Source organism: Papaver somniferum, chromosome 7 (genome assembly GCF_003573695.1).
Source record: "Papaver somniferum cultivar HN1 chromosome 7, ASM357369v1, whole genome shotgun sequence".
In the NCBI taxonomy this organism is placed as follows: domain Eukaryota; kingdom Viridiplantae; phylum Streptophyta; class Magnoliopsida; order Ranunculales; family Papaveraceae; genus Papaver; species Papaver somniferum.
This window is the reverse complement of record NC_039364.1, coordinates 39,000,734-39,072,822: the sequence shown is the minus strand read 5'-3', so window position 1 is coordinate 39,072,822 and position 72,089 is coordinate 39,000,734. Positions and strand designations below refer to the sequence as shown.

Sequence of the window (72,089 nt, the reverse complement as noted above, 5' to 3'; positions counted from 1 at the left end):
AGTCAATCACAAAAGTTATCTTTTTGTCGTATTGTCTCAATCTTGTATTCATAGATAATCACACAAAGTGTGAAACGATTTGTTGTATTGTCTCGACTCAGTATATAGACAATCACTTTCGGTAGAGGACTTATATGTGGATAAATTAAAGATTGTGGTGTATTTGGGTACCCTCGTCTTTTCACGTTGTATGGTACAGGATCTCCCATTCCACTTGTTATCACACAAATGAAATACAAATCAAGGGGCATAATTCATGTTACAAGAATAATATCAACTATGATTAATTATTTTGATTATTTAATAATTATTTAAAAAATAAAATTTAAGTTAAGTTAAACAAACTTACTACCAATTTCAAAATCCATAAAATGGAACGTGTGTGTCGTTGGCAACCACCTTTCTACCAATATTGTCGTAATTTTGTTGTTGTTTCTTCTAGGCTTCACACCATAAAGCGCACGCCATGGATATCTGTCAACCCTTTCTCGGACTGCAGGGGGTAGACCATCATAAATAGCTTTTAAGTCATAAAATCCACCTCTCATTCTATAAAAACTCTCAGACTGCTCTTGATGCCTCGACACATGACCTTAGACTAATGATGGAGCAGCAACGACGCTCGGCGAAGTAAACTCTGCTTCCAGATTTTGAGTATAATCTACATATGTAGCGGGCCGCGGTACCTGTTCACTTCTTCGATCTCTTTTCTGCTATACACTCTTGACCGCTTTTCTTATTAATTTTCTCATATTGTATCAATAAAAAATTTCTTTAGAAGAGTTTTAGAAGAAGGAATTTGTAGGTTTTGAAAATTATATTAGAAGAAGAATTTTAGAAGAAGAGATAGTAGTGGTGTGAGTGAAAATGAATTCAGTTGAAGGAATTTAAAGGTTTTGAAAATTATAGTCGTTGGGAATATGAATGTTGGATATTTGACCATTGGTGTTTTTGCTTCTCACGCCCACGTTTGTGAATCAAACGCCGAGTCTAATCTTCACATGCCGATTTTAACCTACACATGCGGTCGGATATTCCTAGTCCTGGCGCTTAATGATCATCCGCCCACTTCGTTTCCCATAGTGGAGAAACCTGTATGGTCATCCACTTGGCTCAGCAAAAATTTTGGTTTGTGCATTGCCATAGGAATTGCCGTAAAAAGTTATCTGTTTTTATAAATTTTCTTCGTAAGTAACCTTTTTGTCTTGTAACCGAACCATCCTTATAGTCCGACTAAGGATTATGGTTTTAATGGTTGCACTTCCAATCGGACTTCAGGTTTCAACCCACTAACATAATAACTTACTAAAATGTTTTTTGGCAGATCACTTACCTGGTTAGATAGTCGTTCGAAGTAATCTTGATAATCTACAATGGAACTAAAATTAGTCTGAATGATTTTGGCTAAGGTCGCAGCTGGGTCGTCATATTTTGTGTGTCCGAATTTTTTTAAAATGATGCAGAGAAGCCTTTCCAGTTAGAGTTAGATGTACATTTTTCATCCAGTTATGCCATTGTAATGCCTTCCCATCAAGGTTAAGACCCACCAGTTGCACCTGTTTTGTTGGAGGTATTTCATAAAATTGAAAGTAAAATTCAGCGCAATATAACCAGCCTTCTGGATCTATACCTTCAAATCACTGAAAATTACTTTTCAGTTATTCGTAGGCGTGTTACGAGCTCCATATTTGATGCCAAGTCTTTTTCCAATAACTTCTCTAACTTTTCAGCCAAGCAATTGCTTGATACAGCCATGGAAGTAACCTGTGTTGTCAAGTACTCTATGATTTTTCTTTTTTGTTCTTGAGTTTTGGTCATACAGGGAGCAAAACCGCTCTGATACCAATGATAAGAACTGAATTCTTATCACTGACAGCAAAAGCGATAAAGCACACAAGAGATAATAAAAGAATAATGAATAAACTTAAGATTTATGTATATTGAGAGTTGGACCTGTGATAGACACATTTTTGTGTCTAATTTGTCCTCAATGTCCGTATTTTTGGAACTCTATTTTTGTACTAATATTGTGTTTTTATGTATTTTTAGGAAATAAACATTTTTGGAAAATTCGGCTCGAAAAGTTGATTTTGGCACCCGGAGGGCAAGTGTTATTCGGACTCTCGCTTTTGGATAAGGGGTAACCTAATTACTAAGGGGCACCCCCAGGTCACCCCCAAGGAAGCTGCTATTCGCACCCCTACTCTGGATAGGGGGCTACCAGTTTCTTCCCCATTTGAACCGAGTTTTGGCGAGAAAAATAGTTCTTCACCTGCGTAATTGTTGAAGGAAATTTTGGACGTGATATAAGGAGATTCAAGGGCTAGTTTTCATTGGGTTGGACCTGCTATAGCCTAACAGGGATGGTATGGGTGTTTGAATCGAGTTATTTGGGCTGGATAATCGTGGGATGCAAAACTGGGAAGATATTCTCAAAACAGGGAAGATATTCTATTCTCGGAATTTTTGGATGGAAGATACGTGCATGGGTCGACTGTATTGGTTGGAAACAAATTCTACAGCTCAGAGAAGACGCGTAAAAGAGATAAACCAGGAAACAAATCCCGTAACAAGTCAGAAGAATAAAAAAAATATATCGGGAATATTTTCATTCACTGCCGAGTAATGGGAAGATTTTTTGGATTAATGAGAAGTTATTCTTGGTCCAAAGGTGTATAAATATAACTCTTGGGTTAGCATAGAGGGGTGTCGAGAGTTTGGGGTCGAGAGAAGGTCCAGAGAAGCATAAATCAAGAGTTGATGAAACTCTGTTTCTGCTGCTGCTGATGATGAAGAACACCAAGAACACGAAGAACAGACTCGCAAGGACAGTGGTTTATCAACAGTGTCTAAGACGCACAGCCGTGGGTCGCAGTGCAGTCTAAACATCAGCAGCACTTGTATTTTATCGTTCATTCTGTGACGCTTTTTGTGCGTCGCATATTACAGTTTTACACCATTTTCTCCTTTTCTCTCCATTGTAAACACCATTTGAGCTATAAAAATATATTTTGAGCGTGTTTTCATCATGAGGAGCTAAAACCCAACACTTGGACGACGGAGGAGGTCGAATTTCATCCATGTGGTAATTTCATTAATTCTTTTATTTACTTTTTGCACTAATTTTAATTGAATTAAGATTTTAAATTAATTACTTGTGATTTCATTTGATGGAGTATGCTTAGTCCTAGGGATTTTTGATATGCCATGCTTAAGAAATACAAGTAATATTTTATAAAATCTATCTTGGAAATAAACTAGAGTTAATATTTGTTTTGTTTTTGAACTATAATTGCTAGAATTAATTTCTGAACCATTTGAAAATGAAAAAAAACGGCCGAATCTTTAGTCCCAGTACTCTTGCCCATATTGTTAATATTTTTTGTATATATTTATTTTCTATTAAGTCTAAAAAATTATCCTTCACAAGTCCGAGAGTTTGAACCTCATTACTACAATCCACGAAAAATCCTTAATCATTTTGGCGCCGCCGACGCGGATTTATGCTTAGATAGAACTTTTAGGTTTTTATTATTTTTTTATTATTCCATTTGTTCTTTTTACGTCTCTTTGGTTGTGTCTTTGTATTACAGATTTGAAGTTGGATACTAAAGACCTTGGAATCAAAGCTTAAAGCTAAAAGAGAAGAAAAAAAGACAAAGCAAAAAAATAAAGAAAAAAGAGAGAAAAAAAAAAGAGAGAGAGAATTATTATTATTTTTTATTTTTTTAAGAGACTTTCCATTTTTTTTTTTGTAATTATTATTATTATTTTTTGTATTTATTTTCATTGGACTGGACTTTGGATAATTTATTGTAATTTTAAACCTACGGAAGGGTTATATAAAAAAAATGGTTATTTTTCTGTGTAGTCAACTGCTGGTTCCCTTGTATTTGCCAGTTTGTTGATCTAGATTTAAGTTATTGACCACTGGTTCCCTTGTATATGCCAGTTGTGTTGATATTAGTCAGACCGGTATCTCAGTCCATTAGGATAGGTTCATTCTGGCAGTGGCCTTCAGACAGATATGTGAAACATCGATCATTTGGTTAACATCAAAACCATTTACATTTTTCTATTTCCATCTCCTTTTTCTATCCATATGATTAGTTTGACTCCGAATATGATGTCCATAGTGCAACTATCTGAGTAGAGCTCTATCACTTTATATGAATTTTAGTATGCTTGAGTGAAAACTCGTGTACAACAATTGGAATTTCGCATCAGGGTACTTCCTCCTATAGTCAATAAGTATGCCAACCAAGGAGATTCTTTAGTGCCTTCCAAGGTTCTACATAGATAAGCTAGGGTATGGAGTAATGGTTTTTTGGGCACACCTCTGGTAAACCCTCCCGAGATTAACTCGGTTTTATTTATTTTTTATTAATTTTGCTCGAGGACTAGCAAATAATAAGTTTGGGGGTATTTGATAGGCACATTTTTGTGTCTAATTTGTCCTCAATGTCCGTATTGTTGGAACTCTATTTTTGTACTAATATTGTGTTTTTATGTATTTTTAGGAAATAAACATTTTTGGAAAATTCGGCTCGAAAATTTGATTTTGGCACCCGGAGGACAAGTGTTATTCGGACTCTCGCTTTTGGATAAGGGGTAACCTAATTACTAAAGGGAACCCCCAGGTCACCCCCAAGGCAGCTGCTATTCGCACCCCTACTCTGGATAGGGGGCTACCAGTTTCTTCCCCATTTGAACCGAGTTTTGGCGGGAAAAATAGTTCTTCACATGCGTAATTGTTGAAGCAAATTTTGGACGTGATATAAGGAGATTCAAGGGCTAGTTTTCATTGGGTTGGACCTGTTATAGCCTAACAGAGATGGTATGGGTGTTCGAATCGAGTTATTTGGGCTGGATAATCGTGGGATGCAAAACTGGGAAGATATTCTCAAAACAGGGAAGATATTCTATTCTCGGAATTTTTGGATGGAAGATACGTGCATGGGTCGACTGTATTGGTTGGAAACAAATTCTACATCTCAGAGAAGACGCGTGAAAGAGATAAACCAGGAAACAAATCCCGTAACAAGTCAGAAGATAAAAAAAATATATCAGGAATATTTTCATTCACTACCGAGTAATGGGAAGATTTTTTGGATTACTGAGAAGTTATTCTTGGTCCAAAGGTGTATAAATATAACTCTTGGGTTAGCATAGAGGGGTGTCGAGAGTTTGGGGTCGAGAGAAGGTCCAGAGAAGAAGAAATCAAGAGTTGATGAAACTCTGTTTCTGCTGTTGCTGATGATGAAGAACACCAAGAACACGAAGAACAGACTCGCAAGGACAGTGGTTTATCAACAGTGTCTAAGACGCACAGTCGTGGGTCGCAGTGCAATCTAAACATCAGCAGCACTTGTATTTTATCGTTCATTTTGTGACGCTTTTTGTGTGTCGCATATTACAGTTTTACACCATTTTCTCCTTTTCTCTCCATTGTAAACACCATTTGAGCTATAAAAATATATTTTGAGCGTGTTTTCATCATGAGGAGATAAAACCCAACACTGAGACGACGGAGGAGGTCGAATTTCATCCATGTGGTAATTTCATTAATTCTTTTATTTACTTTTTGCACTAATTTTAATTGAATTAAGATTTTAAATTAATCACTTGTGATTTCATTTGATGGAGTATGCTTAGTCCTAGGGATTTTTGATATGCCATGCCTAAGAAATACAAGTAATATTTTATAAAATTTATCTTGGCAATAAACTAGAGTTAATATTTGTTTTGTTTTTGAACTATAATTGCTAGAATTAATTTCTGAACCATTTGAAAATGAAAAAAAAAACGGCCGAATCTTTAGTCCCAGTACTCTTGCCCATATTGTTAATATTTTTTGTATATATTTATTTTCCATTAAGTCTAAAAAATTATCCTTCACAAGTCCGAGAGTTTGAACCTCATTACTACAACCCACGAAAAATCCTTAATCAACCTGACAGGCTCTGATATATAGATCAAGAAAGCAAACCTAATAAAACTTTTAAACCTAATCCTAAAACTATTAGACTCTTAATGAATTAAAAAACTCTGATAAGAAAAACCTTTCAAGGAATCCTAACTAAGTCAAAAGACTGAAATATTATCCTATTAAGCTCCTAATTCTCAGTGACAAGTGTTTCCAATCCCATGACTGAAGTTCACACTTCATTGTCACAGCCTTGTGTTCCCACGACAGAATTTGATTCTATCACACCCCACGAGAAACCCATCACCTTCTTCTTTCTTTTCTCAGGTCGTATGGGATGGATTTGAGCAAAGATTACTTGATTTTAATAATATTTGATCTTTAAGAGTTGTTTTTATATTTTTAATTAAAAAAATTGTCGTCAAGGAGATTATTGTCTTCGCTTGTTATAGGTCGATTTTTTTTCTGCATTTTTATATTGTTTCTTTCTATAGATTTGTTGGTGAATCGGTATCTCGGGTGCAATTATAGCAGCGATTTGATGGCGGCAAGATCAAGTTTTTCTTCAACATATTAATAGATCTAGGATTTTCGGGCTTCTCATTACACATGAGTTATTAGGAAAGTCACTCCTCTTTTAAAGGTTATCTCTTTTCCAAGAAGAAAATCAATCAAAATGATCCAACTATGATTTCCAGTAACATTAATTCTCCAATCTCAACGTAGTTGTTTCTCTTCAAGATTTATTTGCTTTTTATATCTTTCGTTATATTTGTTTTATGTCATGATGTACCTGTTTCCTTAAAAAATAATCATGCAAATGCTTCTTAAATTGAATGAAATATTATTTTTTTTTGAAGAAAAAAGGGTATGTATGTACAAAAAAATGAATGAAATAGTAATGGTTTGATTATCTGTAAAAAAAAAAGTACCCCATTATGCCAAACATAGATATATAATCGGGTAAGTTTTTTTTATAAAAGGAAAGTTAATAAACCTGAGAAGAAAATGTTACATCATTTAAGTCACATAACTTATCTAACCATACAGATTTCTTTGATTTTCCTGGTTCCTAGAGTTTACATACATATCATTAAACCTATTTAGATAATTCATTTGTTGTATTATTATAAGACCTCCGAATATAGACAAAAGAAGAACTAGTAAGAAAATTTTTAAATTTCAAAGCTCCAAGGAAAATAGCTTTTACATATCCAGTCTGTTGTAAAAGTGTTATGTTATATTATTACAAGACCTCTGAATACTGACAAAAGAAGAACTAGCAAGAATTTTTTTATATTTCAAAGCTTCAAGAAAAATGGGTTTACATCTCTAGTCCGTAGTAAAAGTGTTTTTCTTCGTGCTATTAACAACGTTGTGGTTGTCGTTAGGGAGAACTAGTCTTCCATTTTTACAACCTTGTGCCCATGTGATTGCTTCCTATAGGCTCATTGAAGTTAAAATGATACAAAGCTGAGATATTACCTCTAGCTCCAGGGCTCTAAGTAAGATCCTGGGAAATATCATTGGGTAATCGAAGTACCATTAGGTTTATAGTTACGGTGGTTCCTTCACCCACTAACAATTATCAATAACTCCACTTTCGCCTTTCTCCTGGTCCTAGATAGCGAGTAGTGACAAATTGACAATATACATTACCAAACAGAAACAGAATATACTACTATTTTAGTGTTTTATAGTGAAATTTGAGAAACGTTTCGTGGGCATGGCCGCAATGATGAGCATGTGACAGCTTTTGGCTGCTAAGATTAAAACTCGAAAGTCCACTTTCATTTTTTCATGGAATCCACTTTCACAGAAAAAGAACAATTATGAATCGTTGTTACTTGTTTTCTTACTACTAGAAAAACAATGCAGAATAAGTTATCCACTGAAATGAAAAATATATTCATTTATATTTTTAGCTTATCCACAAATTTGTGGAGACTTTAAAAATCCTTTAGACTAGAACTTGTAACAAAGTGTAATATCATTTCCTGAATTGTTAATTAGTCTAATCACTACGCTTCAATATTAGAAGTAATCACTCAATAATATAAGATTATTATCTATGTATATACAGGTCATTCAATTTCAAATACAAGAGAAACAAATATCTTGCCAAAGTAACAAACAACCAAGCCAACATCTTATTTTCATTTTTCATTTTTCACATGCAAGTGTTCTTTTTTTTTTCTCGGTCAATAAAAATTAAAAAAAAAACGAAAACTGTACAAGGACGAGATTAAACCAATGTTAGCCGTTTGGTTGAGTAATGAGTGGCATGATTCACAATTAGGATGCTTAAGGGCATACAGTGACCTTTTAGAGAGGTCCACTTCGAAGTTGTTTTATTGATAATTTCCATTATATGAATTTAGGTGTCTTAGTTGTTTTTTGATCCCGTCTAGTCTAACAACGGGTACGACAGGTCTATAAAACTCTTTCTTCGCCACAACCTCTCATTCCCCTTCTTCTTACTTTACCTACCTACCTTACTTTGCTTCAAGAAAGGGCCATTGCCTTTTGCAGTCATGGACTATGGTTCTAATCTTCGGCTTTGCACCCCTAATCCATCCGAAAACTCAAGCATCTTTTAAAAACAAAATAGCCAATTGTTTTGAACTTAAATTACGATATTTATTTAAGTTGATGTCTAAAAGTAAAATATATATATCTTCTTATGCTAAGTAAAAATTTCGGTCAAAAAACATTAAGATTTACAAAAACCTTTTTTTCTAAAATTATAAAAGCCAAATCTTTTTAGTTTAAATTACGATATTTATTTAGGTTGATGTCTAGGAATAAAATATGTCCTTTTATGCTAAGAAAAAACTTCCATTAAAGGACATTTAGAATTACATTATTTGTATCTTCCAATGTTGTTGTGAAGACCAGAATTAAATTATTTGTATCTTTCAATAACTGTTAAGCTTAGATTTGATATCTAAAATAATAGATTGATTCTCCCATGCGACTTTGTGAACACCATCATTGGTTGCATAACCTACAAGTTGCGCATTTAGCTCGAAACACACGTTGTAGTGCAACTTGATATTCCCACTCCATAGTTAATAGCAATACAAAGCATTTAACTTGTTCAACATTCAGGTATCTGGCTGCATATGTGTATTTGGTTTGTTTATGTCTCCCTGCAAAATCACGCAATATTAGTCTAATTCACGAATGATGGGTTGATATTTTTTATATGATGCATCACAGCAAATAAAATAGCAAGGGCTAGCTGGTTCTCTCCAGATTGTGTTAGTCATACTGCTTAATTACTTAGCAGTTGCAGGACCTTCTCTTTATGTCTTTGCATGTTATCAAGTTTAAATTATGTATACTGCGAGTACCTTCAATCATATTTGAGTTGATATCTTTAAACACCCATCTACATCTGGCTTATAGATTTCCCAAGTTGTATTTGCCATCTTCACTGCCCAGCCTTCATTTAAGGTGCACATCTCATTGTTAAAACAACTCTTAATCTGATCAAGCACAGAGATGCTAGTATTATGAAAACTTCTACTTGCACCTGGTATTGAAGTCCATACGAATCTAGATAAAGGACACTCCCGAAGAATATGATTTGTATTTTTTATCCTCTGTTTGCACATTTTGTAGTTTTCACATGTATAGTTCATAACTCGTGTTGTTCTCCCATTAGAAGGTACAATTGAGGAACACTTCCATAAAAAAAATGCTTGACCCTTGTAAGAGTATTGAGACTCCACAAAGATCCCCAATATTTAGCTTCTGCTGCATCATTACTCACCTCTTAATTTTGTTTCGTATCCACCATTTTGTGATAAGCATACTTGACTGTGAACTTCTCATTCTTTATTAGAGTTCTTCAAACTAATATTTCGTCTGATATATTAGGGATTCTAATCTGCAGAATATTTTCAGCATCTTCAGGATGAAAGATCTGTTGAATTGTATGCATTCTTCATGATTTTGTGTCTTGGTCAATTAAGTTCTTGACAATTTTAAATTTGAGGCTTATCAGAAGAAACTGCTAGTATTAGAGGGATGTTGCTACCAAATATCCAATTGTCTTTCTATATTTGGATTTCAGTGCCATCTTCAAGTACACAAAAACTGTATTTGAGAATAAAATTCATCTTACCTTGAATGCTTTTTCAAGCACAGGTAGAATTATTTTTATTTTTAGCATGTAAGATAGAGGTACCTAGAATGTATCTTTGTTTTAAAGCTCTATCCCGTTGTTAATCCTTTTGATGACATAATCTCTATGCAGATTTAGTAAGAAGAGCCTGATTATAACAAGCAAGATCCTTGTATCCCATGCCTCCATTGATTTTATTCTTACAAGCATATTGTATTAAATCGTTATAGACATTAGCCTACTATCAGACTTTGGACTGGAATGTAGTTGAATCCGAATTAACCTTCCAAAAAATTCAGTTGCAGTCATATTCCTTGTATCTCTTGAATCTCTTAAGTTGCGTACTTAATTCCCTTAGCTAACGTTCTTTACATCCTAAGAATCGCTTCAACCTCATTGAATACTTTTGATACCTATCGGTCTCTAGCAGACAAGCCTTTTTTATTTCCTTTTCAAATTTACAATCTAAGTTTGGAAATCTGTTTTCAGTAGATAAAGTCCAGCAAACCTCTGGAACACTTACACTCAGTTAGCCGAGAGCCTGAATTACTAACCACCTCTCAAGAAGAAACCAAACAAATCAGAAGAAGAGTTTAGATATTGTATCTATCTTGAGAAACCACAAAGTCTGAGACGAAGAGAACTTTGTAATTTCTATTTATCACGTTCCTGATATGAGATTACTAAAACCTCGAAGATAAATAAGAACAAGATATGGATGCACGAACTATCAGGTAAAAGATAGTCTGACTACTTCATGAATCCCTAAGTGAAATCTTCAAAGTCGTAAGTAGTTGTTAGGAATGGCGGCGTAGCTCCTGCAGAAGTAATCACAATTACGTCCTCTAATTATGTTTCTCAAAGGAAAACTAAGTTAGATATAGATGACGACTCTAGATTAGCAACTGGGACACAAGAATGACAGGGATTAAGAAATCTTGTTGCAAGAGTCTCTCTGTTTATAGATTTTCAAGGCTTCATGTAGCTTTGAATTCAAGCTAGGGTTTCTTGGAATTCAAGCAAATATTTTCTCAGATTGGATGAAAATTCTTATAAGGAATCCATATAAACATGTGAGATGTATGTCTTGAAATTACATATAAGAATATACACTACGGTCCAGGGTCTTGGAACCGTGCACAATGATGGTTCATGTTGGCAAGTATATCTATTGAACTTACACGCAAAAGTTTGTGAGCTTCTTCTTAAATCAAAACTGGGTTGGTATGCGTACCAAATATGCATACCTATGCACAGTTTACGAACTCGGGCTCCAGGGGTACGTGTACCGGGTATGTGTTCCTTAGATAGTTCACGAAGTTTGATCCTAGTGGTATGCGTACCTTTCCCCATTCCCGAACTCAGATCAACATGGTCTGCGTACCTATCCTGTTCACAGAATTCTGACTATTCTGAAAACTCTCGTTAAAATATTTAAAATATTCTTGATAGCCATAGAAAATAAATATCATTGCTTGGGAAATTTCCAAATGATCAACTTGAGACAAAAATATTTCATGAACAATAAATTGTTCTTAACCACGATCTTTACGGATCTAAGAACATCAATTGCTTGAATCATATTTAGATAGATTTATCAAGACAAACATAACTCGATATTTCTTATTAGAAATATTAAATCTACTAAAACCATACGACATAGTCGCATAGATAGAACTATAAATATCGTGAGTAAATAGGATAGCTCAATCTTTACATACCTCTTTGTTGATGAAGTTCTCGCAAATGTCTTCAATCTTCGACATAGTCTATCATACTCTAATACTAGTCCAAGACTTGACTTTAGTAGACCATAAATCAAGATATAGTTTGGTGCAACTAACATTGACAACAAGCTTGAGATTATAAAGCTTGCGAGTTTGACCAAGCACTGCTCTAACGATAACCAACCTCAATTAAAATACCTCTCTGATTTTATGATACGATCTATTTGTGGTGGGAAACTACGATGCAATCGTTCTTATGATCATGTGACTTTAATGTTTAAATTTTAGTTGTTAAGCGATAGGAACACCCAATAATACTCAAAATCAGCTCAATAATGGAGTTTAGGTTGAAAGAGATGGGAGAGTCTGATAACAATGAAACTTTATTAGCAAAGCAGAATTCATACTGCTCGAATACTATTATCCATGCAATAATTCGGGATCTTCAATATTAAGTGTCAACACGTGAGACATCTAAAGAGTTTTGGGATGATGTTTGGACAGTATTCGAATGGGAACTTCTGAGAAAGATGACAGACTTTAAGCCTTAGATTGTTATTGAAACCTTCGTATGAGCTATGAAGACACCTTTTAGGAATTTCACTATAAAATCTCTGAGATTGTGAATGCCACATATTCGTTAAAAACATTTCAGATTAGGATGTTGTGCGGGAAAGTCTAAGATCATTATGGCCAATATACGAGTCTAAAAGCATGTGATCATATGAGCAGATGATTCTTTTGCACCATTGATTAGAAGTACTCTATTCGGTAAACTAGAGATCTTTTATAAAGAGCATCAATCCAAAAAAATAGATAGGCACAACCTTTAAAGCCATAATAATGACAAGTTCTCCTATTGAAAACAAAGTGCTTCAAGGTTAAAGAAAGTTGTGAGAATATTAAGGACGGATATGAGGAAGCACTAGATTCAACAATGTCTCTTATCACATGACAATTTAGAGATACTATATGGGTCACAAGCATAAGATCCTATAAATAATTGTCATCCTCAAGTAGGCCTTACGATCGTGTTCTTCCGAAAAACAAAAATGTTGAAGAAGAAGAAGAAGATGATGATGAATATGAGTCACAAAGCTACAGGTAGATATTTTTAGCATATTTGCAAAGATTCTCCAAATCTAAGAAAATAAGCTAGTGATATAGCTCTGGTTACAAAACTGGATTTGAATCATCAAACAACTAGATTTATAAAAAGAAATTGGTGGCGTAGTTTTTACAACAGAGGTTGATAATACAACCGAGGATTGTAGCAAAATCTATCTTGATCAAGATAATTTGGTTGATAACAGTCGTTCATTAAAGAGAATAGATGATGATACATCAATAGATTGTGAAATTCCAAATTGATTCATTTCAAGGCAAATCTCAATTTTTTTTAAAAAGGGATAATATTGTTCATAAGGTTGTAGATGCAACAAGTGACCATGTAATTGCTAAAAAAAAACATGCCAATGCCATCCATTAAATGTTCCTATTGTAATCACATAAGCCATGATTACAGCGAGTGTTTCATGTTCAAGAAAAGGGTTGAATATATCAACAAACTACACATGAAAGTTGCGAGAATAACAAATATGTTGCACGGTTTCAAGGGAGCTAATCAACATACAACCCACTTAGTTAAGAATTTAGGTCAACCTCTTATTCTTGATTATATTGTCGGCGATTATTTTGTCAATCCAAGGATGAAGAACATGAGAAGGAGTAAGAAACAATCCATGTTGAAGCATACTAGTGAGAAAAACTAAAATATGGGGAATTTGGTTTAAAACTTGTAGTGAGCAAAGTAATAATCAACAAACATGTTGTGAGCAAAGTAATACTAAACAAATCAGAATCAGCTGCTCACTTGCTCCTCCACTGCCCAATAGCGGTTACAGCTTGGAACACCTTCCCTCTCGGCTCTCAGACGGTCCAAACCCGACCCGTTATGCTACAAATATATAACTCCTCAAACAAGCATCCCTCATCTACTTCGGGAATTGGCTCTAACTATCACTACATTTTGTTTCTTATGGTGATCTTTATGGATAACTAGAAATGAGCTAATACATCGCCATAAGCAATCAATGTCGGCGAGAATTCTATCTTGGGCTTTAAAGCAACAACATGAATACTTCTTGGGGAAAATAAACCCTTGCCTTCATTAGTACCGGGCAATCCACCATCTTATAACCTGCTAGGTGGTACCAAAACAACGACGACCATCTCAGTCGGCTGGTCCATCTCTAATATGGATTGAATAAAGATCAACACATATGGGGCGGCCAGAGGTCACCCGGATATGGTGGGAGCGGGGTTCATCTGTAGGGATGCGGAGGCGAGAACGGTGATGGCAATGGCACAACTGAAACTTGGGCCTTGCTATTAGCATTCAGAACAACAATGGCCAAAAGTTCTGTTTAAGGCGGATTCATAAATTCTACTTCGATTCGTTAGCCCTCCTGATGCACCTCCCTAGTATATAGCAGATATGGTCGTCGAAATAAAGCTATCTGGCACAACCACAGGAAAAGAAACCATGCAGCAAATGTCCTAGCTAGTCATCCTGCCGATAGAAGTCAAGCTGGAAATCCATCGACTAAAATCTGGAACCTGGCGATCCCAAGCTTTCTTAATCAAATTGTACTCGACGACTCTATGGATAAGAAGTACCCACGTGTAATTACAATCTATTCATTTAATAAATGCATGCTAAAATAAAAAAATAACATGGGAAGTGTTAAAACAAAAAATGTTAGCAATTGTTAAATCAAGGAGATTATCATTTAACTAGATTAAAATAAAAGCATGGGAGGTGTTAAAACAAAAAAGTTAGCAATTGCTAAATCGTAGTGGTTATGAATTTAACTACATATGGATTATCGTGTTAAGACAACTTTATTATTTAACATTTAACATAAGCTAGCAATTGTTATAACGATATCGTTGCAGAGTATTTCAGCATTTTACCCCGCCTAAGAGCAACTGTAATGGTGCGATCAAAACCAAAGATTAAAGAAAAAAAAAATCAAACTTTGGATTTAGTCCGTGTTGTAACGCTAAGGTAGTGGACTATATATGATCGAGCGTACATTTTACGTTCGTTTGCTGATGGGCGTAGTTATTATGCACGTCTGGATGGAGCATATATAAAACATTACGCCCTGATAAGCACGAAAGTGCTACATTTTATATCCATATTTATATTAGGTAGGACTTAATATTTTAACTAATATCACTATTTTAGTGCTTTTGTAGAAAGTACAGATGAATTGGATCATCCGAGAATAAATAATTGAAGTTAAAATGGTGTTTGCGACTAAAAACTCCAATGTTACGGTTTACTGCATCAAAGACGGATGAACTATTTTTCTATGCAACCCACTGAGACCATCTGAAGGCCAGAAGATTAATAAGCACTCAAGGGAAGAGGACAAAACATGGTAGCAAAAGAACTCTCTTTGTTAAGTAAGTGAATTCCACCAGAGGCGTCATAATGGAATGGGTCAGAGACCACTACAGATGTATAATGTATGTACGTTTTAGAGTGGGTTTACTAAGTGGACGTGGCACTTCTCCATTACATTTTGGTTGTGGAATATTTAAAGCATCCAAGGCATGTCCCAGCCTTCATCAAAATGTTGCGGTTCTCAAAGCCGGCAGTGAGAGTGAAAGTATCAAGAGCTACAGTCGGAGTTCTTGCCGTCGGCAACTAGGGGTATGAACCTGGAATGGCGACCGAATTGTTGTCTAGGGATTGTGTTATCCTAGCTTGGGAAAACCAATTGGAAGAACGGATGCAAATGCCATGGTTACTGCCGTTGATTCATGGCTGTATACCAAGGAATATGAAGGGTTCTGGAGGACGAGATGGAACATTGAAGCACTGTTGTGTGTGTTGGCTGTATGGGAAGTGTGTGAAGACGTGAATGAAAACGAGTTCTGAATCCAGCTGGTGGCGTTATCGTGTGAGTTTGTTGCTGCCAGTAAACAGGAAGGCATGAGAACTGAAACGAAATGAAGATGGATATTGACTGGGAGCTCATTGTTTGTGGCCGGATTTGGTGACGAGATTCAGTTTGGCTAGTCAAGTTATGTTGTCTCAGTTGATGTTGTTGGCTAGTCGAGTTATGTTGTCTCAGTTGGTCAGAGAAAGGGAAAGAAGCGAAGTGAAGACTGGATGTTCTCATTAATTTCAAGGTCGTCCGTGTATATGGCTGACATTTTCTATATCACTATATGAGAAGTTCTGGGTTGGTTTGCTGGAGATGGTTGAGTTGTTGGTGATCATTACACGGAGAGGTTTACAAGAAAGAAACTAAGAAGTGGAGCTAGTGTTGTGGTTGGTTCAAGCAGCTGTAGTCGAACCGAGACAGAATTGCAGCTGACAAGAAAAGCAAAGGAGCTGGATTATTCACTGGAGTTCCTTGTGTGTCGACGGAGCAAACAAAGCTGAGAAGAATGGCGATGGCCGGTTTTTAGTTCGAACTCTTGGTTTCGATTGAAAAGTAAATTGGCAGCAGCGGGACAAGGCAGCGATGGTGATCGAGACAATCAGTTGGCTGCTCTTATTACTTGTGATAATGGTGTGAGTTCTCGGGGAGTCACAGTGATATTAAATGGGTGATTTGCATGGGCTACCGAATAAGTTGGTGCTGCTGTGGCCTGGATTTAGAAACGGGTTTGGGTAATGGACTGGGCCTGTTGGGCATCTTTCTCTTTGGTCCCATTCGAACTCTTTGCAGGGCAAGTATATAGTAATTCTTTCAAGACAGAATCGCGGAGAAAGGAGACGCATACAGAGAATAGAGGGGAGGAGGTTGCGGCAACAAGCCAAAACCAGGAAGGAGGCGCGGCGGAGAGCCGTGAACAAGAGCTAGGGTTTGAGAAGTTTCATTGTCCATTTTTCAATTATTTTGGTTTAGCTAATTTTGATTTCAATTGCTTATGGTTTTTGGAGAAAGTCATGGCTAGCTAATCCATATTAGGATTTAGATAGAAGTCAATTTAGTTTTATAAACTTTACGATGATATTTCTAATAATGATTCATTGATTAGTGATTTCTCTTCATATGGCTTGGTGTTTTATCGTTCATGTGATTTTCTAGATTATTTATGCTTTTGAATTGATATTTCGTGCTTCGGTTAAATCCCTAGACGAGGTATGCAAGGATAGATATGTAATGCTTTAGAATCGCTACATTCGAAGCGAAGGAAGTTACAGCGGAGAAACTATATTTTAGAAATTAATATAACATCTTCCGGGACATGAGATTGATTTCGAAATTTGTCTTGAGTTATAAATAGAGATTAGTAGAGTTTTATATGATTGAATTGGTGGAAATCGAAAACCCTAACAACCCTTTCTCATTTTTGTAACGTCTTTGTTATTTATTATTTCATTTTGTCCGAATTTCTGAAAACTCTCAAAAACAACACATTACGATTACTTAGTTTATGGTATTAGTTGGTATAGTATTTCACACTCCTCGTAGAAACGACCTGTACTTGCCATTGTTCTACTAGTGAGACACTGTGCACTTGCAGTATTTTATTGTGGGTTTTCTGAGCCTACCACGCCCGACAATGGGCGTAGACTTAACAAACACGGGGTCTGGGACGAAAGTATAATATACGTCCCATAAATAGACGTAGATATAATGTACGCCTGATGGGGCGTGAATAATAAGTGCGCCCGTATGTGATGCGGACATATAATATACGCTTGATGGGTATCCAGGCGAACATATAATGTGAGCCATACTTCCGTGCAAACCACGTGGAGATAAATGTGAATAATAAGTGTACTCGTATGTGATGCAGACATATAATGTAAGCCTGATGGGTAGCCAGGCGAAGATATAATGTGAGCCATACCTTCCGTGCAAACCACTTGTGGAGCGAATCTATAGTCCACGCCTGTCATGAGGCGTACGTTTCAGTAACACCTAATCGGGCGTACATTTCACCACCGCTCCATTGAAGCGTAGTTTATATACACGCCTCATCATGGAACGAGGACTATACATCCTCTTCATGTGAAGCGTACTTTATAACTTCGCCTACTGACAAACGTACATTATACGTTCGCTCGACTATATTTGGTTTTGGTCTTGGTATATAGTCTGGGATTTGGTTTTGGTCCAGTTTTTACTCTTTAGTCCGTCCCACTGGTTTCGTTTCTGGACCATATTTATGGATTTGATCGTCCACTGTGGTTGCTCTAAGCGAGGGTACTACACAACGCTTTAGGTTTCATCCTAAAGAATCTTTTGAAGGAAATCTAAAAAACCCCATAATGATTCTGGGTATCAACTATCAGGACACTCTTTTACTTCAGAAAATTTGTAATGGTAAATTTTGTTATGGAAGACATAATAATGCACAACGCAAACAAACAAAATTATGGTCGTCTAGTAATTTAGATACTTGTAAACTAAAAGGGAAAAACTCTAGATTGCACTTTCAGGAAAACCTCTAAATTGTACTTTCAGAACCTCCAAGTTGATATAATAATCATTTTCAACTCAATTTGCCCGGCACGTATTATGTACCACATTCAGAAAAATTATGCAGTTATCTGTGACAACTCAAATTAAAAAAGAAAACCTTTCTTCTCTATATAAACTTTCACCAAATCAAGTTTTGAAAACATCCACAACTACTTTGAAAGATAAAGAACGCAATATCTTCACATTTTAGACCCCGTTACCAACTTATTATTTTCTCGAAACAATCTTGAATCCTATCTATGGCTTCCTCGTCAACCCGTTTTCAGTTTATGTTTATGGCCGTATTCATCATTTTGGCTGCTTGGGCTTCTCAAGCTATGTCGAGTAGAACAGTACTACTCCATGAGCCAACCATGGTTGATAGACACCAACGATGGATGACTCAATATGGGAAAGTCTATAAGAACCAAGCTGAAAAGGAGAAACGCTTTAATATACTCGAGGCCAATTTTGAATTCATCGAGTCCAGTAATGTTGGAAATAAACCATACAAATTAAGTGTCAATGAGTTTGCAGATCAAACCATTGAAGAATTTAAATCTTCTCGTACAGGATACAAGAAGTCATGGAGAAGAAGTTCACAGGAATCAACAGCATTCAAGTACGAAAATGTTACTACAGTACCATCCACCATGGATTGGAGAAAGAAAGGAGCTGTAACACCAGTTAAGGACGAAGGGCAGTGTGGTAAGTAACAACATTTTCCTTATATAGCGTACCACGGCTAAAAAAATCCCCAGAAAATCTGCATACAACTAATATGGGCAGCATATGTATCCTTTTTGTAGTTGCAAGTTTCCTGTCAATCACATCCCACTATAACTATAATCAATATTAGGTAATCATCATAATATTCTTTATTGATTATCAAGATTTAAATCGGTTTACAAGATGGATACAAATATTACAACAATCTTATTTGTTCCCAGATTTACTTTCTCTCTCCTAATTTCTTGTCTCACACTCACTAAAGATCCCCCTCACAAGTAATAACCTCTCCTCTTTATACAGGGTCTTACATAGTGGATGACAGCTAAGAGATCCTTTATTTTCGGAATCTCTATGCGATATACTCGCTCATGTACAATCCTTCGTTCTCGCACAGACTATACCTCACACAGATCTTCACACTTTACTCGTGACTTTGCTGACATCACCCGATGCGTCATCTCAACCTTGATGTGTGCAATCTCCCTCGTTTAAGTTATATAGTCTTTACTTCGCATGCTTACTAACATGTGTGATATTTCACTCCTACATTTTGCCTCTTCTCATTTCGCTTATTCTACAGAGTGAGCGATATGAGAAACTCTCATTCTATATTATCGCATATGTTTGTCTTTTTACATTTTGCTTTGCCGACAATTTTCCGGAATTCAAGTTCATCTATTTACACGTGTTGATTTTCCTCCTTTTTATTGGTTCAACCGTTTGCAACCGGTCATATTCTCTTTCTTATTTATTGATTCTTCGTGGAAAATAATCTTTTCCTTTTTTCTTTCATCGTCTGCAACTACACTTTTCTTTTATTCTCTCTTTTGCCGCTATTGTTGATTTTTGTTGTTGTTGTTGCTGTTTCATCATGAATACCGAATCAAAGTTTGTTTTCTTCTATTATGATTTATTGATTACAGTTGTTACTTCTTGGCTAACTCAATTCCCATACTGTTGCAGGAAAAGTTCTTCTCTAAGCGCTCTTAGAATTACCTCTCAAAAATCTGAATCTTCTTCTGATGTCGAGAATAAAGAGTTGCATAAGAGGAAGGCTTCGCATAACAAAGAAGTAAGAAATACCCAATTTTTATTTTTATTTTTAAAAACAATATTGTTGCCTCTGTTTCTTATCTATTTTGTTTTCGACAGACTTCCAATTCTGAGATAGGTGATGGCAAGGGATCAAAAATTAAGAAATCTCGCAAGCTTACTGTAATTAAGTCGAACCTCTCTATTCTTGATTTTTAATGTCGAAGATGTCACTCCTATAACAATAGTTCAACCTTCACACCCAAATTCTCATGTTACTCCTGTAACAACTCAAACTCCTGAGGCAAATATTTTTATTTCTCCAATTCAAGATTCTGATGTGAATGCCTCTGTTACTTTGGAAGAACTTTTTCCTGAAAAGGAACCTGCTGCTGATCAAGGGGTAAAGGGTGCTTCTACTATTGCCTCTGCGAGCGTATTAAATGTGAATCAAACTTCCTCTTCGTCCATCAATATCGATTCTCAACCAAACCCTGTTGATTTGTCTATTCCTGCAGATTTCACCATTCCTTCCCCTTCTATGACTATCCCTTCTTCTTCATCTTCTCCTTTTTTACTAAATTCCCTTTATCTGAGTAAGAAAGCTTTGGATAGTGTGAAGTCTGCTTCTCAAGCTCTATCCGATATTATCAATTCTGCTCAATCTTTAACCAATGATCCTTGTAAACTTCGCATATGTTCAGCTTTGAGCAAGCTTATGTGCGAATTCCCTTCTGATAGAGCTGCAAGGAATGAAATCCTTTCTCAAATTGATCCTAGTTTCCACGTTGCTCTAGATGTCTTGGTAACTATATCTCATATATTAACTTTATCTTCTTTCATGTTATTTTAGTCATGATTTTTGAATCTCTTACTTTTATTTTCTTTCTTCTTTAGGACTCTCATCGTCGCATGATTCTTGCTGAAGGGCATTTTGAATACAGTTGTTCCCAGCTGGAACTTTCGCAACATAACGCTTCTTTAGAAAAGGAAGTCACCAGACTAAAAGGGGAACTCCAGGAAGTACAAAAGTTGAGAGGAAAACTCCAAGTTGCGAATGTTGATGCTGAGAATCTTCGTAATGAAAATCGAAATCTTAGAGGTATTTATCATCATATCCAAATTGTTTGTCGTACTCTATTATACATTTCTTCCCCCTTTCCACATTTTTGTAAATTTCTCCATGCATTTATTAAGATTTAAACCAGAAGCGAATATGGGAGAGATATAATTTTCAATATCTTGCTGAGGATACCCAAGCGAATAACAAGAAGTTGCAGACTCAATTAAATCAATTGACTAACCATCATTCATATTCATTTGATCAGATTAACAATTTAACCCATGAAAATAATCTTCTTATTCAAGAAATAGAAGAATTAAATAGTTAAATATCCCACTTTTCTAAATTGTCATGCGAAGCTGATCTAATACACGAAACTTTATTAGAAGAAAATCATATTCTTTCTAAGGAGAAGCATTCTTTCTTGAAAAAGGAAGCGATGTTTTCGCACCAATATTCAATTCTTCATGATATAAACGAAAATCAAGCGCGAACTCTTCGCTCGTTAAAGGAGCAGTATGAAACATCGTTTAAGGAGTTAAAGTCCCAGAATGAAAAAATTATCCAAAGTAAAATAAATCTGACAGTGAAGAAGAATCAGCTTCAAGAACAGTATGATCATATAAAGCATTCCCATGATATTCCTAAGAAAAAGAATAAGTCTCTCTCTGCTGACGAAAAGAAGATTCGATCCCGTCTTCGTGGTTCAGTTGGTGATGAATTTGACAAGACTATGGAAAATATGAAGGATAATACCCTTGTTCTTTCTAACTTCTGCGAAGGTAGTCAGCTATAGTTGACGGCCTCATTATTCTTTAGTCATTTCTTCGCACCTTGTTGACGTAGATTTTTTTTTATTTTATTTAATATGTTTTGCTTATACACTTTGTTTATTACTCTTCGCAGATTCTGAAAGATTGCATCAATCCACTGTTACCCAATTGAGATCTTATTTATCAAAGGCTCGCAAAGAGTGTACGAACCTAGAGCTTTCTCTTTCTGCTTCTCGTGGCAGAGCGCGAAGAAGATTCGCATATCAGCAAAAAAAATTGGAGATCAATGCTAGAAATCTTGAAAGATGAGTTATTCACAAGGTTCATGCTAGTTCTCAATTTGTAATCAATGGAATTCTTCTGAGAAACTCTCTTCTTGCAGTAAAGCTCCCTCCTCTAATCATAAGCGAAGATGAAAAATATCCCGAACCGGACAGTGACTATGACTTTGTGAGTGATGATGAAAGAGAGCAAGAGGATAGAGAAGATCATCTTGAGAAGGACAAGCCTGTGAGCGAAACCAATGCTGAAATTGAGGATCCTAGGCCCAATATGCATTCTTAATTTTCTTTTCATCCAGATTTCCCTTCTTTGTTTGCTTTAATATGTTTTAAACTTGTTTGTTACAAGGAAGATAATACTTTGTTACTTCAATTCCCATACTTGCCTCTTATTATATTTCTTGTATGAAACAAGTGTGCAGTATTATTTCTTTGAATTATCTGCAAAACAATAATTAGCTTATATAATTTTTCTTATGAGGTTTTATTTTGCCTTCCTAAGTAAAGGTCTTAGCTTGCCTTATTTTTGTGCGACGAGATCGCAGGCAGTCTTTACACTGTAGTGTATCGATCCGTTGATCTCGTCTTATCTTTTTCTTGTATTATTACCTCTTCGGGTTTTGTCGCATAAATATGACAAGTCTTTAATACTCCCATGAGTAAAAAGTCTCATGGCATTTACGTCTTTTGACACAATTCAGCTCCCTAATGGAGGGTGTCGTCCTTATCTTCCCCTCTTATTGCCCCTTCAAGGAAGCTTACCTCTAACGGGTTAAGGTTATGGCTCTTCCCATCCGGTAATTCAACAATCAGTCGATTTCGCGGTCTCGTATACACTACCGATGAGGTTTATGGTTGCAAGACTGCACCCTAGGTGGGGTATCTTCGGACCGAGTGCATCATAGTCAGGACTTGTCAAGAGTGGCAAGGTACGCTCCATACTCCCCGGGCACTCTTGACTCAACCGTGTACCTCGGCGCCCTGATCGAGTTTCTGCACTCCTTGGGAGAGACTTTCTCATCTTAGTCTCTCAATCTAAGATTATTATCTTAGACTGAAGTTTTAAGGCACCTCTCCCGGATGGGCATTTTCGTTTATTCTCACCCCAACTCTCCATAACTCGAGTTCCAGGGTCGGTGTTGCTTTCCCTTGAGTCATGCTTTCTAGGTTTCTCCGACTATGACGTGCGATAGGTCTTACTTTTCTGCCTCTTGCATATATGCGAACTAGGTTGTACGCCATATTCGGATTCCTAGTTTATCTGATAATAAATATCATTTCTGTTGCCTTATATCAAGGTCTTATTTTGCTTTTAAGAAAAATTTCTTAACTTTGATTTAAATCTGCGCATTCACTTATTAGATTCGATATTACATCCTTGTTCAAAAATATGAACTCATATGCTTAACTTTGTATCTGTTTTAACTGTGCGATTTATCTCGCAAGCTTCTATGGATAATATTTCTTTAAGTATTGTCTATTCCAAGGTCGATCTAGTTTACGACCTGTATCTCTTCCCTCTGGATCCATTAATTGATAAGCTCTATTTCCAACTACCCGTTTTATTATATAAGGTCCATCCCACTTCTTCTCCAATTTTCCATCTCCTCCTCTCTGATAGACTGGGATTTCTCGCAACACCAGTTCTCCTGGTTGGAATTCTCTTATCTTAACACGGTTGTTGTATTCTCGAGCTAGTCTTTTTTGGTAATTTTCCATATGTTGCAAAGCGACTTCTCTTGCTTCTTCTAAATCATCAAGTTTCGTTAAGATTAGATCTGCACTTAGATTCTTCTCCCAAGCTTCTTTCTTTGTTGTAGGAATGATAACTTTTGTTGGTAACACAGCCTCTACTCCATATGTCAAACAAAAAGGTGACATTCCTGTTGCTTCTCTTCTTGTTGTTCTATAAGCCCATACTGCATTATGTACTTGTTCGCACTAACCTGTATTGTGCCCTTCTAACTTCTTCTTCAAATTGTCTGCGATCATTTTATTTGTTGCTTCTACTTGTCCATTGCTCTGTGGATATAAAGGAGTAGATTTGCCACTTTGAATTTTAAACGCATTAAGCAACATTTCTATATTCTCGCCCTCAAACTGCTTCCCATTATCAGATACCAATTGTGCGGGAATGCCAAATCTGCATATTATATTTTCAAATATGAATGTGAATATGTCTTTATCGCGGATATGCTGAACTGCTTTTACCTCTGCCCGCTTTGTGAAATAGTCTGTTGCGACTATTAGATATCTCTTTTTCCCTGTTCCTGGTATAAACGGTCCAACAATATCAATTCCCCATTTTCCAAAGGGCCATGCATTTGTTGATGTATTTAACATCGCTCCTAGTGCATGTATCTTCTTGCCATGACGTTGACATTCTTCGCATCTCCGTGAGACTTGTTTTGCATCCTCATGCATGTACGGCCAATAATAGCCTTGTATCTTTGCTTTGTATGCGAGTGACCTTCCTCCACTATGAATACCCGCATCTCCATAATGTAACGCTTTTTAAAATTTCTATTCCCTCCTTTCACGTCAGGCATCTGAGCGAGGGTCCGAGGAATGATCTTCTATAAAGAACGCCATCCCTCAACTCGTAATTTGTCGCTCGGATTTTTAACTTGTGTGCTTCTAACCTTTTCCTTGGTACTTCTCCCTTCTCTAGATAAGAATGTATCTCAGTTATCCAATCTTTCTCTTCGCTCACATCTGTTTGTGTTTCTTCATCTCCTATAATCATCACATCTGTTTGTGTTTCTTCATCTTTTTCTATAGATGGTAAAAGAAGTGTTTGTATTTTGCTTGCAACCGGGTCTACCAACATGGATGGTATGAAAGCCAGCGCATCTGCGACTCTATTGTCCTTTCTGCCTATATGTCTCCATCTTATTTTTGGAATTCGCACTGTTAATTCCATAACCAGCTTCTTGTATTTTCGTAAAGATAATTCATTTGTGTTATATGTACATTCTATCTGACGAATTATCAACTGTGAATCACTAGTTATTCGCGCATCTTCTATCTTCATTTCAATTGCTAGTATTAATTCATGTACTGCTGCTTCGTATTCAGTTTCATTATTTGTGGAAGCGAAGTCCAATCTGAATGAATAAGTTGTTCTCGCTCCTTCTGGTGAAATGAATACAATGTCGATTCCATTCCCTTATCCATTGGATGATCCATCGACTAAAATCTCCCATCTATTTGGATTTCGATCAGTTAATAAGTCTTTAGGATTCCCATGTTCTTCATCCACTTCCATCATATCTTCTACATATTCTTCTTCTTCTATTGGAAACTCTGCGAGAAACTCTGCGATAACTTGAGATTTTGGTGAGGATAAAATTTCATAACCAATTTCATAGTTTCCTAAATGTGTATTCCACCTTTCAAGTCTTCCAGATCTTTTAGAATTCTTCATTGCAGGTTCGATTAGTACTCTTGTTAACACTTTAATTTTATGAGCTTGAAAATAAATGCGTAGCTTGAATGATGCGTACACCAATGCGAGAATCAACTTTTCAATTTTTGAATAATTTTTCTCTGCTGAGTTATATGTTTTTCTTATGTAATATATTGGTTTTTCTACTCCTTCATCTGAACGTAATAATACTGCACCTAATGCATGCGATGTTGATGCCAGGTAGAGTAACAATTCTTCTCCCGGCTTCGCCTTTTGCATAATGGATAAATTTACCAAGTGATTTTTTTATGCTTTGCAATGCTCTATCACATTCTTCTGTCCACTCGAATTTGGTCCCCTTCTTTAATATGTTGAAAAAGTGTTTACACTTATCCGAAGAACGTGAGATAAACCTTCCCAACGATGCTATCAACCCATTTAATTTCTTAACATCTTTCACCGTTGCTGGGGGTGGCATATCTATAACTGATTGTACTTTCTCTGGATCAACTTATATTCCTCTTTTAGACACTATGTAACCTAAAAAAATTCCTGACGATACGCCGAAGACACATTTTTCTGGATTCACTTTGACATTGAATTTTCGCATCTGTTCAAATATTTCTCGCAAGTCGTCAACATGATCCTTCGCCTCTTTACTCTTAATTAGCATGTCATCTACATAGACTTCTAATGTTGTATGTATCCATTTTTCAAATACTTTCTCCATCATTCTTTGATATGTCGCACCCGCATTCTTCAATCCGAACGGCATTTTCGTATAACAGTATAAACCTCTTGGTGCGGATAAAGCAGTATGTTCTTGGTCTTCTTCAACCAAAGGAATTTGATTGTACCCTTTATATCCATCCAACATTGAGACTCTATCATTTCCCGACGCCGACTCTACCATTTGAGGAATATCTGGTAAAGGAAAACTGTCTTTAGCGCACGCTTTATTTAAATCGGTGAAGTCTATGCAAATTCTTATCCCTTTATTCTTTTTTGGTACCACCACCATGTTAGCTATCCATTCTGGATATTTTGCTTCCCTTATAATTCCTGCATCCAGCATCTTCTGCAACTCTGCTTCTATTTGAGGATGATAATCGGTTGCAATCTTCCGTATTCTTTGCTTGAACGGTTTTACATTCTTCTTAATGTCCAATTTATGACATGCGACAGACGGATCTATCCCTGGCATTTCTTCCATACCCCATGCGAAGATATCGTTATACTCTCGCAAGATGTTTATCGTTTTTTCTTCTTCTTCTTAATCCATTTTAGTTCTTATTCTTAGCATTTTTGGCTCATCTTCAGATCCAACGTTTATTTCTTTCGTTGGCTCAACTGCAGTAAAATTTGTTTTTGGTTCTCCCATTGATGTTGGTTCTTTAATTTCCTTAATTTGTTCACCTTCCTTCGTTGGTGCTTCACCTGGTATTCCTTTTCCTTCTTTCGCTCTAATCATATATATCCTAAACTCTTCTTCTTTTTTCAGTTCTTTTGCTTTTCTCCAGCGATCTTTTCGTTTCTTTGCTCTCCCTTCATAATTTCTTACATCTGTGTGATTGCAAATCTTCGCACTCGCAACATCTCCTTGAATTTCACTATACCACTTGGAATTGGGAATCTGATGCATTGATGCAACGTCGACGCTACAGCTTTTATCGCATGCACCCATGGTCTTCCCAATAACATGTTGTATGGTGATTCTATATCAATCACGCATAGTGTTATCTTTGTTTCCATTTCTCCCAGTAATATTCGCATCACAATTTCTCCTTTTGGTTTGGTAATTGCTTTATTGAATCCACGGACATTGTAAGTTGGATGTGTCATCTCTGCATCTTCGTATCCCATTGCTTTGAATGTGCGATAAAATAAGATATCTACTCCACTTCCTGTATCTATTAATGTTCTGTCAACCATCCATACTTCTGATTTCTTCTTTTTTGCAATGTTTTTTCCTCGTGCAGTTGTAACCGTAATTACTAACGGATCTGTTCGCTTTAAATTTTCCTCTGGTATCTCGTCCGCTGCGAACGTGATCTCCACTTTTTCCCATTCTTTCAATGGAGATTCTGTGTCTACAGTTTCCACTTTCTTTCCTTCATGATTTCATTTATGAATTCTTCCTGTTATCGCTGCTTGAAAATCCGCATCAGAGATTGATTCTTTAGTTATAGAATTGCACTGTATATCTCTACCTCTTCCTTGTATTGTTACAATCTTTGCTTTCTCCATAGAATCTTTATTGTTCTTCCTTATGTTCCCTAAAATTTTCAGATCCATCTTCTTTTTAAAGATTTTGGAAACCTACTAACAGGATTTATCATCCAAAATTGTTTCTGGCGCCAAAAATGTAGTTGCAAGTTTCCTCACAACCACATTCCACTATAACTATAATCAATATTAGGTAATCATCATAAAACTCTTTATTGATTATCAAGACTTAAGTCGGTTTACAAGATGGATACAAGTATTACAACAGTCTTACTTGCTCCCAGATTTACTTTCTCTCTCCTAATTTCTTATCTCACACTCACTAAAGATCCCCTCACAAGTAATAACCTCTCCTCTTTATATAGGGTCTTACATAGTGGATGACAGCTAAGAGATCCTTTATTTTCGGAATCTCTATGCGATACACTCGCTCATGTACAATCATTCGTTCTCGCACAGACTATACCTCGCACAGATCTTCACACTTTACTCGTGACTTTACTGACATCACCCGATGCGTCATCTCAACCTTGTTGTGTGCGATCTCCCTCGTTTAAGTTATATAGTCTTTACTACGCATGCTTACTAACATATGCGATATTTCACTCCTACACTTTTCTACTAGTATTATGCAAAAGAACAAAATTGGCTTCAACTCCTAAATTGATCCCTAACTTAAGTTTTCATATTTTGTGGAAACAAAACACAAGATGTTGTTGGGCATTCTCTGCAGTGGCAGCCATGGAAGGTATAACACAACTGACAACTGGTAAGGTAACCTCTCTATTTGAACAAGAGTTAGTAGACTGATACTAAAGGTGAAGATCAAGGCTGCGAGGGTGGTCTAATGGATGACGCCTTTGAATTCATCCAAGAAAACCAAGGTCTCACCACAGAAGCTAACTACCTGTACAACGGAGTCGATGGAAGCTGCAACACTAAGAAGGCGGACACCCATGCAGCCTCAATCAATGGTTATGAAGATGTGCCAGCTAACAACGAGGCATCTCTACTGAAGGCCGTTTCAAAGCAACCTGTTTCAGTTGCCATTGATGCCAGTGGCCAGGACTTTCAGTTTTACTCCAGCGGGGTATTCACAGGAACTTGTGGGACCGAATTAGACCATGGTGTTACTGCAGTAGGGTACGGGACTGATAGTGATGGAACTAAGTATTGGCTCGTAAAGAATTCACGGGGAACTTCATGGGGTGAGAACGCATACATAAGGATGCAAAGGGATGTTGATGCTAATCAAGGTTTATGTGGTGTTGCCATGGAAGCCTCCTACCCAACTGCATAAGTAATTAAGAAGAAATGTAACTATAGATGGATATTTCCCTTGATATATCTATGTTTATCCTTCTGTTATACTAAATAAATACTACAAAACTGCTCTCTGGAAAAAGAATGTGCTGGATGTCTAACCTATGAGTTTCAGAACTGAAAACATATGAACATGGAAAGAAAATATATAGAGCATTCCACTGGTAAGTAGAAAATAGTAACTAACATACATCAGAAGACATTATGATTCAAGAGTTAGTATGCTGTCATAATTCACAGATTTATAGACACGGTGGACATCAATGACACCTTTCTCGAATCAGGATTAGGAATGCTTTAACTTCTAAATACTTAAAGGACAAACAACTATTCAAGAAAAAATTACCGCTTAAGCCTGTAGAACTCGAAATCCAACCTTTGAGGAGAAATACTTGCCAAGTAATGTGGAAATGTTGCAGATATCCCATAGAATTTACATTATTGTAATACCTGCAGTACGCCAGTACCTTATGCACGTTTGCCTTCTAACAGAATAGGGCATTCCTAACTGAACCTAAAGTGGAACACAAGATTATTAGGAAAAATAGAATTCATGACTGTTCAAAATGGAATGAAATTGTAATATGTTGAATTGATTGATAAAATTCAGTAAGCTTTTCAACTTTATGGTCAGTAGAACGGAAACGGATACTGTTGCGTTGTAAATACCTTCGAGAGAAGTGATAACCGAAATATGTTCGTTGACAGATCATACAGCAATCAGCTTTTCCATCTCACTCATGAATCCTACGTACAGCAATTAAACCTCACTAGAATGTGGACTGTTGTATTCAGCTATCAGGTCTGCGAGTGCTTGTATTAAAGATTTGGGGTTAAATATTATTCCCACTCTTGGATCAAGTATGGAGTCAACAGTTACCTGCAGAAAGGAAATCAATCAGGACTTCTCTGCATTCAACAGAGAGAACTTTATCATCAAGCAAGCCACGCAAGAGTTCAAACTTGACAAATAAAACCTTCACTCTAAACTGATTAATACTTGTTAGCTGGCTAAAGCACACCCTTTTAGAGAACAGATTGCAGAAAGATACAGATGCGAGACAGATACAGAATCAGCATATTCATACGACTAATAGCAACAAAAAGGGTCCAACGTAACCCAAGCAGAAAAATCTATTTAGCGTTTTAAAAACCGAGCAGTATACTTGCAAAAACATGAACTAGATTGCAATTACACTGATCCGAAAAGGATAAGAATGGCAAACGCATGAACATTATGTAGTAAAAACAAATTTAACTTGAAAGTTAAGTGCACAATACCACATGAAAGATTCCTTGCTTAGACAAACTCTGAACATCTACTGGAATTTGACCATCCTTGGGAACCAACAGGGCATTTACGTACTGACTTGGCTGCACGGAAAATGACTTTTGCGAGTTACGGATAAGATGCATTTATAATATAGACATAATGAAATGCAATTCACCAACTGAGGAATTAAAGAACCCATTTGTCGTAACAAAAGAAACACGGTGGTGATACTAATACTTGTAATAAAACAAGAGGAAGGAAACTTCTTAAGAAGATCAACATTTAAGAACCGAACCATGACTTACATCAATTTATCTTCACATATACACAATTTCAATTAAGGCATGACTTAGTAGTACAATATATCAGGCAGCTAAAACTTGATTATACCTCGAAACTTTCAGTGTTTGAAGGTTGTGCATGTTAACACTTGCCAATTTTGTGAATGGGACGAATCAAAAACATTTTATTAAAAAGAAAGCCATTTTTGACAACTGGAAATGTCAAATATCAAACTTACAGGTATCCCTGTTGGATCCTGTCTCATCAAAGGAGGTATCAACATGAGAAAGTAATTAAGCTGGTAATTTGAAGGCCTAAGGTCTAGTCTGGGATTCTCTCCTTCCCTCCAGTACTGTATCAAGGTTTTCATATCAACATTAGTCCAATTTATGTCGAATCGTATATTTTTCAAAAAAAGTATTCTGATTAAGTAAATTGAATTCGGCAACAAAAAAAAAACCGTATATGAGAGCAAATGCTAAAATAAAAAGAATAAAAAATAATAATGATAATACGTTCACTCACAGGGTTCTTCAAACAATTTTGAGGGTCTCCATAAGTTCGATTTAAAGCATCTGTAATGGCAGTAATGAAGCCAGAGGCAGATAAACCACTAGTTTCTCGATCATGTGAACCATTCAACAAAAACACCTGCATTTGGAAAAGCAGTGTAACAAAAATTGCTACTGCGTGAATTGACTCTTCTTACGAACAAGTTAAGCTGCTAGGTAAGGTGATAAATTTCCTTAATCAAAAGAATTTTATCATCGATAATTTAACGCGGCTTATTAAAGACACGAATTACCAGAGAACTCTTTTCAGTTTGAATGGGAAACCAAACACTATGGCATATGATGGAAGAAAAAAAATACCTTGGGACAAGACCTCGAGGAAATGACCTCCCCAGTGCCAAGCAAAACCTACATATTTCCAGATATAAATATAGTTATATACCCCTCAGTTTCAGTTAACAAATTTGGCTTCCATAAGAAAAAATAAAATAAAAATGTGATGCTCCTGTATCAATCTGTCATTTTAGTTTCTGGTCATGTTTAGTATCTGTAAAACACACAGATGCCTAAAAGTGTACCCATGGCCAAATGATCACATGATAAAAGTCCTGAGAGGCCAACCACCACAGGACTTCACCTTCCGACATCCTAACAAAGGGAGGCCTTATTGAACTAATGGACCAGGAAATCCTTAGTACCGTTCAACCATAACTCAATGCCTAATTGTGTGTGCTAATTTGTACATGTGCACCAAATATCTGACGTCACTAAAGGAGGTTCGAACCATGCAAAGACAATTGTAACACTTTCTAAATTTAATGTTTTTTATCAGCATAAATTATAATGTTTCTTAAAAGAATTTTTAACCATGTGGAAGTCTCGAACCATCCATTTCCACAGAATCCTGGATTCTGTGTCAATATTCATATCATACTTTTTCATGGAAAAGCTAAGCAATGAATTAGGCAAAGTAATGTTAAAATACTAGTGATCCACACATTTGAAGTTTTTTACACAGTACAAAAGATATACTATTGCGGTATATGGTCATAGTTTGAATAAGAAAACCAGCTAAAATTAGAACTCTTCACATAAGGTGACTCCAGTATGGAGTAGCGAACTGTGACAACTGTCAAAAAGCTTGGTCAATTCTTGTGGCAGTATTGAGCATATGCATCATAAACAATCAAATATATGGTCACTGAAGCTCACCAGTGAGGGGCAAACCGAAGTAAAGAGGGATCCCATAGCATAAACAATGCAGTCCACTTTACTCAACTGCTCCAGAACACTAGGGTTCACTGTGGGGAAGACCTAATCAAATGAAATAATCGGGTATCAATGGTTGCAAGCTATTGAAAAAACCATGAGAACATTTCAAAACTGAACCATTAGTTTCTGAAAGGAAACAAATGCAGGTTAGCATAAGACATAGTTTACCGCAATAACTGAAAGCTAAATTATATTTATATTATCAATGCGTACAATTGAAACAACCTTATTTACAGATTGATAAACAGAAAACCATTTTTCTCTTTATGTTTCTAGTTTTCCTCTTTTCCTCTTTATGTTATTTATTTGTGTTTAGGAGTTTATTTTATGAGCTTTTAGAGTTTTTATTGCCCCTTTGGTTTATGGGGGTGGGGAGGCCTCGAGCCTCCCATTTTGTAATTCTTGTAATTACGTTTTTTTGCTTCAATAAACCATTTTGACCTAGCAAAAGAAAAACAGAAAACCATTTTGAATCAGAACACTACTAAATGCACAAACATGTTCATATTAAATCATTATAAAGCTTTCCGCTGCTGACTTCCCCTTCCTGGAAATGAGTACAAGAAGAAACTTAAGCATGATGAAGACGCTACGATTTAGAAGCTTTACAATGCCATCTTCGTTCAGAAGAGGACTCTCGTAAATGGTAAAAAAAAAAGGATAGTTATCAAACTGAAACTCATTCTAAAGAATCGGAAACTAAGAATTCTTTGTAGCTTAAAAATGATACTCGGCTTTATAAGAAAATTCCTAACAAGAATTGTTGGATGTTTTCTGAAATTGAAGAAAATGAAAAGGGTTTCTGTCTCATAATCTGTTCTGTCTTATAGTGTAACTACCTATCAGTTATACTAAAAGACAGAAATCCTTTCTATTTTCTTGTAAAATTTCTATCTACAGATTTTCTATGTATTTTCGCTAGAAAACGGATTTCAAAATTAGAGACAGAATCAACTGAAGATTTTAAAGGTATTAGTCGCGTCCTAATTATTCCAAGAAGTCACTCTAACTCTATTCAAATATTACCCTTCCAAACTCATTTTCTCCTATGTAGTGTGCTCAAGATCTGGAGAGGTGTATTGTCCCAATGGAGACTACAGATATAGTAATCAGTTTAGGCTAGTGAAATCAAAATGGGATTTTCTTCCAAGTAGGCGGGAGGCGTGGCTCCTCATACAACTGTCAGTGAATTTGATGTGGGGGTTCTAAATGAGGGGAACTCACTTGCTTTTAGTAAATAAGAGTGGGCGTCAGGTAATGGCATAACACATGAACAGGTGTTACCCAAAGATTAGCACATTTAATAGGAAGTTGGTGAGTCTCACCTGACCTGTGTAAAATTTAAGAACTCTAGAAAAAAAAAAGGTTTCAGACAACCAAAAACCATAAAAATCCTTCACCTCATGTAACAAGTTTCTGCCCTCGCTTGACATGTAGAATATTCTCTTTATTCTTGAAGGCAATGCTGGAACTGAAGAGCCTTTCTACCCATAAGAATAAACAACGAAATAAGCAGCTATAAAAAGAATAACTATGTTAACAGCATATACAGAGGTATCAGGTATAGCTTATGTGCATTGAAAGCTGATTCCTTCGAGAATTTTAATATAAAGAAAAAATAAGTTGTCGTCGATAATGTCTGTCAATAAAATTTAGTATGCAGTCACCAACTAAAAAACACCACTATATCATTATTCAGCAACTTTTTATAGTCATTGTCTTTTGACATATCTTAATGCAAAAAGTCATGCAGGATATGCAACATTAATATCAAATTAAGATTATTGCTGGCTATTGCAAGCCGTCTCTTTAGGTAATAACAAATTATAAAGAACAGGGTATCAAACAGAACTTTTAGCAGATAAAAAAAAAACATGACCATGAAAGAAACAATGAATCAAGGTTCATAACGTTTTGTTTTTTAGGGTCAAAAGATGCTTATACTGCTCAATATGGTACTATCACGGCTACAAGCAGATAAAATGAACTTGAGGCCTGAGGGAGCTCTTTGGTAATATGGCTTATAATTGATAACTTGACCATCACTTGATTAAAATAGTTGAGTAAACATGAAATTTGTTGATACCTCATTTAAGATAAAATACCATCATATTTAAACAGAGCAAGGAAGAAAGAAAAAGAGAATAATAATTTATTGACAAAATTGTGAAATACCTTATCAACAGGTTGAGTAGATCCAATAGATGGATGGGATATTTCATTTTGGCCACGTATTATGGTTCCATCCTAAACACAAAAATTTTACAAACCAGAAACAAACTTCAGATCAGTTACATGAAAAAGTATGATCAACGTAATCGACAAATGTGTTAACTGTTCATTTGGAACAGAAATTTATATGTTGCACCAGCATTTATGGAAAGAAAAAATGAAAAGCATTAGCCGCAACCATACCCATAATTCACATCCCAACGTAAGTCTGTCATTTGTGGATATCACAGGGAGAATGAGACTCTCTGGCGGAATATCTGAAACACGTGAAAACAAGAATATTGCAGCATCTAAAGACTGGAAGAATATTCGGGCACCTGCAAAGAAAAAATTTCCAATGCTGCAAGCATATTGGAAGTCAGTTCCCAGCAATGACCCAAGAGTAAGAGCGCAATTCAACATGGAAATCTTTTGGTAATATAAAGCATGTAATACTCTTGAATTATATGGTACTTACAGAAACCCGGAAAAGCAAAATATTAATGGGTACAGAGGTGCCATGGGTGTCATTTTTTATTGCAGCCTGTACACAAGCTTTAACTATCTCTTTCTTTTTTCAAATAACATCTACTGCTTTTATTTGTCCTAAAGTATTACGTTTTCTTGCATTTATAGGCTTCCACAACCAGAAACATCATCAGACAACAATGAATCTACTAATACCCTAAATCTATCAATGTGTCTCTAGACTCTGTACAAAGTAATCTGCTGCCTCACAAAAGGGAACCATTTTACCACCCAGGCATTAAATCAAGACCACAACAACCTCAATGGTTTCTCAAACATCTATAACAGTTCCTAAGAACCATTCCTCCATAGAGCTTCTATCGGCCCATTAAGTGTAAATCCACTACCTAACAAAACTGAAATTAATTTCATAGATTTTCTTACTCCATAGCCAACTCAACTACCTCCCCTAAGTTTAGTGGAGATGACCGGTATAATAATGACAAGGAGTTATCACCACAATCCAGACAGCAAGGTATCATTTTGTGATAAGTAAAAGCACAATCTGAGTTTGATCCATCCAAGCGGAAAATAATACCTTCCATTGCTGAAACAAAACAATTCACTTGCCCGTCGGAGGATCTGTGTAATGTGACAACTATCAGAAAGCGTCAAATATTAGGGTCTTGAAAAAGCAAAAATCTACTAACTAGAAGCGCATGTGATCGAACACAATCGCAATGGAAATGGAAAAAGAGAACTCATTTGAGCAAAAACTACAGGCATCAAGCGAGAGACTCAAACAAGGAGGTATTAAAAGTGGATCTTGTAAAACTTCCTTTCAACTTCAAACTGATATCGAAAACTGGATACCTGATTTTGGAAATAAGCTAAAAAAGCTCTGATGGTTTCTCGGTAGGGTTTCGATACACCATTCCATAGAGAGTGCTCTCCTTCAACAATGTCATACCTGTCAAATTCTGAACTCAGCACACTAATTCAACAGTCCCACCATTACAGAACCTAGCAAATCAATAACAGAAATCTAAAAATAAGAATCTAAAGACATGATTTGAGTTGATAACACCACTACATAAATCGACCGAAGAAGATAAATAATGCTAGGAAAAAACAGGAAACCACAAGAAATTCTCACAGTGTAAATAATTTTGTGCAAAACATTTATCACGTGTTTTTCTTAATCAAGCTAAACATGACTACTTAAAACATTACAATCTAAAAAGCTAAACAAGAAGCGAATCGTAATTTTTGCATTCGCTGACCAGTTAAGATAAAGATATCTCTAATTGGTAACTCCTCCCAGTAACAGTAACAGTAACAATCAAAGGAGCACAACTCGAAACCTGGCTCAAAATCAAAATGACATGTATTTCAAACCTAACCACATTGAAGTGGAAGAAGTGAAAGTAACATAAGAGGGTTAGGCTTTCCAAAACTATAGCGAAAAAATGTGCACCATTAAGGTTAAGCATCAAACGGAGCAGACATCAAGTGGAGGATAAAGTCTTTAACGAATTGAATGAACGAAACTCATCATACATTATTCATGTTTCAAAGCAAACAAACATATCGTAGTTTGAATAGGAAAAGGCAGATTAGATTGTACCATTCTGATCTAGCTAGTGCTCCATCAAGAGGTAAGCGGTGTCCAAGCAATCTTCGTACAGCAAGGGCTTCAGAAGTGCTTTCATCTGACAATCTCAAACATCTCGATCTAATGTCTCCAACAGCTGGACCACCTATATAATATCACTTTCTATCATCTTAAACGAACTATCCATTCATATACAACCAAACATCAGAATACAATTGGAAGAAATCTAACTTGTTAAAGATTACCAAGTACACGAACAATTTCCGCAGTACTTCCTCCATCATCAGAAACAGGAAGAACATGTGCAACACGAGTTGTTAACTTTTTCATCTCTTCGACGACACCATTAAATGCAGTTCCACCTGAAACAATTTCATAAAATTTATCAAATTCTCACAAGAAAATGACAACAACATTGAAATGTGACTCAAATAATAAATAAACTAAAAAAATGAGAAGATTATCATGTGTAAGAAGATTTGAGACCTGAGAAAACCAGCAGTGAAGGTTGAATCTGATTCTTCGAAGGAGATTCTTGAGGGTTAGCCATGGACCTAAGAGATCTGGAAATTTGAGAAGAAGGAGAGAATCTGAAGAGGAGGGGATTGGGAGAAGGAATTGAGAAAGAAAGCGGGAAGGACTTACAAATCAATGGGGGACCCAAACAATTGTCCGCCATATTCATTGTGATTCCCCTCACTCCCGCGAAAACTTCACGACCTCGACTACCTAACCTTTACATCTGTAAGATTTTGTACTATATTTGGTCTGACCCTGACCCGCTAGTGCTCCGATTTTATCCTAACTCGAACCGCGTGAGGTCACGGTTAAGTTTCATCTAGATTGTGGTTGTGGCAGTTAGCAAAGACATGGCTTGCAAGAAATATACATTTGCACTGCACGTAAGTCAAGGCTTAGCTCCCGGGTCCTGGTGTAGAAATTTGGGAGACTTGGCTTCAATATTTGTTTGTCTTTTTTTTTACACTCACTCACACTCGATTTTGACCCTTTATTTCATATTAGTGGCTCTATTTTAAGAGTCGTTGGACCTCGATGGAATTTTTGTTGAAAAATCTAGCCATTGTGATTTTTCTATAAAAAAAATGGATCTTCACTAGCAAAATTTACTCCAATCAATTGAGTTTCCTTCGTTTATTTTCTTATTATAAGATTCAAATTGTGTCATTTTAGTTCAAAATGGAGGGGAATTTTGTTGCCAGCGAAGATGTTGATCTCACAAAAGCTTATATTTGCGGTGTCGTTGACGAAGCATTAGTTCTGAACAAACACTGACAATTTTCTGAGACGAGTTCATAGAATATTTATAGAAATAAACATGACAGAGACATCAAATCATTACAAAATGGATTTGGCACAATTAAAAAAAAAAGGTTTCACCTATTTGCCACATATGCATTTCCTATTCGCCACCCGCATTAATTAGCACACTCGATTATCATATTCAACACTCAAATGTATTTCAAAATTTCCTAAACGCCACCTCCATGTATTTTGACTGCATCCTATATTTATCCACCCTACGAGTAAAACTCCGGGTATTTGTTTCCCAACCCACCATCACCGTCATCATCCCTTCTTCCACAATTCACAACTCTTTTTCACCCCCTTCAGTTCTTGATCTTTTAACGGTTCATGTAGGTGACGAATAAATCAAAAACTTTGATTAGAATTTTTTACGATCAATGAAACAAAATAATAAACTTAAACTAATTAAATAAATAAATAAATAATGTTCCATGATCCATGTTTTCTTGATGATGAATGCTTTGCCATTTTGTTTCAGTATGTACCTTAGGTCAATTCCTATGGGAATGAACAAACCCATTTTTCTGTTGAGCCAGGTGGATGGACAAACGGGTTTCTCCACTATGGAACAGCAATGAGCGGTTGAACATCAAGCGCCCGGGCTAAGGACACACGCCAGCGTGTGTAGGTTAAACGTCGGCGTTGAAACCACAAGCGCGGGCATTCAAAACATAAACGCGTCGTTGAAACTTCGAGCGCTGGAGTTTGAAGCAAAAACGCCAACGGGTAGTTTTTTGAAAATTCAAAATTCGCTTTTTACCTCTGTAAATTATCATCATCTTCAAACAATTCACTCACACCAAAATTCACTTCTCTTGAATTTTCTCTTCTCTTCTCTATTTCAATTTCTTAGTTTATTGTTGGTGAAATGGCTGAAAAGGCGATCACACTTTTCGCGAAGCAAAACTTGAAGTTGTTGTTTCTAAGATATGTGGGAGTTTTAAAAAGATTGAAAATTGTAAGAGGGAAGTGCAATTTTTTGAAGTTGCTCCAAGAAAATGTTCCGCTAAAAGGCAAATAAGAGCTCCAATTTTGAAAGTTAACAACAAAAAATTCAAAAATAAAGGCTAAACTGTCAAAAAGCGCGTTGAATGGAAGATACGTCAAACGAAGATAAACAGGAGGCCAAAGCTTGTACTTGATTTTTATTGAAGTTGTTTAGTACATTTTATTATTGTCTAAGTTTATATCTCGTAAAAGAATTGGCAGTAATATCAATGAATGAAAATATTTAGATTTTAAAATAGATTTCCACTTCAGATTAAGCGAAATTTATTCAATTTAAACTTGCAAATAACATCAAACTACATTTTAATAAACCATAACAAAAACATCAAACTACATCAAATCCAACGACAATCTCTCTGTAGAGTTCATAGAATTCAAGTTCAGATACTTATGATGCAGTTGAGCAGTGAGGACAAAGGTAAGATACTCACCAGTTCTTCGTTGGTTAATCCAAAATTGCTACGGTGAACCATCCACAAAACTTCTGTATAATGTTTGACTTCCTTAGTGATGAATGCAATTCTTAGTTCTAGGCTCTTACTGTTTCTTATGGTTTCGTTTCGCGATGGTACAAAATGTCCCAATACTCTTTCCCAGAAATAGTCATTGTTCATTGGTCTCATCATACGATGTAGCCAAGATCGAACAAGAGTAACATCTTTTTCCATTGTAAAGACCATGAGAGGCATTCGAGTGCAGTACAGATGTGCTTGAGATGGACCATCTTTTAGAATTCTAAAACACGCTTCGTAACAAAAAGGTTTACCGTGAGCTTCCTCCCAATTATCAAGAGCTATTTGGATCACTTCTTCTTCAGTTACACCGGTGAACTTTTCTCGATCAATTTCCATTACTGGAGCAAGAAATGGCTGTACTGCAAGCCTAGTAGATTGAAAACGAGAACGCAACCGACGAGCATCTCGGTTTCCTGGGTTTCCCGTCAATGAGACGAACATCAAAAAAACGTTCTCCTAAAAAGAACCGTCTTGAGATCCCATACCAATGATTACCCTATGAAAAAATATGTTTTGCATATAGTTATATCCTCTTCTTCAGTAAACTTGGGACCACGATTTATAACAGACATTTCTGCAGAGTAAGAGATATTGAGAGTTATAGAAAAAAAAAAGAAAAAAAGGTGATTTTGGATATGGGAAGAATGGAATTTATAGGTCGATAAAGAAAATCGAGCCATTAGCGTTTGTAGTAAAACCGCGCGACTTTACTAAAGCCGCCCGTTTGAATTACCAACGCCTATTTTTTTTGTTACAAATACAACACTAGGTTTTATTCTCAACCAAACCAACAGATTTCTTTCTCAATATCCACCATGTTTTCTAAAGGAAAAGAGAAGTAAATATTATGTGTCGAAGGAAAAGAGGTTTGTCCATTATGTTTCATGGATAACCACAGTCTTATGCAATGCCCTTGGATGTATTCAAAGTGTCCGCGGGAAGGTTGTTCACGCATCATAATGGTGATTGAATCACAACCGGAAAAGCTCAGGTATTTGCAATGTCAAGATCCCAACTGTCCAGAGGAACCACATATGCTAGATGATGCTATGAAGATTAAAGAAAAATGAGAAAAGATTGCAACACTCTGCAAAAACGTCAAACTTAAATCCAAATTGAAGAAGGAGTTATTACATTGCAAGCATTGTGGATATGGAGATCACGAATACAAACATTGTCCATAGATAATCAGTGGATGCTCAAAGCCCGGTTGCAAGACTTTTATGCATTTGCTCACTTCTTCTAAAGAAAACTCATATGGAAGCAATTTTGGGAATATCCTAAGTGTTTTTTGCTGGAGTGGGCTGATTGAAGTTGAATCACAAATCGATTCATTATGGTATTATGTTATTTAGTTTGTTGTTTATTTGTGTTATTACTATTTTCTAAAACCAAACATATAGATGTCTTCACATTTGCACCATCAATATCATAATTAATTTAAATTTTTCTTGGATTAAACATTGCACCATCAATCTCGTAAATAAAAACATATTGCATTGAACAACCATATCATACATTAGAATAAAAGAAATACATTAGATTAAAACAACTACTACATAGGCGTCAATTATCTTCGGGTGGTGGAATTCCTAGGGAGATGTAGGGATTGTATTTGTTGAGCACACTAAGAATGTTGAAACAAGCATGGAAGTCGAAAGAACGAGCGCCATGAGATACTTCCCACATCGCTAGAGTTCTGGGTTCCACTTCATGTACAACTTCACCGTTGAGCTTATTTCTGTTATTCTCCATTAGTAAAGCGACGAACTCCGATACATGACTACTAAACGATGCGACAATAAGTGAGAATCACGCCCATTAATGTTCCCCGTTTCAGCGTTGAACATTCTATAAACTTTCTCCCAGAAAGTCAACGTCGATTCGGCTATATTACTTAAGACAGCATCTTGTGTGTAAAAACAAAGGCTCTACAAATAGCTAAATCTTCTTGGTGAGTGAATCTAACACCACGAACTCTAGGAGGAATTTTTGTAGACGATTTGAGAGTGAAGAATGTGTAGAATGTGTGAATTTAGAGTTGGAATGAGGAGTATTTATAGAACTCAAAAATTATAGCCGTTAGATCACAAGAGTTTTCAACCGTCCAAACTTAGTCGTTGGCGCTTTTGGAAAGAACGCGGCGCTTTAAACAGAACCGCTGGCCGGTGGAGCTAGATCGGGCAACTGAAGGACAAGCGCCAGCGCTATTGGCTCACACGCCAGCGTTTGTTCCTAGCTCGCCCGGTCTTACATCCCGCGCACTATATGTTCCATCTCACTCAACAAACCAACAAATTTGTTGGTTTGTCCATCCATTTTTCATGTTTGTTGAGTATATAGTGAGATCAAAATCAACAAACTTCAATTTTGTTGAGTCCATAAGGACCGTTCTTATTTATTTAAGGAATTTGCATAGCTTCCTTATTTACGGAGCTATATAATCAAAAATTGTATTTGGTTCATGGCATAAACCGGTATACATCTTTTCACCATGGGATCAAGTTAAACACATGTTAGGGTTAATATCTAAATAACCACCATTAATGGAAGGCCTAAAAAGTGGATCAACCTAAACTAAACTTGTAAGAATTTGTATTGCTACCGAATCAAAAAATGGAAAATAAAATAAAATTGTGTCCTATTAAAAAAATGATCTAGGGATAACAGCTTTTTAATGAGATGGTAATGAAAACGGAGATCGATGAAAAATGAGATAATAAAAATGTTGAAGAAGAAGATAAATAAGAATGATAATAATTAGTCTTATAGGTGGTAAATAGGAAAAAATGGAATTGAAAAGTATAATCACTTTTGAGATTATGAAGGGTGATAAATAGGAAAAATGCGGGTGGAAAATAGGTTAAACCAAAAAAAAAAAGTGAGGGAATATGTTGGAGTTCTTGCCGTTATATACTCCCAAAATAAGAGTGGTGCTTCTCATGAAGGCTTGGTAAGTTATTCAATTTAATTAATTTTTTCATCCAATTAATTTATGCTAACCATCTTGGGTTAGCCTAGTTGTCAAGGAACCTGACTCTCGAGTAGAGGTCAGCGGATCGAGTCTCCATTCAAGATTTTGGAGATCTCATAAAATACTCCTCTTATATGTAAATATTTATATGGATTATGGCGGGTTGGATATGACAGTAGGGCCAGTCCGACTGGCTGGGTTCGGATAGGAATTTGGGCCCGGCTTTCATGTATAAAAAAAAAACCAATTAACTTATTATATAATACACAATTTACATACTCGAGAAGACAAAGTGCAATGTCAAAAAAAAAATCCAAATACCTTTTAAACGTGAACCCAATGCAAAATGAATATTCACCAGCTGGAGAGGCTGACAACACAGAAACACTACCAAATGACTGAATTTGTTGGATGTGCAAGGAGATGGTGAGGTTCATGGAGAACAAAGAAGTTAAATGAGAACTAAATCGTTAAATATCAAGAAAGAAATTATCTGAGAAGAAAAATATTTGAGCGAAGCTATCATAAAAGAAAACAAAAGAGTATTTTAAGGTTGGATATAACCTATGTAAATAATTAGGATGATGAAGAAGTAATCCAATTTAAATTATAGTTTTCAATTCACTAGTTTAATTGTTATTAAATTTATATATTTTTTCTTTGAAGCTGTAGTTTTAAAGTGCCGGTGTCACAGTGGTACACTGGTAAAGTCACTGGGTGATCATATTAGTGACCTGAGTTCGAAACTCGCTCACCAGCAATAAATTTTTCGTACACATCGTGTCCGCTTGGAACAACTGGTACCTGGTGCTCGTGACCGCCTGGCCTTAAAAGGCTTGGCTGGCTTGTTCTACTGGAGAAGGTCTTTTCTTGATGGACAATACGTGTTGGTACATGAGTGGTGTTTGGTTCTTGGGTGTTGGTTGGATCCCCGCATTGCGCGTCGAACGACAAGCCCGATTGCCTCTTCAACATCTTTTCAGATTCATCTTCGCGAAAGACTCGTTTGGTTCCTGTGCCTATCTATCGAGAAGGTACGGACTATTGTCCCTTGAAGCTGTGAACACGTGAAACCATACTGGTATATTGTGAAGGGGGGATTCCATCCCGTAGCTATGCAGGCAGCAGGATCGTGAAAGGGGGGACTCCTCCCTATAGCCCTGCAGCCCTGGCAGGGATATAGCGGGTATGCTACTTTAACGGTCGCGAACGCGTAAACCCTACTAGAGTAGTGTGTCCACTCTCTATTACACCCGCGGCACGGAAGTGCCAAGGATTTTTTTACTGTCTCTGTACAGGTTGCTCATACAAGCGAGCCAGCGTAGAAACTTAGCCATATTTTATGAGATAAGAACTTCACGAGATATTATCTATGCTCTACCCTGACTTGCTCGGGACTAAAGAGCTTGGTTTTGGTTTTGGTTTGTTGTAGTTTTAAAGTGGATCAACATCATAGGCCAGTAAGTGACGTGGTTTTAAATTTAAATTTGATGTTTTTAGTGTAATTTGATTTGGTTAAATGAGTTTAATTTGATATGCTTCGATTGATGTTAATTTTTTAAATCATCATAGTTTAATTTGGTTCAATTGATGTTAATTTCTAAAACGAGTTCAGGTTGACATCATTTCAGTTTGTACAACAAAGAACACATATCGGAGATTAGGTTGTCGCTGCAGCGGAATCTAGGTTTCCGCCAATATATTAGATCTGTTGAATCGAACATATCTATATTACTAGTTGTTGGATGACTAATTCAAAAAATCAAGGATATATTTTCAAAATTTTCAGGTTTTACCTCATCTATATAAGATTATCCCTACCACCCAGAGGCGGAGACAGACATCTAACTAAGAGGAAGTATCAATGGTGTGTAAGTAAGGCAGAATGGGCTTGGAAGCCTAAAGCATTACAAAGTTTAGGATTGGGAACTACCCTTTCTCTCAACTGGCTCCTCCCCTACTACTCCCCTTCTCAAATCACCCCAAATCATCTGCTGAACTTAATTTTTCTACCCAAATCATCTGCTGAACTTAATTTTTCTTTCTTCTTTATATTTTATATTCAAGTTGATTTTTTTTCTCCATTTATATTCATTTTTCTACAAAAAAAATTACATCGGTAAAGAGGATTTGAATGAATTTCCCTACGAGTAATTCCGCTTCAGTCGTGCTTCTTTACGTCTCTTGGATCTTGAAAGGTCATGTACAACACGATTCCTCTAGCTGGCGTCCTTTACAGGCCTAAGAGTTGCTTCAAGCTAAGTGAAGACTTTTTGACTATTCTGCCTATAACAAACTATTTGATTTCACTTCAGAAAGTTATTCAATAAAGATATAGAAATCTATATGCTTATTAAGGATCTTTAGGGAAAGAAGATATCAAGCATGCTTAATAATTAGGACAACTTACTCTCTTCAAAACTTATAGAGATGCCTAATTAATTCCACCTCACAAAAAAAATTTAAACAAATCAAACCAAAATGATTTATATATCCATCTTATAGAATCACAAAGTATGGGACGAAGAATACTTTGTGATTTCTATCTATCTTATCTCGATTTATAGTTCGAAAACTACAACAGTCAATAAGGACAAGATAAGGATAACAAGAACTATCAGGTAAATTATAGTTTGACCGGGCTTCACGAATCCCTTAGCGAAGTCTTTCAAAGTCGTAACCTAATACAATTTCTCCAGAGAAAATCTAGTTTTTTATAGGACGACTCTAGACGCAGCTAGGACACAGAAGCATTAGGATTGAGATTCTAGTATGCAGGGAGTTCTTTATTTGTATTGATGAACAAGGTTTGGTAGCCTAGAAAGAAAGATAGGTTCATGAACTCGTTTCCATGCTTATGAATTGCTTTGTAACCAATCAAGCTTAACTTATCCATATAAATTATACATGTAAGCATGTGATAACTTTGTATAAAATAATAAAGAAGATATGTGCAACTGTAAGTATACGTTATGCACCAAGTGGTTTGCCAAGGAACAATGGTTAAGTAGTTCCGAAACCGACAAACTTAAATTGGAGTATTACAAATCCAAATTATTTAGTGAACTATCCAAAATAGTTTGTGAACAAATAGTTGTCTCGTAACTCATGAGCCTTTTGTACTTGACAAGTTCGCAAGCTGCCTAAAATAGTTTGTGTGCATTAATATAAAAAGGTATTCATGCAACATTCAAAATCAACCAGTTCGCGAACTGCATAAATCAGTTCGTGTATTATTGGAAGAAATAGTATACAGGACTAACTCAAAATCCACCAGTTTGCGAGCTGCGTAAATCAGTTCGTGTAAGCGAGTTAACTTAGATTTATTTATCAAGTCTTCATTTTTATGAATTCAAGTTTGTGAACTGAGTGAACAGTTTGTGAACATAAGAACTATCTTGACTACTCCTTATTGTTTGAATTCTTCTTTGCAATATTCATCATAATACTAAAGTCATACGACATGTCTCAATAGATAATATGAGTATGTAGGTGTTTGTGGGTGAAAATTGTTTCTGCTGGTTTTGGAAATTTTGGGTGTGTGGATGAGAAACGAATCTAAACCCTAAACAATGCAATGCACTGGAGTACTTTTGATTCGAGAGATCAATCTGTACAATCCTGGCCTAAACCAAGAAATGGTCGTTCCAGGCTTGCTTCGGTCACAAAGTGAAGGAGAACGGTTGGTCTTAGGGAGGAAAGCGAAGAGAGTGTTGAGACCAAAATGGTTAATTCTGAAGATGTGGCTTGTTTTATGACTTGTATCAGAAAGTGAAACTGGCTTGCAGAGTGAAAAGCTATCAGTTCTTGGTGATTTATGGATACTATGTTGTTGCCGACCAAAAACTTGTTGTTTGGTGGAAATAGGTGAGCCTATTTATACAAGTCATATTGAAACGTATCCTGGTCTCGTAGGAAGTGGAAACGATTGAGTGGTGGAAGAATAGAGTAACGTATAACCGTTAGAAACACATGCTTCCATGATGAAGGAAGTGGATCCGTTTTCACCCGTTACTTCTTGCCGCCACTAATTGTCCCGCTTCATGACACTTTCTTATAACGGGCGTATTGCACGCCGCACGTTGTAAACCTCCAGACCAATACCCTGATGAGTATCCCCCAGTTTGTGACATGTTTGATGTCTAGAGTGTTTTTCGTGGAAAACGTGTAGCAGGTTGCTATGTGCGGCAAGTCAAAGTCAAGAGTCTTGCCGCAGGAAAATAACATGTGATGCTATTAGGCACGTCTTGGCTGGTCTCCTAAAACTTGCCACAAGTTCGCCAGTTCGGCGGTGAACTTGGATGGCTGAGATTGCATCTCATGAGGAAGGGTAGCCGTTGATTATGGATACCTTCTGTTGGCGCCTGGTAATGGCACAGTGGCGTTTTTGGTGTATGTCAGTGGTACTGCGGTATGACTGGTATAACTCGTGCATGCCAGTGGCATGGTGGTATAAGTGGCGCCTGACGTAGCCATGGCCACGAAATTTAAACGGCTGGTCGCCTAAAACTTGCCACAAGTCTGTTAGTTCGGTGGCGAATTTGGATGGTTGAGATTGCATCTCATGAGAAAGGATGGCCATTGATTATGGTCATATCTTGTTGTATAGCAAAGTGGCGCCATTGGCATAGTGGCGTCTGGCGTAGCCATGGCATAGCGGCATGCCAGTGGCGTAGTCGTGGCAGCTATTTTTGTATATCGGTGTCAGACCCAAATATGGCTCTGGAAACATTGGCTCTGTTGTTAAGTTAAACTTAATGCCTTAGGAGAATCACTTGACCTAGTTGGCATGACGACTTTAGCTAAACTAGGGTTTGGCGTATCAAAACCTTAATTAGCACGTGCGTTGTGGCACGGTGGCGTGGCTGACATAGCTGGCGCATGCCAATGGCACGATGATATGCAAGTAGCGCCTCGCGTAGCCATGGCCGCTAGATTTTGGCACATTGGTGTTAGACCCGAAATGTGGCGTGGCAACATTGTCCTTGTTGCCACATCAATCCCAATGCTCTGAGGAACGTTACTTGGCTTGGTTGGCGTAGCAACTTTGCCTAAATTAGGGTTTGGCATGCTGAAACCCTAATTAGTGTGTGGCATGCGGACGCGACATGGCGACACTTTTTGTGCAAACGGTGCCATAGTTGCGCCAAAGGAACTGTAGCAAGGCCATGGTGTGGAAACGGCCACATGAGTAAGGATTGCCATGGGTGGCTATGATATGGCGCCATTCCTAAGGCTTCCTGGATCCCACACGGCTCGTGGCATGTTGTGGGGTCGAAGTGGCATAATTTGTGCCACGACTGGAAATTAGGGATTTAGTTAATGCAGAGTCGTGCTTTTGACTAGAAAACCCTAATTTAAGTTTATCATGGCGTTGTCCACGAACAGGAGGTAGGTTAGCACGCAGGGCTCTATTTATGGCATGTTTTGGCATGCCGCCACAAAGTGGCATGTTGGCATGCCGCTCATCTCATTGGCGCAACATGGCACGTTTGGCATGTTGGTGCGGTTTTTGGAAAGCCAATTGGCTTCGTGACCATCTGGCGCAGTTTCCCCTTTTTAGCACTGTGCCAAGTTTAGAGCAACCTGATTGGTCAAAAAAGAGGGCCAGCCAAGCATGGGCGTGGCTACACTTCTGGTGTGAGTGTGTCCGCTTTAGAGCGACCTGATTGGTCGATGGGAAATGGGGTCGGCAAGTATGGGCCCAGCCACAACTTATGTGCGTGTGGCGAGTTTAAGGCGACCTGATTGGTCGAGGGAAATAGGGCCGATTTAGGATGGGCATGGCCAATGGCAAATGGCGCCAGCTGGCTTAAGGCATGGCCACGCCTCCCTTTGCTACTGCTCCTATCCTGCGGCTCCTTGTTTTCTGATTCTGGACAAGATTTTGCGCCTACTAATCCATGGCGGATTAATTACCTAGTTTGCCTACGCTTAAATTTCGACAAGCAAGGTCTGATATAGTGCGCAAGGCGCAAAATCCTAACTTTTGCAAATTAGTCAGGGTAATCGATTGAATTCTATGCGTTGACACAGAGTTCTTTTAAGTTCATTGTCAGAGAGCAGCATGCTTTCTGATTGAATACCTTGTGCAATGACCTTATCCTTGATATTTGGAAACTCGTGTTACACTGCTGCGAGTGAACACAAATTGTCATGCCATATCAACATTAAGGGTTTAGCAGGGGAACATAGCACAGAAAGCATTCAAAGAAACTTATATTAAGTGACTATAGGCAAGGTGCCAAAATTTACAGAATATCTGGGATTGTTGCTACATGCACCATTCTGGGTAAATTTCATAAGAAAATATTGAGTTGCTCAATGAATGTGCCAGTGAAGAGGTTAAACACTCATCACTTTTACATGGCTCCGTCTCTTTGCAGAGTGACGGCATATTAAATGCAGGATTTTATAATTTTAGCCCTGAACTAAAAGCCACCATCAACATTAAGTCCCCTGCTTAGCACGTAACAGTGACATTGTTGCGGGGTAAGCTTGAGATGGTGACAGACAAGAGTAAAATCGAAAGGGCAAGACGTGAAGAGATTGCCAGGGAAATTCGACTAACCTTTAGCGGAAGGCATGGGGAGTCTGTGATCCTTGCATTGGCGACTCTGCGTAATTCCGGCTTGGCCATAGGGTGCTGGTGTTGGCGCTGGAATTCTGGCTACTGATCGGCAGAGATGGCGTTGCGACTTGGTCCGCGAATCGGCGGATGGTGCTAGCTGGCTAGGTCACAGAACGTATGGAGATGGTGCTTGACTTCAGTCCATGAAATGATGGAAACTGGCTTCATTCCGCGGAATGGTGGAAATTGGCTTCAGTCCACAGAACGGTGGAAACCGGCTTCAGTCCGCGGAATGGTGGAAACCGGCTTCAGTCCGCGAAATGGTGGGAACTGCACTTGGCTGGCTAGGAGCACGTGGAGATAGCGCTGGATATGAGTGGTAAAGATGTCTTCAGTCCGTGGAACGGTGGAAACTGGCTTCAGTCCGCGGAATTGTTGAAACTGGCTTCAATCCGCTGAATGGTGGATGGCGTTGCTACTTCGGCCACATAGCGATGATGATATGCAACTTCGACCACGGAGTGCTGATGGTGCTGCAACTTTGACCACGAACTGTTGATGTTGGCGCTCGGAGCATTGGCGCTGGCTTGACTATGGAGTGCTGGTGGCATGGAGCGTTGGCGCTGGCCTGACCATGGAGCGTTACAGGTTGAGCGGCTAGTGTTCCTCGTGTTGGCGCGCTGCCGGTTCGGCCATGGAGCGGAGATATTGGCACATGGCTTGTTCGGCTATGGATCATGAGTGTGATACACCCAGTCATTTATTCCCGTTCGTGGAGCAAGGAGGAATCTTGCTTCTGTTCAAACTCTAGAAACTCCGTTCGTATGAAAAGGGGTATCGACCCTCTTCTGTTTTTGTTGCTCGTCCGGCTCCGTACTTTTTTTGCAGTGTCTGGATCCTCTTCGTCATTTTTTAGCGCTGGTAGAGCGAGCATTAACAGCAACAAAGCAATCTCCGGCAGTTGTAATCAGCAGCAAGGCGAGCCAGGAGAACTCAAGGTAGGTGATTTTTCCATTTTGCACATGTAGCCACTCAACAGTACCATCGATCTTCTCCAGAATGTGTAATAAGGTTTCGAATCCAGAAGAATGAGTATCTGAACTCTCCAGTAGATTTCAAAATTTACCAAACTTCGTTGCACTCTTGGGATGGATGGATGAAATATATGCTCGACAACGATTATGTCAGGGCTAATCTTGGAGATTGTGGTTGCGTTGTTGGTCCATCCTTGACTTTAGGTTATCTGGTGCCTGGATTTTCTGATTGCGATGATGATATGTTGTGGATACTTGTATGGTCGAAATAATCCGGAGCCGTTGGGTGAAGTAGACGAGCTGAGAGGCGTTTCGTTGCCGACGTGCTGCTATCAAGTCTTTAAGGATTTCATTCCAAGCGACATCCTTTGGACCATCTTCTGAATCTTGGACTATTGTATGGAATGGGATGCGATGAGCAGTCCCCAGTTACCCTTCTATCTGGTCATTAGAGTAGATCCGATGGCGTGGACGGATATGTGAATATCTCTGCGGCGTGTTTTTGGAGTCTTTGATGCATGTGTATGGCTTCATGTTGAGAGATTCTCGCGGCTCGTGAAGCATCGACAGTGACGATGTTGACATCATAAATAAACGGGTTGAGGGAAGTGAAGGCATTCCATGCTGGTAGTCCCCATGTGTAATTATCTTGAGCCTATTTTCTCGTAAAAGATGTGCTTCTACTGCATTCGTTAGTAAGGTGGTTGATGTGATTTTTGATTGTCGTTGTAGTAATACGGATTCGAACTCTAAGACTTGTGAGATTAAATTTAAAGGTTTAATGAAAATAATAAAGTGAGGGTTACTGGGACTAGGATTCCACCGAATTCATATCATAAGGCTCAATTATTCATTCTCAACAATTATCGCTCAATAAATAAATAAAACACCGGCTCTTGTTTTGCCAAAGTAGATCCTCAAAACATTAGTTATAAATCTTAAGCATGGGACATCAAACATTTAAGCAAGCATGACCCATCTAATAAAATAATAACTAATTAATTCGAATCATAAATCAATTCAAAATAAGTGCAAAAGTCATATAGAAAATAATACAAATTCACCCATGTGTGAAGTTCGGCTTCCTCCGTCGACCCAATGTAGGGGTTTAACTCCTCATATTGTAGGCACACTCAAAATTCATTTTTATTGCTCAAAAGTGCTTACAAGAGGTGAAGAAATAAGAAAAATGAGTTTCGCAACGCTGTAAAGCTGTTAAAAATCTGTTACAATGAAAATTACAGAAAACTATTGTTTTTATCTGTCGCAGAAAACTGTTGTTCCTGGTGGAAACAGTGACAGTTTTAAACGACAGACTACAAGCGTAGTCTGTTCTTCTTCTTCTTTTCTGCAGCAGCAGAAAAATCTGCTCTGCAACCCTCTATTCTTCTCCCCAGTCACTTGATGCCTCTCTGTGACAGCCAAGACTTGTATTTATACTCACAGGACCCTCAAATCTTCGAGTTAATGCCCCATATTTTTGCTTTAAAGTCTCAGAGATTTTATTCTTCTTTCCTTCCTTTCACGCGTCAACAACAGTTGTCAAAGCTTTCCAAAACTGGCTGATTGATATTTAGAATATTCAGAAGAGATAATATCTCTTTATCCTTAGCGATAAACCGAACATAAACCAAAATCCTAAAATATTCCTTCTCTGCATGCTATGAAGATTTTGTTTCCATTTTCTTCTCTGCTTTTGTCTTTTACGTGCTTAATTGATTCCAACACATTTCCACTCGTGAAATATACAGTTTATACATAGTCAAAAATCGTACAACACACTATCTACATGTAACTTCCCGTGAAAACAAACACCGAGTTTACCCCCTTTTCTGTTTTAACCAAACTTGTCGTAGACCGCCTATTTTTTCGAATCTGACCAACCTACCATACTTGTTTAATCTCTACCAGTCATTATCAATCCACAACAGAGACTAAAACCAATTAAAACTCACCCGAGTCGAGTAACAGAAGTCCGGCAATAATTCTCCCCTGTTTTTCTTGAACCGAACAAAATCTCCCTATATTTTCGAAATCACAGCTCATACCACCCCTGTTTTAGTCTAACAGGCTAATACCAATCATAACTCGCGATTAAATCTCATCAAAACTCGACCAGAATCATCACAGAAGATATCGTATTTTCTGTTTATTTGAAGCTTGCTTTTTCCGCCAAAATCAGTGAACACTGTTTTCTTCAAATCTTGACATTCCAGCCAATTCTAGACGAATCCAGGACCTTTACGAGAAGACCCACAAAATTTCAGTAATTGAATCTCAGTACAACACCTTCAAATCTTCAACCCTAATTCTGTTGCATTAAAACCCATTTTCCCGCCAAATTTCAAAAATTCAAAAGGTTGAAGATGACCTCCCCTTATCCAGTTTCGGTGTCCCTTTAGCAATTTGGGGTATAAATAGCAATTTTTGGGGTACGAATAGTAATTTATGGGGTACAAAGAGTGATTTTGGGCTGTAAATAGTGAAAACTCTTGGGGTGCTTTTATCACATTTATGGGGGTGTAAATAGTAAGGAAGGTGCCCCTTATCCGTTGAGATGCTCTTAGTAATTGAGGTGTCCCTTAACCAAAACTGAGAGTCCGAATAACACGTGTCCTCCGGGTGTGAATAACATTTTTATCGAGTCAATTCTCCACAAGAGCTTATTCTTCCAAAAACAACTAAAACAAATTTATTAGAGAAATAATGAGTCCTTGCTAATGTATTTATGGGTTAAAATGTGTCGCACTTTCGTGCTTATCAGTGGTGATTGCGTTTAAACTTCTAAACCTGAAGGAGGCTTCGGTCCCCAAGTGTAGCCTACTTTAATTGTATCACTTTAAATCTACGCCTCTGGGATTCGATACAAGCTTATTGTACTCTCCTGGATGCGATGCTAGGATGCTTGGAACATCACATGGACGAAGTATTCTGGATGACGAAGAGGTAGAAGTGAGAGAGTTATGTTCTTAATCGTAGCTCCCACTGTTTCTTCAAGAAAAATGTTTCGGCCACGTCTCTGGATTTATCTCATGAATCTTTGATTGTTGTCGGGGATAGACAGTGATGAGAAGTCCCCAGTCGCACTTCTCTTTAGTTACTGAAGTTGTTTTCTCTGAGTAGGCAAGGGATCCGTCGCGGCATCGTAAAGTGTTGTAGGCGCCTTCTAGACAGAGAAGTGATGATATTCTTATGTTGTACCTTTGAAGAGTAGATGACCTGGTCGTGACCATGATTTTTTGGTTGACCGTATCTTCTAAGCTTTGACAGTGAAGCGATTCCGTGTAGAGTCCCAGTCCCCAAGTTTGGTTTACGTGTTTCTATCTTGTATGGTCGGTGATTTGACCATGATAAAGATATCATCTTGCATCCGTACCGGTGGCTCCATTACTTCTTCTATGTGAAACTAAAATATAGAGAAGTACATATTACCTTTGTAGTGGTTGTTTCTATGGTGAAGCTCTGGCTGGCATCAACAAACGAGCAACAACGGTTCTTGGAAGCAACCGTGATCAGAAGAGACTTGGATATATGCAATCACGATCCTTGACAGGGAGGGGTAGCGGCTACGGCACAATCCTTGGAAGGAAGGAGTAGTGGTTACGGCACGATCTTTGGCATAAAAGAGCGGCGGCTACGTGCAGGAACCTTGGAAGGAAGAAGTGACGACTTCTGGAGCGAAACGTTGAAGCGGAGCGGCTTCTGGAGCGAAACAATGAAGAGTCTTCTGGAGTGAAACGTTGAAGTGGAGCGGCTTCTGGAGCGAAACGTTGAAGCGGCTTCTGGAGTGAAACGTTGAAGTGGAGCGGCTTCTGGAGTGAAACGTTGAAGCGGCTCTTGGAGGGAAACGTTGAAGCGGCTCATGGAGCGAAACATTGAAGCGGCTCCTGGATCGAACGCCGAAGCGGCTTCTGAAGCGAACTCCAGTGAGGGCACCATTAACCCTTGACTTCGAAAGACGAGTTGACACGATATGGCGGATGGGAAAACAGTGCACAAATAGTGCTGGTCTACAAGTCGTGTTTTCTCCTACTGGGAAAAATACTCTACTTCTGTTTGATTTTCCCTTGCAACTCTCAGAGTCTTGATGGTTACAATGTTGAAGTCAGAGGCCGCGTCAATCAGTGCGCTTTCAAACTCGACATCTTTCTGGTGAGTAGTGGTTAGGAGTCCCCAGTTACATTTACCAGCCGTACCTTCCAAGAGAGACTGGGATTTCGGGGTAGCTTCTCCAATTGAAGACAATCGCCTGCCCGACGCAACACGGTTGAGGGCTGAAAATATATGCTCCATCATAGATTACACGGTTTTGTGAACAGAGTCCCCATAAAACGTTAATGCACAAATCCACCAATTGATGTTCAGTCACATTTGGATCATGACAATCTAATGCCCGAATTCTGAATCCCTTGACATAATCATTCGATGTTCGTTGCTTCGCTCCCTTTGAGTTGTGGCCATGTCTGTCTGAGTTTTGGCAAGAATTTCCCATTTCTCCATTAAATCGACAATGGTAATGGGAGGTTGGTTTCCTCTAGCTCCTCTAGTATCTCGTCCTGACGAAGAAGTGGTAGCATCCCTGGTGATGATTGGAGGCGTCATTCTCAAAGGAATATTAGGAGTAGCGGCGGCTCTGGCTCTAGTAATAGGAGGTGTCACGCTAGAGGGGATGCTTCCGGTGTTGGTGCTAGAGGGTGTAACGCCATGGGATGTGCTGACTGCGTTTGCAGACGGTACATTTGTGTTGGTCATTCCCTTTTGCTCTTGTTGGATACGTCCACATACTCTGTCTGCATCGTCGTTGGCAGGGGCACAAACTTCAGACAAGGATTCAACATTTTTGTGCCATCTCTGAAATTGGTGGCATTCTCCAAGCGAATGTTTGCTGGATCTTTCTATAGCCGGTTCACCATACTCTTTAAGAGACAAAACATCTCGTTTTGCGGCTTGACAATATCAGCTTGATTTAGGGCCACATCTTCTAATATTTTTTCCATACCTCCATGGTGATTGGATTTCGAGCATCAACAGCTTTGGAAGTGTTTGGATGGCCGGGGTAACTCATGAAGCGAAAATTTGGGATTGGTGATTGAAGTGAATTTTGGTTAATGATTGAATTTATACCTAAGATCCACCATCTTGAGTTTGGAAAGATTGGAGTGAAAATTGAGAAATTGGCTTCGCAACCGAGAGATTAATCTCCCACTGTGGTCGCCAATTGTTTGTGGGTGAAAATTGTTTCTCCTGGTTTTAGTAATTTTGGGTGTGTGGATGAGAAACGAATCTAAACCCTAAACAATGCACTGCACGGGAGTACTTTTGATTCGAGAGATCAATCTGTACAATCCTGGCCTTAACCAAGAAATGGCCATTCCAGGCTTGCTTCGGTCACAAAGTGAATGAGAAGGGTTGGTCTTAGGGAGGGAAGCGAAGAGAGTGTTGAGACCAGAATGGTTAATTCTGAAGATATGGCTTGTTTTATGACTTGTATCATAAAGTAGAACTGGCTTGCAGAGTGAAAAGCTATCAGTTATTGGTGATTTCTGGATACTATGTTGTTGCCGACCAAAAACTTGTTGTTTGGTGGAAATAGGTGAAGCCTATTTATACAAGTCATATTGAAACGTATCCTGGTCTCGTAGGAAGTGGAAACGATTGAGTGGTGGAAGAATAGAGTAACGTATAACCGTAAGAAACCTATGCTTCCATGATGAAGGAAGTGGATCCGTTTACACCCGTTACTTCTTGCCGCCACTAATTGTCCCGCTTCATGACACTTTCTTATAACGGGCGTATTGCACGCCGCACGTTGTAAACCTCCAGACCAATACCCTGATGAGTATCCCCCAGTTTGTGACATGTTTGATGTCTCGAGTGTTTTTCGTGGAAAACATGTAGCAGGTTGCTATGTGCGGCAAGTCAAAGTTAAGAGTCTTGCCACGGTAAAATAGCATGTGATGCTATTAGGCACGTCTTGGATGGTCGCCTAAAACTTGCCACAAGTCCGCCAGTTCGGTGGCGAACTTGGATGGCTGAGATTGCATCTCACGAGGAAGGGTAGTCGTTGATTATGGCTACCTTTTGTTGGCGCCTGGTAATGGCACAGTTGCGTTTTTGGTGTATGCCAGTGGCACTGCGGTGTGACTGGCATAGCTCGTGTATGCCAGTGGCACGGTGGCATAAGTGGCGCCTGGCATAGCCATGGCCACAAAATTTAAACGGCTGGTCGCCTAAAACTTGCCACAAATCTGTTAGTTCAGTGGCGAATTTGGATAACTGAGATTGCATCTCATGAGAAAGGATGGCCATTGATTATGGCCATATCTTGTTGTATAGCAAAGTGGCGTCATTATCAAAGTGGCATCTGGCGTAGCCATGACATAGCGGCATGCCAGTGGCGTAGTCATGGCAGCTGTTTTGGTATATTGATGTTAGACCCAAATATGGCTCTGGAAACATTGGCTCTGTTGTTAAGTTAAACTTAAGGCCTTAGGAGAATCACTTAACCTAGTTGGCATGGCGAGTTTAGCTGAACTAGGGTTTGGCGTATCAAAACCTTAATTAGCACGTGTGTTGTGGCAAGGTGGTGTGGCTGACATAGTTGGCGCATGCCAGTGGCACGATGATGCAAGATTTTGGCACATTGGTGTTAGACCCGAAATGTGGCGTGGCAATGTTGGCTTTATTGCCACATCAATCCCAATGCTCTGGGGAACGTTAATTGTCTTGGTTGGCGTAGCAACTTTGCCTAAATTAGGGTTTGGCATGCCGAAACCCTAATTAGTGTGTGGCATGCGGACGCGGCATGGCGACACTTTTGTGCAAACGGTGCCATAGTTGTGCAAAGGAACTATAGCAAGGCCATGGTGTGGAAACGGACACAAGAGTAAGGATTGTCATAGGTGGCTATGATATGGCGCCATTCCTATGGCTTCTTGGGTCCCACACGGCTCGTGGCATGTCGTGGGGTCGAAGTGGCATAATTTGTGCCACGACTGAAAATTAGGGCTTTGGTTAATGCAGAGTCCTGCTTCTGACTAGAAAACCCTAATTTAAGTTTATCATGACGTTGGCCACGAACAAGAGGTGGGTTAGCACGCAGGGCGCTATTTATGGCATGTTGGCATGCCGCTCATCTCATTGGCGCAACATGGCACGTTTGGCATTGTTGGCGCGGTTTTTGGAAAGCCAATTGGCTTCGCGACCATTTGGCGCAGTTTCCCCTTTTTAGCACTGTGGCAAGTTTAGAGAAACCTGATTGGTCAAAAAATAGGGCCGGCCAAGCATGGGCGTGGCTACACTTCTGGTGTGAGTGTGGCGGTTTTACGACCTGATTGGTCGATGGTAAATGGGGTCGGAAAATATGGGCCCAACCACAACTTATGTGCGTGTGGCGAGTTTAAGGCGACCTGATTGGTCGAGGGAAATAGGGTCGGTTTAGGATGGGGCGTGGCCAATGGAAAATGGCGCCGGCTGGCTTAAGGCATGGCCACGCCTCCCTTTGATGCTGCTCCTATCCTACGACTCCTTGTTTTCTGATTCTGGACAAGATTTTGCGCCTACTATTCCATGGAGGATTAAATACATAGTTTGCCTAAGCTTAAATTTCGACAAGCAAGGTATGATATACTGCGCAAGGCGCGAAATCCTAACTTTTGCAAATTAGTCAGGGTAATCGATTGAATTCTATGTGTTGACACGGAGTTCTTTTAAGTTCATTGCCAGAGAGCAGCATGATTTCTGATTGAATACCTTATGCAAAGACCTTGTCCTTGATATTTGGAAATTCGTGCTACTCTGCTGCGAGTGAACACAAATTGTCATGCCATATCAACATTAAGGGTTCATCCGGGGAACACAGCACAGAAAGCATTCAAAGAAACTTATATTTAGTGAATATATGCAAGGTGCCAAAATTTACAGAATATCTGGGATTGTTGCTACATGCACCATGCTGGGTAAATTTCATAAGAAAATATTGAGTTGCTCAATGAATGTGCCAGTGAAGAGGTTGAACACTCATCACTTTTACATGGCTCAATCTCTTTGCAGAGTGACGACATATTAAATGCAGGATTTTAAAATTTTAGCCCTGAACTAAAAGCCACCATCAACAGTAGGATAGTCCGTCTTCACATACCTTTTTTGATGAAGTTTCGTTAAGCCATCGTTCTTTAATGTTCAATTTTGAAGGTCGATTGGTGAATTCCGATACTCAATTACCATGTTTTATTCCTATTCTGAGGCTGATTTAAGAAAACTATATATCAAGACGTATGTTTGATCAACTAAAATTGACAACAAGCTTGGCATACAAAATCTTGTGAGTTTGACCTAGCGATAATCTCTCACATTGTCAAATTAGTGATAAAACTATCAATTACACGTGAATTTAAAGAAATAGATAAACTTTTCAGCTCATTCTCCATCATGGAGTAAGTTCTATATATTTTTTTAACAATTTTTTTTAATTTTTCTTTATATTTTTTTCTGTAAAACTTATGGTTTATTCCTTTACATCATACAGATCCTTGATGCGCGTCGCAAGTGTAATCAAAATAATCAATATATTTCTCACTAATTAACTGGTAATATAGCAGTAGTAAGAGATCGTTCCCACAGAGAGATGTGTAATTGATAGGTTATTTGATAAGAAAGATAAAGTATAACAAAGGGGGGTTTGGTTGTAAGATAAATATAAATACAATAACGAAGAAAATAGATGATCAAGGAATCTTTCGCCGTTACCAAGCGATAGCTGGATTAGTATACTTATCTATCGTTCGTAATTAAGAACCATTCATCACCAACCTTAGAATAACAGCTAGATCGGTGTTATCACCAAAACTCCTTCAATCACTGGATACGGAAGTTCTCGACTGCCAGATTCTATCCAACGAACCACCAAGTAATAGATCACTCAAAGTGGAATCCAATCGAATGCCTTAAGCTTTGTGAATTTTGGTTGATCCCATTAGTTAAACTCTTAGATCAAGGTTTACTTGTTGGTGTTGTCTTTACACGCGATTGCTCCACAAAATCCCTTTGTAAGGTCTCGCCATTTCTACTTGTGTAGAGAGTTAATCGACGATTACTTATCTCATAACTTCTACTAGCGATAGAACGATCAATAGACTAATCTAGTATGCATCCCAAATCAATCTAAGAATCACTCATAAACCCTAGATATGGTAAAAACAAATGATGACGATAAAAACTCTTAATAGATTTGTATTAATAATAAAGCTTCACGCTTAGAACATTGAATTCATCCTTAATCAACAAAGGATTTAGCTACTCATATTACAAAGAAGATGAATAATGGTGTTTTCCCCCTAAAGGGGTAAATGATAGACACATTTTTGTGTTTAATTTGATCTCAATACTATATATTGTTGGCTCTCGAGTTTGTACTAATTTTGGTGTTTTATGTGTTTGTAGGAACCTTTGGAAAATAAACATTTTTTGGAAAATTCGGCTCGAAAAGTTGGTAAAATCCCCGGAGGACACGTGTTATTCGGACTCTCACCGTTGGATAAGGGGCACCTCAATTACTAAGGGGCACCCAAGGTCACCCCAAAGGCAGCTGCTATTCGCACCCCAGTTATGGTTAGGGGGGAGGACATCTTCTTCCCAAATTCAAAAACCAAAAATTGGCGGGAAAAAAATACTATCAACTGGCAGATGTTTTGTTGGAATTTTTGAACGTGTTCTAGGGCGATTCAATGGCTGATTTTTGGTAGGAAGTTGTGATATGTCCTAGAAAACACGTTTTGGGCTTTTGGTTCGATCAAATTTGGCCAGAATTAGCTGGATAATTCACGGAATGCAAAACAGGGAAACACGGGTTGGACACGGGATTGGAGAAGATTTGAGCGTGTTCTGCTCATGCATGAGGGATCTAGCAACATTGTGGGTCGTGTGTAAACATTTATAGAGTGACCAGGATGGAAATATACGCGTGAGAAGCTAAATCAGGGAAGAAAATATTCCCAGAATATTTTTTCATCAAACCGAGTTAAGAGAGAATTATCTCGAGTTATAGCGAGAATTCTTGATCCTGTGGAGTATATATAGAGTGTTGGGGACTCATAGAAGAGGTGTCGAGAGTTGGAGGTCGAGAGGATAGCTCAGGAGCAAGAAATCACGAGTTGATCAAACTCTGTTTTTGCTGCTGCTGATGATGAAGAACACCAAGAACACGAAGAACAGACTGGCGTAGACAGTCGTTAATCAACAGGGTCTAAGACGCACATTGGAGGGTCGCAGTGCAGTCTCAACATCAGCATCACCTGTCTCTTATCGTTCTTTTTGTGACGCCTTATGTGGGTCGTACATTCACTGTTTTACTCACTTTTATCATTTTAATCAACTTTTGAGCAACAAACATGTATTTTGAGCAAGTGATTAATATGAGAAGCTAAATCCCAACACTGGGACGACGGATGGAGCCCTATTTCACGCATGTGGTAATTTTAATAATTCTTTTTATGACTTTTGCACTTGTTTTTAATTGATTTATGGTTCGAATTAATTAGTTATCATTTTATTTGATGGGTCATGCTTGCTTAAATGTTTGATGTTCCATGCTTACGATTTATAACTAATATTTTGAGAATCTATATTGGCAAAGAATAAGAGTCCATATTTTTAATATTTGAGCTATAATTGCATGGAATTATTATTTGAATCACATGAATGGAATTTGGTGAAATTCTTAAGTCCCAGTACCTCTCACCATTGTTGATATTTTTTTTGTATATAATTTTATTAAACCTTTAAATTTAATCTTCACAAATCTTTGAGTTCGAATCATATTTACTACAACAACGACCCTCAAAAACAATAATCAGTAAACCCTAGGTTTTGATGTAGAATAAACCCTCGATTGTGATATGAGATGTTCTCCCTTTTGATGAAAGGCCTAATACCTATTTATATAGGTTTACATTGCTTGGCCATAAAGTATCTATGTCGGTTAAAGAACCCAACCCGAAAATACAAAATAGAGACCATAACCGTGAATTTTGGCCTTCAACAGTATGCATACCCGTTTGCATACTTAAATTTCAGTTAAATCCAAGTAAATAAGTATGCATACCCGTTTGCATGCTGAAAATCCGTTTGCATACCCATTTGCATACTTTTCATGTCTTCGGTATTCGATAAAAAACTTGTTTTGCCCACAACTTCTTCGTCCGAGCTCGAAATGACCTCATTCTTTTTGAATTCTTTTCCTCTTTTAATTATTTTCAAGATGGTGATGAGAAATTCTGAATTTGAATGATTTAATCTCGGTCTTTGGCCCATCTCTTGATTTTGAGCGTTTTGCTCATTTTCGTCACACTTCTTCCGCTTCTCTTAGACTTGGGAACTTGGATACTTGCTTCTCTTATTAGCTCTTTTTAGCACTTTGTAGCTCCTTTTTGGATGATTAACCTAATAGAGACAAATAATAGAAAACAAGAGTAATAACACAAATACATGCAAGAATAATAGCTAAAACAAGTATGGAATGGACACTAAAATCATATGAATTATGCACTTATCAATACTATTTGCAAGAAATGAACATTTTGAAATCAACAACAAACCTTTGCTATGCGACTATGAACATGCATCGTTAAGAGATAATGTTATGGAAATTGACGGGTTGGTAATGAACATCAAGCTGTTTGTGGGGATCAAGTTGTAAATGACGACGCGAAAGAAGATGATAATGTAGCACAAATTGAAAGTCAAGTTCCTTCTTTTACCTTAAATTCATCTTCAAACTGTAATCTTACAACTTCAGTCGAAGGCCTATTTCAAAACTCTTTTGACAACATTTATGCAACACCGATTGCAACTCAAGTCGCTTCTGAGAACTACCCACAACCTAGATCGTCGTTTGACAATCCTCATAATAATTAAACTTCATCCCAATAACACATAATGGTATTTTTTATTATTTTTTCTCAGAATGATGGACTGGTGATGTAGAATGGTTTAAATTTTAGAATGATGTAGTGGTGACGAAGAGTGGTTTCGGTTTGCTGTTTTGGGTAGTTTTCAGAGCCCTAATTAATGTTGTAACGGGTGGAAAACGGGTGAAAGGAGGTGATCATGGGAATACATATGTTTGGTGCCGGGATTTTATTTGTCACTTTCATGTTTCAAACAATTTTGCACCTATGGTTAACTGAAAAATCCGGTTGGACCTACAACTATTTATACGGGACCAGAACCAAATGATAAATTCCTCTATTTTTATAGAGGTAATCAGATTTATCGGTGTCGGTATGTGATATAAATTTAGAAGAATTAATTTTGCACGAAATATAATTGTATGTTAATAAACGCTTGTCGTTTTAAAGTTTATTTGAACAACAAGTATAAATTAGGAAATTAGACCACATACTACATGGCCGGTCCTCAGAATCCCTTGCCCATAGCGGAAAAAAATATGTTGCCCCGTGATTTGTCTTGTTTTGCACAAACTTTAGCAGTTATAATTTGACGAAACATGTGATTATCTATATAAGAAATTTTGAATTCGTCTTTACATATTAAACCTTTTTTACTCACATTTTCAAAAACGCGCACTAATTTTTTAATTTGGATTCACAAAAAAACTCAAATGTGTTTATATCTTTATGGATTTTGCCACTTTCATAATTTTAAAGAAAAGTGATGTGCTTAAATTTTAGTTTATACATGCGAAATTTATGGTATATTTTCAAAAGAAGTATTGACACAAACGAATATATCACTTTTGTATATAAGTATTCTTCTATGATTGAAAACTCTTCATCACATGGAAAAACTCAACAATATATTTATATTATGTTAATATTTTTTATTTATTTTGCATATTAATATCAACTAATTATGAAATGTGTCCCACCTGTTAATAAAACAACGTCTCGTGATATAAGTTTTATTTTTTACATATGAATATTTGTCGATTAACATCTTTTTTCCTATAAATTTTTTGTGTAACGTTCGATAACGGTTTTTAGGCGCTGTTACTAGGAATCTTTGTTGTGGTGAACATGATTTTTTTTATTTCCATATGAATATTTTTTTTCACATTTTTTTATGATTTTGTACATTTTGGTAGTTTTTAAATTTTAAATAGTTTATATTTGATAGTTTTCAAATTTGAATGATCGTATTTGAACTTTTAAACTCTATCCCATGTTCACATTACAAAACCCATCTCTGAGAGATTCTGTAGTTTCCTAATTTCGAGAGAAATCCAAACTATGGTCTCAAAATTATGGTTTCCTAAAATAAAACTTCGATTTCCAATTTAAAGATAGCCTATAAAATAATAATTAAGGGGGTTCTGTGGATTATTTTCATAGAAGAAAAAAATAATAATTATGGATTGCCGTCGTCACCCACCAACTTGTCTTTCTTCTCTAAATCTTGAATGGACACAATGCTTTCATAAAATCCAAACATACCGTAGTGAGATGATGCTTCCAATGATGGCTTTATGTTAATGTTTTTAATTTTCCGAATGAACCCATTATCCCTGTTAATTCTGAAGAGTGATAAAGATCCCAAGATGCTCTTTTCATCAGGAATAGGAAGGTTAAACTAAATCACTCCCCTTGATAGCATCAACATGAAGGTTTCAAATTAATTTCCACCAATGAGGAAGTACCATAAGTTTTCTTATTATCCAATGGGTAGTCTTATCGGTGGAATCATCATCATCTGATACCCATAACTTGATAGTATCATCGCTTCTTCTAACAATGATAATGATATGTTCATCCATTTTTAACAAGTGAAATGGCTATCGAGGAATGATTCCCTCCAAGAAAAATCTTTGAAAGATAGGAGCTCAATAAGTCTAAACTTTTCAGTCGCGGAGTCAAAGTCTACAAGAAGTTCTTTATCCGGTGCTCTGGTAAAATCAACATCAACGTTCCTCATATAAACTGACGTGTTTGCATAAATCGCGGGTCTGCATATCTTATTGACTGGTGGTGCCTGGTTTATGAGATTGAATTTCTTCTCTCCAACAGTATACATCTCACAAATATAATCCACTTTTCCAGCCATCATTTCATAGCCAAATTCATCCTTAGATACTTCCCAGATGCATAACACTTTTTATTTTCCAGTTGACTTATCAAGTCCGAATGCATAAATTGGAACCAGAGACCCTTTATGCAGTGTCATTGAGGTATTAACCCAAGGAGCCGCTTGACGCGTTGCAAGGTTATAAACACGACAAGAATAATGATGTTCGCTTCTAGTGAAACAAAACAGACCGTCTACGAGAATTAACACATGACATGGAACAGCCCATGGGATATCTGCTTTAAGAATGGTTTCACCACTTTGAATCCCATATTTTACTGAATAAATGCCGATGGAATCACTGGAGGCAATGCATATGAGAAGTTTAGGTTTTGCCTTTGATTGATCAAGATATAACTTCATGAAAGAACTATTAAAGTGAAGGCATTTCCAAGTCTTGGAGACGCATTTAAACTTGCAGATAGTCTTTTGGGAAGGAAATTTCAGGTAAATATAAAATGACGAAACTGGAATGATATTTGATTGACAAACCTACAAAACCGTACATTTAGTGATAATTATAATAATACGAGTAGTTACTAGTTTCTTACATGGGTAAATATTATTCTCTACCATACTTATAGCTACTAACAATATCACTGATTCAATTACTTATTATCGCAATTAGTTTTGTGCTAAGCTACATGCCACGACAATTGATGAGATCTGAATATATGCAATATGAATAACTATCGGAAAAACATGAAACCGGTACAGATGCTCTTATTGCTGACAGGATGTCATGTGCAAGTAACATGCTATTAAAATACGAGTACACTGGTCAAAATAAAATGACTTGGGGGCAAATAAAAGATAATAAAAATATATTAACCTTTATGTTCGTATATGACTAAATCCAATGTTTTTTTTCTGATACTTCTTCCTCCTATAAAGAGTGTTTTATTCTTATTTGACGTGATTTCTCTGAATATATATTATTGGTGATTTGGAACGATCATGCCAAACAGTCAGCAATACGATGCCAAGAAGGAAAACCTATAGGAATCAATTGGAAATAGCAGGGAAGAAGGAGAAGGCTCAATTACCATCTTCTAATCGACCAAACCAGCCAAATCAAGCTAAAGGAGTTTATAAGATCTACAACATACTGACCAAAATTTAGTTATCCTTTTTAATTAAAATAAGAAAACACAAAAGAAAAAAAAAATCACGTCAACATTTTGGGTGTTTGATTCTTATTGAGACCTTACCAATTAATCAAGGGGAAAAAAATCAGATGCAAATTGATTTCAAATTTTATAGAAGATGAAACATTATTTTGGAATTATGACAGGTGAAATTGTGAGATCTGGATGATTTCAAGTGGTTTTCTATTTCCATCATATTTCAACTCTGCTTGACCAAAAGTCATCTTTCCCATCAATTATTTGGATTTCCCTATAACAAAAATCTAAATGAAGGTGAACCACTTCCAAGTCCCCATTGGGATGGCAATGGGGCCCATCCCCTCCCCGTTAAAAAAATGAAAACCCATCCCCTACCCGTTCAAAAAATAAAAACCCATCCATCACCCGTTACCCATAAGAACTGGGACAGGGACGGGTATGGAAAATAGTCGTAGGGGTCGGCTTCTCCATGAGTTACCCATACCAGTAGAAGAGATATTTTGAACTGTGTTATAATTCCGTATAATGTTATCAAGTATACCACAACGAAGTCAAAAATGCAAAAAAAATATTACCGACAGTGAAGCTATCTATACAAAGTTTTTTTTTTCCAATTATTTATGATGCTTGGTTACAATCATGCAAGCTTGATTATAATTATTGATATAATTAACATTGTAAGATCAATCATCGATAGTATAATTTTGTATGAGTGAGTTATATAAATATATAATTTGTATGAGTGGGTTATAGAAATACCTTATGCATTCCGTATCCTTAGTAAATCCCTATGAACATTAAAATAATTAATAAATAATACTTTAGAAATCCTAGATATGAAAGGTACGGGGCGGAAGCCTTAAATCCCATCCCTGCATCACTAATTATGGGGATTACCCGTATCCAATCCCGTTCATACGGGTAAAATCTTACCCAATATGGGCGATCTCCTCGGGATGGGTTTGGGTGGGGCGAATTGACATCCCTAGTCCCCAATTAAAGATGGGTCTTTTGGGATTAATGATTATGAGACACTTAGAGTTATTGAACCAGCTGTTATTGATTTTGTTTGATCGAAGAAGAAATTTTATTCATATGCAACCATTTACAAGACATAGATATGAAACACAAAAATAAAATATCAAAGGGGGGAGAGAGAGAAAGAAGAGGGAAAGAAAACAAGAAAAGAAACTAAAAATGAAACAGTTGATCCCAATATTGAAAAATTCATCCTCAATCTTAGGGTGAGAATGATACCGGAAATCAATCTTTCTGCTCATCCATAGAAAACATTATGATAAAATTCAAGAGTCAAAAGTTGAAGCTGCTAAAAGGAAACACTGTGATGGTCCTGATGGATATGAAATCCAAGAAAAAAGAAACATGACTGCTAAAAAGAAGCAGGGGAGCAATTGTGCTAAAAAGAACCATGAAGACAGTGGTAGGGCCTGAATAGAAGGGAAAAATCGACATCTAAGAAGGCCCAAGCTCATAATCGGGATTCTTTTGCTCCATTCCTTTTGCTATTTCTTTGGAAACCTATTTTGAGGCATACTCATCCATTATATTATGTAGGGTGGGTTTATAAGCGGTGTCTAAAGGTAGTGTAATTACCTATATATCCCTAAATAATTTCAATTTGTCATAGTTCCCTTATCCTCAAAAACCTAAAATTAAAAATCAAAATAAACTTTAAATTTAAACATCTAGGACTCCAATTCAATAAAGAAATTAATCAAACAAAGGAAACACGAATCAAAGTGCGCGATGTTGGAATGCGAAATCCAAATCTCAATTGCTCTTAGATGTATTTTAAAATGTATGCGTAACAAACCCATCTTGTTTTTGATTGATTTTATTTTGTTTGATCGGTAGAATATGATTTCAAAGATGAAATTAGGGTTTTCAGAAGATCAGTTCGGCTGATCTTGTAGTATCAATTTTGAGCCGAACTTAGTGTATGATTTAGAGAAACACTATGTTCGGCTAATGCGACTTTACAATATTTTCAGCCGAACCTCAATTTTCCAGCCGAACCTCAATTTTTCACGCCGAACCTAGTGGATGATTCAGTTTCTGAGTGAACTTAGGCTGATAAATTTTGAGCCGAACCTTTGTTTTTTTTGAAATTATACCTAGGTTCGGCTGACAAGTTATCAGCCGAACCTAGGTATAATTTCAAAAAAATAGAGGTTCGGCTCAAAAGTTATCAGCCGAACTGTTCATATGGTTAGCAGATATGGGTTTTAAAAAATCAATTTTTTGGTAGATTCAACTTATAAAAGGAAATTAAACCTCGATAAAAGTTTACCTCTGATTTGAATCACACATTTTGGTCACTTTTAATCACTAAAATCTAAAAAGTCAAAACCCAAGCTTTTTTTTCTTCACTTCTTCTTCTTCCTCTCAAAAATCCCAACTCTCTCACATAAATTTGATTTTTCTACTAATTCACCACTAATAATTTAATGTTTAATTAATCCTTAAAATTCATAATTAATCAATTCTAATCATAATCATTTACACTAATTATATAAGGGTAGTTATGACATTATCAAAAATGGTGGATGAGGGGTGATGTTGTTTTTTATTTAGTGACCCTATTTTGGCATTATCTAGTATGCCTCAAAAAAATCTAGTATGCCTCAAAATAGGTTTCTTTCTTTGTGCATTTAATGTAATATAATGAAAACACATTGTCAGTGAAATGTTTGATCCCTATTTGGGTATGTCGGTAGCTGCCGTAAAGGGGTTAAGGCTTTTAAGAAACTAAATATCTTATCCATATTTTATTGTGCAAGTTTATTAATTATCTGTGTATGTATGCATGCCAAGTAAACTTTTTTTTGCCTTATTTTGAAACGACAAGGTAGAGAAGATGAAGGTTTTGTATTATCAAAAGTTTGAAAGTTACAGCCCGTTTCTCTCAGACAAAATAGGTAGAAAACCCAAAACAAAATTGCACAAAATAATATCTTTCCTCACTAGCATATTTCCTAATTATATGTACAAATATACGTATCTCCTAATACCCCCTCCCCCCCCCCCCACCCAAGTTGGAGCATGGAGATTACGAGTGCCCAAATTGCGAAGAAGCAGCTCAAATTGAGGACGACGCCCAAGAGCTTTGGTGAAGATGTCTGCAAGATGAGAGGTTGTGAGAACATGAGAAGTAATAATAGCGCCTGACTGAATTTGATCATGTACATAATGACAATCAATCTCAATATGTTTGGTGCGTTCATGAAAAATATGATTAGCAACAATATGAAGTGCGGATTAACTTTCACAGTACATGCGCATAGGCTGAGAGTGAAACACCTAGAGATTTCAATAATGCATCTAGCCACGTGAGCTCACTAAAAGTATGAGCCATAGAACGGTACTCGGACTCAACAAAATAATGAGATACTATGTGTTGCTTCTTTGTCTTCCAAGATATAGGTGAGCCTCCCAAAAACGTAAAGTAACCAGTAAGCGAACGACGACTAAGAGGGAAGGAGGCCCAATGAAAGTCACAATAAGCATTAAGTTGAAGAGTACTATCCTTGTGTAAAACAATCCCTTGACCTGTATGGCCCTTTAAATAACGAAGAACTCGGAGAGCAGCTTCCTAATGAGACACCCGAGGAGACTGCATAAATTGAGCCAATAAATGTATGGAGTAACACAATTTCGGACGCGTAATGATCAAATAAACCATACGTACAATAAGTCGACGATACTGAGAGGAATCAGAATATAAAGGTCCATTGTCTAGAGCTAACCGATGATGTTGATCATTAGGTGAAGAAGCTGGTTTTGCCCCAAGAAGTCCAGTCTCAGATATAATGTCCAAGGTGTATTTCCGTTGAGATAAAAACAAACCATCACCTCCTCGAGACATTTCAATACCAAGGAAATACTTAAGATTTTCCAAATCTTTCATATGAAAGCAACGACTTAAATATGCTTTAAAAGCAGTAATAGCAACGGAATTATTCCCAACAATAATTAAATCATCCACATAGACAAGTACACGAATAAAATTCTAACCTCGCCGTAGGGTATATATAAAATAATCAACATAAGACTGTAGAAATCCAAAAATATTAAGAGGACCTGCAAGCTCGGCAAACCCATTACGAGGAGCTTGACGAAGACCATACAGAGATTTATGAAGTCGACACACTTTACCAGAAAAATTAGTCGAATATCCGGGAGGAAGTTGCATAGATACTTCCTCATCAAGATCCCCATGTATAAAGGCATTATGAACATTTGATGTAACCCCCAATCACGAGAAACTGCTACTGCTAAAAATGTTCTAACATAAACCATTTTAGCTACGAGAGCAAATGTTTCATGATAATCCACCCCTTCAACCTGTCTATTACCAAGAAAAACCAAGTGAGCCTTATAGCGCTCGACACTACCGTCAAAATTATATTTAATTTTGTAAATCTATTTACAACCAATAGCCTTATGCCCCGGCAGCAGATCAGTAATAGATAACGTACCATTCTTATCAAGAGCACTAATTTTCATGGACATAGTTACACGCCAATAGGAAAGGCAACAACTTCAGTATAACTGGTAGGTTCGTTAAAAGAAGTAATTGCCGCCAAAAAACGAGTATGATTAGCGAAAAATTTGCACATGACACGTAATTAATTATGGGATAAGGAATACCTGAAGACGTTGATGAGTGAGGAGTGGGGGAGCTGGGTATATTGCTTCGACAATATTGCATGTAAAATCCCTGAACCAAGTATTAGGAAAACGAGACCGAGCACTTCGTCTAACAGCCGTGTCAGAAATGTCACTAACAACAATGTGACTTTTTGTAGTAGGTAATACAACTTTTGATAACGTGTCGTCAGAATTCCCAAAACTACCTGATAACGTGTCGTTTGAACTGTTTCGTGCATCTTCAAAGAAGACTAAAATTTCTGATACTTCACCTGATATCCTGTCTGTAACATTTCGGGCAGTCATATTTGTCACATTCTGTGACTTATTCACGTGCTGTGAAGTCCTATATGACTTCCCGTCGGTAACAATCTGCAAAGTCATGTCTGTTCATGTATGTGCAGTCCTGTCTGACTGTTTCTCTTGTTGTGCAATCGCAATCTTGTCCTTATTCCTGTCTGTCACGGTCTTGTCTGTCATGGTCATATCTGTCATGTTCTGTGACTATTTATCCTGCAGTGCAGTCGCAGTCTTATCTGTATTTCTGTATGTTATAGTTGTAGCCTTGTCTGTCACTTGCTTTGACTTGTTCATCTGTTGTGCAGTCCTCTCTGTTACTAAAGTCCCGACTGTCCTGTCCGTTACCAAAGTCCCATCAACTGAACTTTTGTCGGTTATATTCTGTGTTGTCCTGGTTGTGTCAGGTGATAACAAGTATGACTGAAGTACCATCCTGTCAGATAACTCAATTGGGCAGTCTTCAGATGATAACAAGTCTGACTGAAGTAACATCCTGTCAGGTAACTCAATTGGGCAGTCTTCAGTAATATCATCTAAAAAACAACACTGGAAGGAAATTTGATTTCTAAGAAAACTACATCACGAGACACAATTATTATTATTATTTTCCAAATCAAACAACCTTTAACCTTTTTTTCTATAAAGATAACCAACAAATATACAATGCCGACTTCGTGGATTAAACTTGTTTCGATCACGAGGGACAACACTTGCGTAACACATATATCCAAATACTATAATATGAGTATAAATAAAAGGTTTTCTATGTAACTGTTGATGGTGGTTTTTATTTAGGTAAAACGTTAGTCAGACAGTGACGTCACACTTGAGTAATAATGCCTCCACTAGCACATTTATTGAACCATTCAACATGTCTGCGTAAATTACCGGGGTACCTTTTTCATATGCCATGCTCCACGGCAGAGCCCTCGGTACTGACTGACATCATCTCTGCACAAGCCAGCCGCGCATGCTAGCCAAACGTGCCAATCACGCGTGCCACATATTTTAAACTAGGGTTTCGACTCGCTAAACCCTAATAGCCGTATCTCCGCGCCAAAGGCATGCCAACCATGCCAACCGCACCACCGTGCCAATGACATACCATGCCAGCCACATCTCCACGCCAAAGGCATGCCAACCATGCCAGCCGCACCACCGTGCCAATGGCAGGCCATGCCAGCCACATCTTCGCGCCAAAGGCATGCCAACCATGCCAACCACATCTCCGCGCCAAAGGCATCCCAACCATGCCAGCCGCACCATAGTGCCGATGGCATGCCATGCCAGCCACACCTCCACACCAAATCTATGCCGGCATGCCTTCATGCCGCTGGCTACCAAACGAAGGGTTGCAACAATCAACGACCACCCTTCCTTCTGAGATGCAAATCTCAGCCGTCCAAGTTCGCCACCAAACGCGTGGCAACCTTTGTCCCAATACCAAGCCCTAATTTTGGCCGCGCCTAAACTATGCCAAAACCCTAATTTTGGCCGCGCCTAAAACTATGCCAAAATCCTAGCTTGGTCGCGCCTAAACTATGCCAAAACCCTAATGTTGGCCGCGCCTAAACTATGCCAAAACCCTAATTTTGGCCGCGCCTAAAACTATGCCAAAATCCTAGCTTGGCCGCGCCTAAACCATGCCAAAGCCATGCCGGCCATGCCTCCATGCCGCTGGCTACCAAACGAAGGGTTGCAACAATCAACAGCTATCCTTCCTCCTGAGA

General features: G+C 37.6%; 1 protein-coding gene and 1 pseudogene across 3 annotated transcripts; one reads left to right on the top strand and one right to left on the bottom strand.

Annotated features, from left to right (window-relative positions):
- The first annotated feature begins 18,542 nt into the window (after positions 1-18,542).
- Positions 18,543-29,098, top strand: LOC113297039 (annotated as a pseudogene).
- Positions 28,978-37,499, bottom strand: LOC113297038 (uncharacterized protein YNL011C-like). 3 transcript variants are annotated; one of them, XM_026545431.1, is made up of 15 exons: positions 37,241-37,499; positions 37,000-37,116; positions 36,767-36,899; positions 36,013-36,109; positions 35,738-35,781; positions 34,876-35,032; positions 34,636-34,707; positions 33,861-33,944; positions 32,401-32,502; positions 31,549-31,596; positions 31,202-31,327; positions 30,403-30,495; positions 29,791-30,001; positions 29,468-29,635; positions 28,978-29,090 (listed from the first exon to the last, which is right to left on the bottom strand). In XM_026545431.1, the coding sequence occupies exons 1-13, from the start codon at positions 37,437-37,439 to the stop codon at positions 29,882-29,884; spliced, it is 1,392 nt and encodes a 463-aa protein (XP_026401216.1). In that variant the 5' UTR covers positions 37,440-37,499; the 3' UTR covers positions 28,978-29,090; positions 29,468-29,635; positions 29,791-29,881. The 3 variants fall into 3 exon arrangements, with proteins under 3 accessions (XP_026401216.1, XP_026401215.1, XP_026401217.1); XM_026545430.1 differs by lacking the exon at positions 28,978-29,090 and having other exon boundaries at positions 29,287-29,635; XM_026545432.1 differs by lacking the exon at positions 28,978-29,090 and having other exon boundaries at positions 29,287-29,629.
- Positions 37,500-72,089: the final 34,590 nt, after the last annotated feature.

What these genes read in the sequence shown, in the direction of transcription:
- LOC113297038 (XM_026545431.1), bottom strand. Translation starts at nt 37,439, where the DNA reads ATGAATATGGCGGACAATTGTTTGGGTCCCCCATTGATTTGTAAGTCC. An exon ending in TTCACTGCTGGTTTTCTCAG is followed by an intron (nt 37,117 to 37,240) that starts GTCTCAAATCTT and finishes AAATTGTTTCAG; the next exon opens with GTGGAACTGCATTTAATGGT. An exon ending in AAAATTGTTTGAAGAACCCT is followed by an intron (nt 30,496 to 31,201) that starts GTGAGTGAACGT and finishes TTTTCCGTGCAG; the next exon opens with CCAAGTCAGTACGTAAATGC.